A 72,089-nucleotide genomic window follows, 5' to 3' on the forward strand; every position below is an offset into this window, starting at 1 on the left:
GATTTTCTATTAGCAATACTTTTAATGTGTATGCATAAGTGTATGTATATATATTTTTGTAATGGAACGAAATCTATTAGTTGTTTATTTTTAATTAGATATATGATTCTACTTCTGGTTAATAAACTTTACATTATTATATTGGAAGATACAATGGAAGATATCGAATTAAACTCTAATACAATGTTTTATTCGTTTGTCGTTAACGTTAAGACTTTTGATAAAAGATTTCAGTACTTCGGTTAATAGTTAAAATGCCTTTCAACTGGCCGTAGATAACAAAGCTCTTCACTAATGTATCAACGTAAGATGTAATACCACTGATTAAGAAATTCACTAATTATAGTCGACTATTGTCATTCTTCGATGCAAAATGTAAGTTGTAATTGCATTGATACGTACATGAATACGTATATGATAATGTTTTTTTATAAACCCTGAGTTACTCATTTCTGATACAGATTGATATATATACAGATATATATATATATATATTATATATTATATATTATGTATATATAAATACAGAGAGAGAGAGAGAGAGAGAGAGAGAGAAAGAGGAAGGGTAAACGAATCGAGAATTTTGAATAAAACATAGAACGATATCGAGATTAAATTGAAAGGAAACTTTGTTAGCTTCTTGACAAAAAGGCACTCTATAAGGGAAACATCAGCCATCCAAAGTACAATTATATCAAAGACCTATTCAAAGGAAAGACGATTACATAGGTATCCTATTATGATACCTTATACTTCTTATTATTCATATAAAAGAAAAGAAGAAGAAAAAAAACAGTTAAGAAGATTAAGAAAGAAATTTCATGTTTATTTCCCAATATCTTCAATTATGATTGATTTATAAAGACAATAAGAATAATAATAACAATAATAATAACAACAATAATATGAAAAAGAAGAAGAAGAACAAAGTATCTTGGTATATTCAATTTTGCTTTCTTGTTCTTATGTGGTATATGTAGCTAGTACAATGTAAATTTTAATGTGGGATTTCAATTAAACGTCATTTAATGCGTATTATGATTAATATGCATTATTCATACACATATGAATGTATATATATTTAAATGAATGTCGAATTTATACCTCGTTGACAAATTAAATTTACAATATTGAAATAAGGGTGTCACGATCAGGTACACGTATCACGTTCGATCCTCGACGATCTTTCTATATATAAAATATATCGATACCAAACGATATTACATTCGTTAAAATGCATATACGTATTACGTACGTACGCGTACACGTGCATACAGAAAAATTAAGAAAAAAATAGCAAAATAGAGCGAGGAAGAGAGAGAGAGATAGATGAAAGTTCATTGTTTACGAGGAAGGACGTCTGTCCTAACAAACGGAGTTTTCGATGAGGTCTCGTATTTTTCTATTCCTGTTGCTTTCTTTTATTTTTTGATTTTGATTATTTAACTAATTAAATTATTAAAATTTTAATATATATATATATATATATATATATATATATATATATATATACATATATATATATATAATATTATCACACTGAAAGAAAAAGAGAATGTTTATACCATTTACTAGCTCACGTATACAAAGCAAATCTTATTACAATGTTTATATGTTTCTATATAAGCTGAAATATCTAAATACAACTTATGTTATTTACTTTCTGTCGAATATCGTATGAGATCAGTCTTTCGGCAACCACCGAGTTGGAAACTTGAAAGATCCCGTTTAAACATACGTTTGTAAATAGATAGATATGTATATATGTACATATGTACATAACTAGACACAATATACACACCCACACACTCATACACAAAGTATATAGTAGTCTTTCTTTTGGGTATTGCTTGAGATTTTATTATATTGTATAGACAGTAACGAGCAACCTTTGTTCTGCAATGAGCCAAAATTAAATATCTGACATTGTTATTTATAGAATTCATTATGAACTAAAAATGCTTATATTGATTAAAAAAGGAATTAATGCTTGATAGAAAAAGAAAAAATTACACATTATTGAAGGGTATTTGTTATTTTCGGCATCAATTTACAATGAAATGTTTTCTATAATTCCATTGATTTTTTATTAGCAATACTTTTAATGTGTACGCATAAATGTATGTATATATATTTTTGTAATGGAACGAAATCTATTAGTTGTTTATTTTTAATTAGATATATGATTCTACTTCTCGTTAATAAACTTTACATTATTATATTGGAAGATACATTGGAAGATATTGAAATAAACTCTAATACAATCTTTTATTCGTTTGTCGTTAAAGTTACGAGTTTTGATAAATGATTTCGATACTTCGGTTAATAGTTAAAATGCGTTTCAACTGGCCGTAGATAACAAAGCTCTTCACAAATGTATCAACGTAAGATGTAATACCAGTGATTAAGAAATTCACTAATTAGAGTCGACTATTGTCATTTTTCGATGCAAAATGTAAGTTGTAATTGCATTGATACGTACATGAATACGTATATGATAATGTTTTTTTATAAACCCTGAGTTACTCATTTCTGATACAGATTTAGATATATACAGATATATATATGTATTATATATTATATATAATATGTATATATATATACAGAGAGAGAGAGGGAGAGAGAGAGGGAGGGAGAGAGAGAGAGAGAAAGAAAGGGTAAACGAATCGAGAATTTGAATGAAACAAAGAACGATATCGAGATTAAATTGAAAAGAAACTTTGTTAGCTCTTGACAAAAAGGCATTCGATAAGGAAGCATTAGCCGTCCAAAGTACAATTATATCAAAGACCTATTCAAATGAAAGACGATTACATAGGTATCCTATTATGATACCTTATACTTCTTATTATTCATATAAAAGAAAAGAAGAAGAAAAAAAACAGTTAAGAAGATTAAGAAAGAAATTTCATGTTTATTTCCCAATATCTTCAATTATGATTGATTTATAAAGACAATAAGAATAATAATAACAATAATAATAACAACAATAATATGAAAAAGAAGAAGAAGAACAAAGTATCTTGGTATATTCAATTTTGCTTTCTTGTTCTTATGTGGTATATGTAGCTAGTACAATGTAAATTTAATGTGGGATTTCAATTAAACGTCATTTAATGCGTATTATGATTAATATGCATTATTCATACACATATGAATGTATATATATTTAAATGAATATCGAATTTATACCTCGTTGACAAATTAAATTTACAATATTGAAATAAGGGTGTCACGATCAGGTACACGTATCACATTCGATCGTCGACGATCTTTCTATATATAAAATATATCGATACCAAACGATATCACATTTGTTAAAAGGCATATACGTATTACGTACATACGCGTACACGTGCATACAGAAAAATTAAGAAAAAAATAGCAAAATAGAGCGAGGAAGAGACAGAGAGAGAGAGATAGATGAAAGTTCATTGTTTTCGAGGAAGGACGTCTGTCCTAACGAACGGAGTTTTCGATGAGGTCTCGTATTTTTCTATTCCTGTTGCTTTCTTTTATTTTTTGATTTTGATTATTTAACTAATTAAATTATAAAAATTTCAATATATATATATATATATATATATATATATATATATATAATATTATTACCCTTAAAGAAAAAGAGAATGTTTATAGCATTTACTAGCGGGCGTATACAAAGCAAATCTTATTACAATGTTTATATGTTTCTTTATCAGCTGATGTATCTAAATACACCTTATCTTATTTACTTTTGGTCGAATATCCTATGATATCAGTCTTTCCGCAACCATGGAGGTGGAATGTTGGAAGATCCCATATAAACATACGTTTGTAAATAGATACATATGTATATATGTACATATGTACACAACTAGATACATAATATACACACCCACACACACATACACAAAGTATATAGTAGTCTTTCTCTTGGATATTACTTGAGATTTTATTATATTGTATAGACAGTAACGAACAACCTTTGTTCTGCAATGAGCCAAAATTACATGTCTGATATTGTTATTGATACAATTCATTATGAACTAAAAATGTTTAAATTGATTAGAAAAGAAATTAAAACTTGATAGAAAAAGAAAAAATTTTACATTATTGAAGGGTATTTGTTATTTTCGGCATACATTTACAATGAAATGTTTTCTATAATTCCATTGATTTTCTATTAGCAATACTTTTAATGTGTACGCATAAGTGTATGTATATATATTTTTGTAATGGAACGAAATCTATTAGTTGTTTATTTTTAATTAGATATATGATTCTACTTCTGGTTAATAAACTTTACATTATTATATTGGAAGATACAATGGAATATATCGAATTAAACTCTAATACAATGTTTTATTCGTTTGTCGTTAACGTTAAGACTTTTGATAAAAGATTTCAGTACTTCGGTTAATAGTTAAAATGCCTTTCAACTGGCCGTAGATAACAAAGCTCTTCACTAATGTATCAACGTAAGATGTAATACCACTGATTAAGAAATTCACTAATTATAGTCGACTATTGTCATTCTTCGATGCAAAATGTAAGTTGTAATTGCATTGATACGTACATGAATACGTATATGATAATGTTTTTTTATAAACCCTGAGTTACTCATTTCTGATACAGATTGATATATATACAGATATATATATATATATATTATATATTATATATTATGTATATATAAATACAGAGAGAGAGAGAGAGAGAGAGAGAAAGAGGAAGGGTAAACGAATCGAGAATTTTGAATAAAACAAAGAACGATATCGAGATTAAATTGAAAAGAAACTTTGTTAGCTCTTGACAAAAAGGCATTCGATAAGGAAGCATTAGCCGTCCAAAGTACAATTATATCAAAGACCTATTCAAAGGAAAGACGATTACATAGGTATCCTATTATGATACCTTATACTTCTTATTATTCATATAAAAGAAAAGAAGAAGAAAAAAAACAGTTAAGAAGATTAAGAAAGAAATTTCATGTTTATTTCCCAATATCTTCAATTATGATTGATTTATAAAGACAATAAGAATAATAATAACAATAATAATAACAACAATAATATGAAAAAGAAGAAGAAGAACAAAGTATCTTGGTATATTCAATTTTGCTTTCTTGTTCTTATGTGGTATATGTAGCTAGTACAATGTAAATTTTAATGTGGGATTTCAATTAAACGTCATTTAATGCGTATTATGATTAATATGCATTATTCATACACATATGAATGTATATATATTTAAATGAATGTCGAATTTATACCTCGTTGACAAATTAAATTTACAATATTGAAATAAGGGTGTCACGATCAGGTACACGTATCACGTTCGATCCTCGACGATCTTTCTATATATAAAATATATCGATACCAAACGATATTACATTCGTTAAAATGCATATACGTATTACGTACGTACGCGTACACGTGCATACAGAAAAATTAAGAAAAAAATAGCAAAATAGAGCGAGGAAGAGACAGAGAGAGAGAGATAGATGAAAGTTCATTGTTTTCGAGGAAGGACGTCTGTCCTAACGAACGAAGTTTTCGATGAGGTCTCGTATTTTTCTATTCCTGTTGCTTTCTATTCTTTTTTTGATTTTGATTAACTAATTAAATTATAAAATTTATTAACAATAATTTAATTAACTAATTAAATTATAAAAATTTAAATATATATATATATATATAATATTATTACCCTGAAAGAAAAAGAGAATGTTTATACCATTTACTAGCTCACGTATACAAAGCAAATCTTATTACAATGTTTATATGTTTGTATATAAGCTGAAATATCTAAATACAACTTATGTTATTTACTTTCTGTCGAATATCGTATGAGATCAGTCTTTCGGCAACCACCGAGTTGGAAACTTGAAAGATCCCGTTTAAACATACGTTTGTAAATAGATAGATATGTATATATGTACATATGTACATAACTAGACACAATATACACACCCACACACTCATACACAAAGTATATAGTAGTCTTTCTCTTGGGTATTGCTTGAGATTTTATTATATTGTATAGACAGTAACGAGCAACCTTTGTTCTGCAATGAGCCAAAATTAAATATCTGATATTGTTATTTATAGAATTCATTATGAACTAAAAATGTTTAAATTGATTAGAAAAGAAATTAAAACTTGATAGAAAAAGAAAAAATTTTACATTATTGAAGGGTATTTGTTATTTTCGGCATACATTTACAATGAAATGTTTTCTATAATTCCATTGATTTTCTATTAGCAATACTTTTAATGTGTACGCATAAGTGTATGTATATATATTTTTGTAATGGAACGAAATCTATTAGTTGTTTATTTTTAATTAGATATATGATTCTACTTCTGGTTAATAAACTTTACATTATTATATTGGAAGATACAATGGAATATATCGAATTAAACTCTAATACAATGTTTTATTCGTTTGTCGTTAACGTTAAGACTTTTGATAAAAGATTTCAGTACTTCAGTTAATAGTTAAAATGCCTTTCAACTGGCCGTAGATAACAAAGCTCTTCGCTAATGTATCAACGTAAGATGTAATACCACTGATTAAGAAATTCACTAATTATAGTCGACTATTGTCATTCTTCGATGCAAGATGTAAGTCGTATTTGCATTGATACGCAGATGAATACGTATATGATAATGTTTTTTTTATATATGAATACGTATATGATATGTTTTTTTATAATACCCTGAGTCACTCATTTCTGATACAGATTGAGATATATACAGATATATATATATATTATATATTATATATTATGTATATATAAATACAGAGAGAGAGAGAGAGAGAGAGAGAGAGAGAAAGAGGAAGGGTAAACGAATCGAGAATTTTGAATAAAACATAGAACGATATTGAGATTAAATTGAAAGGAAACTTTGTTAGCTTCTTGACAAAAAGGCACTCTATAAGGGAAACAACAGCCATCCAAAGTACAATTATATCAAAGACCTATTCAAAGGAAAGACGATTACATAGGTATCCTATTATGATACCTTATACTTCTTATTATTCATATAAAAGAAAAGAAGAAGAAAAAAAACAGTTAAGAAGATTAAGAAAGAAATTTCATGTTTATTTCCCAATATCTTCAATTATGATTGATTTATAAAGACAATAAGAATAATAATAACAATAATAATAACATCAATAATAGGAAAAAGAAGAAGAAGAACAAAGTATCTTGGTATATTCAATTTTGCTTTCTTGTTCTTATGTGGTATATGTAGCTAGTACAATGTAAATTTTAATGTGGGATTTCAATTAAACGTCATTTAATGCGTATTATGATTAATATGCATTATTCATACACATATGAATGTATATATATTTAAATGAATGTCGAATTTATACCTCGTTGACAAATTAAATTTACAATATTGAAATAAGGGTGTCACGATCAGGTACACGTATCACGTTCGATCCTCGACGATCTTTCTATATATAAAATATATCGATACCAAACGATAATACATTCGTTAAAATGCATATACGTATTACGTACGTACGCGTACACGTGCATACAGAAAAATTGAGAAACAAATAGCAAAATAGAGCGAGGAAGAGAGAGAGAGAGAGATGAATGTTCATTCTTTACGAGGAAGGACATCTGTCCTAACAAACGGAGTTTTCGATGAGGTCTCGTATTTTTCTATTCCTGTTGCTTTCTTTTATTTTTTGATTTTGATTATTTAACTAATTAAATTATAAAAATTTTAATATATATATATATATATATATATATATATATATATATAATATTATTACCCTGAAAGAAAAAGAGAATGTTTATAGCATTTACTAGCGGGCCTATACAAAGCAAATCTTATTACAATGTTTATATGTTTCTTTATAAGCTGATGTATCTAAATACACCTTATCTTATTTACTTTTGGTCAAATATCCTATGATATCAGTCTTTCAGCAACCACGGAGGTGGAATGTTGGAAGATCCCATATAAACATACGTTTGTAAATAGATACATATGTATATATGTACATATTTACATAACTAGATACATAATATACACACCCACACACACATACACAAAGTATATAGTAGTCTTTCTCTTGGGTATTACTTGAGATTTTATTATATTGTATAGACAGTAACGAGCAACCTTTGTGCTGCAAGGAGCCAAAATTACATGTCTGATATTGTTATTGATACAATTCATTATGAACTAAAAATGTTTAAATTGATTAGAAAAGAAATTAAAACTTGATAGAAAAAGAAAAAATTTTACATTATTGAAGGGTATTTGTTATTTTCGGCATCAATTTACAATGAAATGTTTTCTATAATTCCATTGATTTTCTATTAGCAATACTTTTAATGTGTATGCATAAGTGTATGTATATATATTTTTGTAATGGAACGAAATCTATTAGTTGTTTATTTTTAATTAGATATATGATTCTACTTCTGGTTAATAAACTTTACATTATTATATTGGAAGATACAATGGAAGATATCGAATTAAACTCTAATACAATGTTTTATTCGTTTGTCGTTAACGTTAAGACTTTTGATAAAAGATTTCAGTACTTCGGTTAATAGTTAAAATGCCTTTCAACTGGCCGTAGATAACAAAGCTCTTCACTAATGTATCAACGTAAGATGTAATACCACTGATTAAGAAATTCACTAATTATAGTCGACTATTGTCATTCTTCGATGCAAAATGTAAGTTGTAATTGCATTGATACGTACATGAATACGTATATGATAATGTTTTTTTATAAACCCTGAGTTACTCATTTCTGATACAGATTGATATATATACAGATATATATATATATATATATTATATATTATATATTATGTATATATAAATACAGAGAGAGAGAGAGAGAGAGAGAGAAAGAGGAAGGGTAAACGAATCGAGAATTTTGAATAAAACATAGAACGATATCGAGATTAAATTGAAAGGAAACTTTGTTAGCTTCTTGACAAAAAGGCACTCTATAAGGGAAACATCAGCCATCCAAAGTACAATTATATCAAAGACCTATTCAAAGGAAAGACGATTACATAGGTATCCTATTATGATACCTTATACTTCTTATTATTCATATAAAAGAAAAGAAGAAGAAAAAAAACAGTTAAGAAGATTAAGAAAGAAATTTCATGTTTATTTCCCAATATCTTCAATTATGATTGATTTATAAAGACAATAAGAATAATAATAACAATAATAATAACAACAATAATATGAAAAAGAAGAAGAAGAACAAAGTATCTTGGTATATTCAATTTTGCTTTCTTGTTCTTATGTGGTATATGTAGCTAGTACAATGTAAATTTTAATGTGGGATTTCAATTAAACGTCATTTAATGCGTATTATGATTAATATGCATTATTCATACACATATGAATGTATATATATTTAAATGAATGTCGAATTTATACCTCGTTGACAAATTAAATTTACAATATTGAAATAAGGGTGTCACGATCAGGTACACGTATCACGTTCGATCCTCGACGATCTTTCTATATATAAAATATATCGATACCAAACGATATTACATTCGTTAAAATGCATATACGTATTACGTACGTTCGCGTACACGTGCATACAGAAAAATTAAGAAAAAAATAGCAAAATAGAGCGAGGAAGAGAGAGAGAGATAGATGAAAGTTCATTGTTTACGAGGAAGGACGTCTGTCCTAACAAACGGAGTTTTCGATGAGGTCTCGTATTTTTCTATTCCTGTTGCTTTCTTTTATTTTTTGATTTTGATTATTTAACTAATTAAATTATTAAAATTTTAATATATATATATATATATATATATATACATATATATATATATAATATTATCACACTGAAAGAAAAAGAGAATGTTTATACCATTTACTAGCTCACGTATACAAAGCAAATCTTATTACAATGTTTATATGTTTCTATATAAGCTGAAATATCTAAATACAACTTATGTTATTTACTTTCTGTCGAATATCGTATGAGATCAGTCTTTCGGCAACCACCGAGTTGGAAACTTGAAAGATCCCGTTTAAACATACGTTTGTAAATAGATAGATATGTATATATGTACATATGTACATAACTAGACACAATATACACACCCACACACTCATACACAAAGTATATAGTAGTCTTTCTCTTGGGTATTGCTTGAGATTTTATTATATTGTATAGACAGTAACGAGCAACCTTTGTTCTGCAATGAGCCAAAATTAAATATCTGATATTGTTATTTATAGAATTCATTATGAACTAAAAATGCTTATATTGATTAAAAAAGGAATTAATGCTTGATAGAAAAAGAAAAAATTACACATTATTGAAGGGTATTTGTTATTTTCGGCATCAATTTACAATGAAATGTTTTCTATAATTCCATTGATTTTTTATTAGCAATACTTTTAATGTGTACGCATAAATGTATGTATATATATTTTTGTAATGGAACGAAATCTATTAGTTGTTTATTTTTAATTAGATATATGATTCTACTTCTCGTTAATAAACTTTACATTATTATATTGGAAGATACATTGGAAGATATGGAAATAAACTCTAATACAATCTTTTATTCGTTTGTCGTTAAAGTTACGAGTTTTGATAAATGATTTCGATACTTCGGTTAATAGTTAAAATGCGTTTCAACTGGCCGTAGATAACAAAGCTCTTCACAAATGTATCAACGTAAGATGTAATACCAGTGATTAAGAAATTCACTAATTAGAGTCGACTATTGTCATTTTTCGATGCAAAATGTAAGTTGTAATTGCATTGATACGTACATGAATACGTATATGATAATGTTTTTTTATAAACCCTGAGTTACTCATTTCTGATACAGATTCAGATATATACAGATATATATATGTATTATATATTATATATAATATGTATATATATATACAGAGAGAGAGAGGGAGGGAGAGAGGGAGGGAGAGAGAGAGAGAGAAAGAAAGGGTAAACGAATCGAGAATTTGAATGAAACAAAGAACGATATCGAGATTAAATTGAAAAGAAACTTTGTTAGCTCTTGACAAAAAGGCATTCGATAAGGAAGCATTAGCCGTCCAAAGTACAATTATATCAAAGACCTATTCAAATGAAAGACGATTACATAGGTATCCTATTATGATACCTTATACTTCTTTTTATTCATATAAAAGAAAAGAAGAAGAAAAAAAACAGTTAAGAAGATTAAGAAAGAAATTTCATGTTTATTTCCCAATATCTTCAATTATGATTGATTTATAAAGACAATAAGAATAATAATAACAATAATAATAACAACAATAATATGAAAAAGAAGAAGAAGAACAAAGTATCTTGGTATATTCAATTTTGCTTTCTTGTTCTTATGTGGTATATGTAGCTAGTACAATGTAAATTTTAATGTGGGATTTCAATTAAACGTCATTTAATGCGTATTATGATTAATATGCATTATTCATACACATATGAATGTATATATATTTAAATGAATATCGAATTTATACCTCGTTGACAAATTAAATTTACAATATTGAAATAAGGGTGTCACGATCAGGTACACGTATCACATTCGATCGTCGACGATCTTTCTATATATAAAATACATCGATACCAAACGATATCACATTTGTTAAAAGGCATATACGTATTACGTACATACGCGTACACGTGCATACAGAAAAATTAAGAAAAAAATAGCAAAATAGAGCGAGGAAGAGACAGAGAGAGAGAGATAGATGAAAGTTCATTGTTTTCGAGGAAGGACGTCTGTCCTAACGAACGGAGTTTTCGATGAGGTCTCGTATTTTTCTATTCCTGTTGCTTTCTTTTATTTTTTGATTTTGATTATTTAACTAATTAAATTATTAAAATTTTAATATATATATATATATATATATATACATATATATATATATAATATTATCACACTGAAAGAAAAAGAGAATGTTTATACCATTTACTAGCTCACGTATACAAAGCAAATCTTATTACAATGTTTATATGTTTCTATATAAGCTGAAATATCTAAATACAACTTATGTTATTTACTTTCTGTCGAATATCGTATGAGATCAGTCTTTCGGCAACCACCGAGTTGGAAACTTGAAAGATCCCGTTTAAACATACGTTTGTAAATAGATAGATATGTATATATGTACATATGTACATAACTAGACACAATATACACACCCACACACTCATACACAAAGTATATAGTAGTCTTTCTCTTGGGTATTGCTTGAGATTTTATTATATTGTATAGACAGTAACGAGCAACCTTTGTTCTGCAATGAGCCAAAATTAAATATCTGATATTGTTATTTATAGAATTCATTATGAACTAAAAATGCTTATATTGATTAAAAAAGGAATTAATGCTTGATAGAAAAAGAAAAAATTACACATTATTGAAGGGTATTTGTTATTTTCGGCATCAATTTACAATGAAATGTTTTCTATAATTCCATTGATTTTTTATTAGCAATACTTTTAATGTGTACGCATAAATGTATGTATATATATTTTTGTAATGGAACGAAATCTATTAGTTGTTTATTTTTAATTAGATATATGATTCTACTTCTCGTTAATAAACTTTACATTATTATATTGGAAGATACATTGGAAGATATGGAAATAAACTCTAATACAATCTTTTATTCGTTTGTCGTTAAAGTTACGAGTTTTGATAAATGATTTCGATACTTCGGTTAATAGTTAAAATGCGTTTCAACTGGCCGTAGATAACAAAGCTCTTCACAAATGTATCAACGTAAGATGTAATACCAGTGATTAAGAAATTCACTAATTAGAGTCGACTATTGTCATTTTTCGATGCAAAATGTAAGTTGTAATTGCATTGATACGTACATGAATACGTATATGATAATGTTTTTTTATAAACCCTGAGTTACTCATTTCTGATACAGATTCAGATATATACAGATATATATATGTATTATATATTATATATAATATGTATATATATATACAGAGAGAGAGAGGGCGAGAGAGAGGGAGGGAGAGAGAGAGAGAGAAAGAAAGGGTAAACGAATCGAGAATTTGAATGAAACAAAGAACGATATCGAGATTAAATTGAAAAGAAACTTTGTTAGCTCTTGACAAAAAGGCATTCGATAAGGAAGCATTAGCCGTCCAAAGTACAATTATATCAAAGACCTATTCAAATGAAAGACGATTACATAGGTATCCTATTATGATACCTTATACTTCTTTTTATTCATATAAAAGAAAAGAAGAAGAAAAAAAACAGTTAAGAAGATTAAGAAAGAAATTTCATGTTTATTTCCCAATATCTTCAATTATGATTGATTTATAAAGACAATAAGAATAATAATAACAATAATAATAACAACAATAATATGAAAAAGAAGAAGAAGAACAAAGTATCTTGGTATATTCAATTTTGCTTTCTTGTTCTTATGTGGTATATGTAGCTAGTACAATGTAAATTTTAATGTGGGATTTCAATTAAACGTCATTTAATGCGTATTATGATTAATATGCATTATTCATACACATATGAATGTATATATATTTAAATGAATATCGAATTTATACCTCGTTGACAAATTAAATTTACAATATTGAAATAAGGGTGTCACGATCAGGTACATGTATCACATTCGATCGTCGACGATCTTTCTATATATAAAATACATCGATACCAAACGATATCACATTTGTTAAAAGGCATATACGTATTACGTACATACGCGTACACGTGCATACAGAAAAATTAAGAAAAAAATAGCAAAATAGAGCGAGGAAGAGACAGAGAGAGAGAGATAGATGAAAGTTCATTGTTTTCGAGGAAGGACGTCTGTCCTAACGAACGGAGTTTTCGATGAGGTCTCGTATTTTTCTATTCCTGTTGCTTTCTTTTATTTTTTGATTTTGATTATTTAACTAATTAAATTATAAAAATTTTAATATATATATATATATATATATATATATATAATATTATTACCCTGAAAGAAAAAGAGAATGTTTATAGCATTTACTAGCGGGCGTATACAAAGCAAATCTTATTACAATGTTTATATGTTTCTTTATCAGCTGATGTATCTAAATACACCTTATCTTATTTACTTTTGGTCGAATATCCTATGATATCAGTCTTTCCGCAACCACGGAGGTGGAATGTTGGAAGATCCCATATAAACATACGTTTGTAAATAGATACATATGTATATATGTACATATGTACACAACTAGATACATAATATACACACCCACACACACATACACAAAGTATATAGTAGTCTTTCTCTCGGATATTACTTGAGATTTTATTATATTGTATAGACAGTAACGAGCAACCTTTGTTCTGCAATGAGCCAAAATTACATGTCTGATATTGTTATTGATACAATTCATTATGAACTAAAAATGTTTAAATTGATTAGAAAAGAAATTAAAACTTGATAGAAAAAGAAAAAATTTTACATTATTGAAGGGTATTTGTTATTTTCGGCATACATTTACAATGAAATGTTTTCTATAATTCCATTGATTTTCTATTAGCAATACTTTTAATGTGTACGCATAAGTGTATGTATATATATTTTTGTAATGGAACGAAATCTATTAGTTGTTTATTTTTAATTAGATATATGATTCTACTTCTGGTTAATAAACTTTACATTATTATATTGGAAGATACAATGGAATATATCGAATTAAACTCTAATACAATGTTTTATTCGTTTGTCGTTAACGTTAAGACTTTTGATAAAAGATTTCAGTACTTCAGTTAATAGTTAAAATGCCTTTCAACTGGCCGTAGATAACAAAGCTCTTCACTAATGTATCAACGTAAGATGTAATACCACTGATTAAGAAATTCACTAATTATAGTCGACTATTGTCATTCTTCGATGCAAGATGTAAGTCGTATTTGCATTGATACGCAGATGAATACGTATGTGATAATGTTTTTTTTATATATGAATACGTATATGATATGTTTTTTTATAATACCCTGAGTCACTCATTTCTGATACAGATTGAGATATATACAGATATATATATATATTATATATTATATATTATGTATATATAAATACAGAGAGAGAGAGAGAGAGAGAGAGAGAGAGAAAGAGGAAGGGTAAACGAATCGAGAATTTTGAATAAAACATAGAACGATATTGAGATTAAATTGAAAGGAAACTTTGTTAGCTTCTTGACAAAAAGGCACTCTATAAGGGAAACAACAGCCATCCAAAGTACAATTATATCAAAGACCTATTCAAAGGAAAGACGATTACATAGGTATCCTATTATGATACCTTATACTTCTTATTATTCATATAAAAGAAAAGAAGAAAAAAAACAGTTAAGAAGATTAAGAAAGAAATTTCATGTTTATTTCCCAATATCTTCAATTATGATTGATTTATAAAGACAATAAGAATAATAATAACAATAATAATAACATCAATAATAGGAAAAAGAAGAAGAAGAACAAAGTATCTTGGTATATTCAATTTTGCTTTCTTGTTCTTATGTGGTATATGTAGCTAGTACAATGTAAATTTTAATGTGGGATTTCAATTAAACGTCATTTAATGCGTATTATGATTAATATGCATTATTCATACACATATGAATGTATATATATTTAAATGAATGTCGAATTTATACCTCGTTAACAAATTAAATTTACAATATTGAAATAAGGGTGTCACGATCAGGTACACGTATCACGTTCGATCCTCGACGATCTTTCTATATATAAAATACATCGATACCAAACGATATTACATTCGTTAAAATGCATATACGTATGACGTACGTACGCGTACACGTGCATACAGAAAAATTGAGAAAAAAATAGCAAAATAGAGCGAGGAAGAGAGAGAGAGAGAGATGAATGTTCATTCTTTACGAGGAAGGACATCTGTCCTAACAAACGGAGTTTTCGATGAGGTCTCGTATTTTTCTATTCCTGTTGATTTCTTTTATTTTTTGATTTTGATTATTTAACTAATTAAATTATAAATATTTTAATATATATATATATATATATATATATATATATATATATATAATATTATTACCCTGAAAGAAAAAGAGAATGTTTATAGCATTTACTAGCGGACGTATACAAAGCAAATCTTATTACAATGTTTATATGTTTCTTTATCAGCTGATGTATCTAAATACACCTTATCTTATTTACTTTTGGTCGAATATCGTATGATATCAGTCTTTCCGCAACCACGGAGTTGGAAACTTGAAAGATCCCGTTTAAACATACGTTTGTAAATAGATAGATATGTATATATGTACATATGTACATAACTAGATACATAATATACACACCCACACACACATACACAAAGTATATAGTAGTCTTTCTCTTGGGTATTACTTGAGATTTTATTATATTGTATAGACAGTAACGAGCAACCTTTGTGCTGCAAGGAGCCAAAATTACATGTCTGATATTGTTATTGATACAATTCATTATGAACTAAAAATGTTTAAATTGATTAGAAAAGAAATTAAAACTTGATAGAAAAAGAAAAAATTACACATTATTGAAGGGTATTTGTTATTTTCGGCATCAATTTACAATGAAATGTTTTCTATAATTCCATTGATTTTTTATTAGCAATACTTTTAATGTGTACGCATAAATGTATGTATATATATTTTTGTAATGGAACGAAATCTATTAGTTGTTTATTTTTAATTAGATATATGATTCTACTTCTCGTTAATAAACTTTACATTATTATATTGGAAGATACATTGGAAGATATGGAAATAAACTCTAATACAATCTTTTATTCGTTTGTCGTTAAAGTTACGAGTTTTGATAAATGATTTCGATACTTCGGTTAATAGTTAAAATGCGTTTCAACTGGCCGTAGATAACAAAGCTCTTCACAAATGTATCAACGTAAGATGTAATACCAGTGATTAAGAAATTCACTAATTAGAGTCGACTATTGTCGTTTTTCGATGCAAAATGTAAGTTGTAATTGCATTGATACGTACATGAATACGTATATGATAATGTTTTTTTATAAACCCTGAGTTACTCATTTCTGATACAGATTCAGATATATACAGATATATATATGTATTATATATTATATATAATATGTATATATATATACAGAGAGAGAGAGAGAGAGAGAGAGAGAGAGAGAGAGAGAGAGAGAGAGAGAAAGAAAGGGTAAACGAATCGAGAATTTGAATGAAACAAAGAACGATATCGTGATTAAATTGAAAAGAAACTTTGTTAGCTCTTGACAAAAAGGCATTCGATAAGGAAGCATTAGCCGTCCAAAGTACAATTATATCAAAGACCTATTCAAATGAAAGACGATTACATAGGTATCCTATTATGATACCTTATACTTCTTATTATTCATATAAAAGAAAAGAAGAAGAAAAAAAACAGTTAAGAAGATTAAGAAAGAAATTTCATGTTTATTTCCCAATATCTTCAATTATGATTGATTTATAAAGACAATAAGAATAATAATAACAATAATAATAACAACAATAATATGAAAAAGAAGAAGAAGAACAAAGTATCTTGGTATATTCAATTTTGCTTTCTTGTTCTTATGTGGTATATGTAGCTAGTACAATGTAAATTTTAATGTGGGATTTCAATTAAACGTCATTTAATGCGTATTATGATTAATATGCATTATTCATACACATATGAATGTATATATATTTAAATGAATATCGAATTTATACCTCGTTGACAAATTAAATTTACAATATTGAAATAAGGGTGTCACGATCAGGTACACGTATCACATTCGATCGTCGACGATCTTTCTATATATAAAATACATCGATACCAAACGATATCACATTTGTTAAAAGGCATATACGTATTACGTACATACGCGTACACGTGCATACAGAAAAATTAAGAAAAAAATAGCAAAATAGAGCGAGGAAGAGACAGAGAGAGAGAGATAGATGAAAGTTCATTGTTTTCGAGGAAGGACGTCTGTCCTAACGAACGGAGTTTTCGATGAGGTCTCGTATTTTTCTATTCCTGTTGCTTTCTTTTATTTTTTGATTTTGATTATTTAACTAATTAAATTATAAAAATTTTAATATATATATATATATATATATATATATATATAATATTATTACCCTGAAAGAAAAAGAGAATGTTTATAGCATTTACTAGCGGGCGTATACAAAGCAAATCTTATTACAATGTTTATATGTTTCTTTATCAGCTGATGTATCTAAATACACCTTATCTTATTTACTTTTGGTCGAATATCCTATGATATCAGTCTTTCTGCAACCACGGAGGTGGAATGTTGGAAGATCCCATATAAACATACGTTTGTAAATAGATACATATGTATATATGTACATATGTACACAACTAGATACATAATATACACACCCACACACACATACACAAAGTATATAGTAGTCTTTCTCTTGGATATTACTTGAGATTTTATTATATTGTATAGACAGTAACGAGCAACCTTTGTTCTGCAATGAGCCAAAATTACATGTCTGATATTGTTATTGATACAATTCATTATGAACTAAAAATGTTTAAATTGATTAGAAAAGAAATTAAAACTTGATAGAAAAAGAAAAAATTTTACATTATTGAAGGGTATTTGTTATTTTCGGCATACATTTACAATGAAATGTTTTCTATAATTCCATTGATTTTCTATTAGCAATACTTTTAATGTGTACGCATAAGTGTATGTATATATATTTTTGTAATGGAACGAAATCTATTAGTTGTTTATTTTTAATTAGATATATGATTCTACTTCTGGTTAATAAACTTTACATTATTATATTGGAAGATACAATGGAATATATCGAATTAAACTCTAATACAATGTTTTATTCGTTTGTCGTTAACGTTAAGACTTTTGATAAAAGATTTCAGTACTTCAGTTAATAGTTAAAATGCCTTTCAACTGGCCGTAGATAACAAAGCTCTTCACTAATGTATCAACGTAAGATGTAATACCACTTATTAAGAAATTCACTAATTATAGTCGACTATTGTCATTCTTCGATGCAAGATGTAAGTCGTATTTGCATTGATACGCAGATGAATACGTATGTGATAATGTTTTTTTTATATATGAATACGTATATGATATGTTTTTTTATAATACCCTGAGTTACTCATTTCTGATACAGATTGAGATATATACAGATATATATATATATTATATATTATATATTATGTATATATAAATACAGAGAGAGAGAGAGAGAGAGAGAGAGAGAGAAAGAGGAAGGGTAAACGAATCGAGAATTTTGAATAAAACATAGAACGATATCGAGATTAAATTGAAAGGAAACTTTGTTAGCTTCTTGACAAAAAGGCACTCTATAAGGGAAACAACAGCCATCCAAAGTACAATTATATCAAAGACCTATTCAAAGGAAAGACGATTACATAGGTATCCTATTATGATACCTTATACTTCTTATTATTCATATAAAAGAAAAGAAGAAAAAAAACAGTTAAGAAGATTAAGAAAGAAATTTCATGTTTATTTCCCAATATCTTCAATTATGATTGATTTATAAAGACAATAAGAATAATAATAACAATAATAATAACATCAATAATAGGAAAAAGAAGAAGAAGAACAAAGTATCTTGGTATATTCAATTTTGCTTTCTTGTTCTTATGTGGTATATGTAGCTAGTACAATGTAAATTTTAATGTGGGATTTCAATTAAACGTCATTTAATGCGTATTATGATTAATATGCATTATTCATACACATATGAATGTATATATATTTAAATGAATGTCGAATTTATACCTCGTTAACAAATTAAATTTACAATATTGAAATAAGGGTGTCACGATCAGGTACACGTATCACGTTCGATCCTCGACGATCTTTCTATATATAAAATACATCGATACCAAACGATATTACATTCGTTAAAATGCATATACGTATGACGTACGTACGCGTACACGTGCATACAGAAAAATTGAGAAAAAAATAGCAAAATAGAGCGAGGAAGAGAGAGAGAGAGAGATGAATGTTCATTCTTTACGAGGAAGGACATCTGTCCTAACAAACGGAGTTTTCGATGAGGTCTCGTATTTTTCTATTCCTGTTGATTTCTTTTATTTTTTGATTTTGATTATTTAACTAATTAAATTATAAATATTTTTATATATATATATATATATATATATATATATATATATATATATATATATATAATATTATTACCCTGAAAGAAAAAGAGAATGTTTATAGCATTTACTAGCGGACGTATACAAAGCAAATCTTATTACAATGTTTATATGTTTCTTTATCAGCTGATGTATCTAAATACACCTTATCTTATTTACTTTTGGTCGAATATCGTATGATATCAGTCTTTCCGCAACCACGGAGTTGGAAACTTGAAAGATCCCGTTTAAACATACGTTTGTAAATAGATAGATATGTATATATGTACATATGTACATAACTAGATACATAATATACACACCCACACACACATACACAAAGTATATAGTAGTCTTTCTCTTGGGTATTACTTGAGATTTTATTATATTGTATAGACAGTAACGAGCAACCTTTGTGCTGCAAGGAGCCAAAATTACATGTCTGATATTGTTATTGATACAATTCATTATGAACTAAAAATGTTTAAATTGATTAGAAAAGAAATTAAAACTTGATAGAAAAAGAAAAAATTACACATTATTGAAGGGTATTTGTTATTTTCGGCATCAATTTACAATGAAATGTTTTCTATAATTCCATTGATTTTTTATTAGCAATACTTTTAATGTGTACGCATAAATGTATGTATATATATTTTTGTAATGGAACGAAATCTATTAGTTGTTTATTTTTAATTAGATATATGATTCTACTTCTCGTTAATAAACTTTACATTATTATATTGGAAGATACATTGGAAGATATGGAAATAAACTCTAATACAATCTTTTATTCGTTTGTCGTTAAAGTTACGAGTTTTGATAAATGATTTCGATACTTCGGTTAATAGTTAAAATGCGTTTCAACTGGCCGTAGATAACAAAGCTCTTCACAAATGTATCAACGTAAGATGTAATACCAGTGATTAAGAAATTCACTAATTAGAGTCGACTATTGTCGTTTTTCGATGCAAAATGTAAGTTGTAATTGCATTGATACGTACATGAATACGTATATGATAATGTTTTTTTATAAACCCTGAGTTACTCATTTCTGATACAGATTCAGATATATACAGATATATATATGTATTATATATTATATATAATATGTATATATATATACAGAGAGAGAGAGAGAGAGAGAGAGAGAGAGAGAGAGAGAGAGAGAGAGAGAAAGAAAGGGTAAACGAATCGAGAATTTGAATGAAACAAAGAACGATATCGTGATTAAATTGAAAAGAAACTTTGTTAGCTCTTGACAAAAAGGCATTCGATAAGGAAGCATTAGCCGTCCAAAGTACAATTATATCAAAGACCTATTCAAATGAAAGACGATTACATAGGTATCCTATTATGATACCTTATACTTCTTTTTATTCATATAAAAGAAAAGAAGAAGAAAAAAAACAGTTAAGAAGATTAAGAAAGAAATTTCATGTTTATTTCCCAATATCTTCAATTATGATTGATTTATAAAGACAATAAGAATAATAATAACAATAATAATAACAACAATAATATGAAAAAGAAGAAGAAGAACAAAGTATCTTGGTATATTCAATTTTGCTTTCTTGTTCTTATGTGGTATATGTAGCTAGTACAATGTAAATTTTAATGTGGGATTTCAATTAAACGTCATTTAATGCGTATTATGATTAATATGCATTATTCATACACATATGAATGTATATATATTTAAATGAATATCGAATTTATACCTCGTTGACAAATTAAATTTACAATATTGAAATAAGGGTGTCACGATCAGGTACACGTATCACATTCGATCGTCGACGATCTTTCTATATATAAAATACATCGATACCAAACGATATCACATTTGTTAAAAGGCATATACGTATTACGTACATACGCGTACACGTGCATACAGAAAAATTAAGAAAAAAATAGCAAAATAGTGCGAGGAAGAGAGACAGAGATGAAAGTTCATTGTTTACGAGGAAGGACATCTGTCCTAACGAACGAAGTTTACGATGAGGTCTCGTATTTTTCTATTCCTGTTGCTTTCTTTTCTTTTTTTGATTTTGATTAATTAACTAATTAAATTATAAAAATTTAAATATATATATATATATATATATATATATAATATTATTACCCTGAAAGAAAAAGAGAATGTTTATAGCATTTACTAGCGGACGTATACAAAGCAAATCTTATCCCAATGTTTATATGTTTCTATATAAGCTGAAGTATCTAAATACACCTTATCTTATTTAATTTTGGTCGAATATCGTATGAGATCAGTCTTTCGGCAACCACTGAGTTGGAAACTTGAAAGATCCCGTATGAACATACGTTTGTAAATAGATAGATATGTTTATATGTACATATGTACATAACTAGACACAATATACACACCCACACACTCATACACAAAGTATATAGTAGTCTTTCTCTTGGGTATTGCTTGAGATTTTATTATATTGTATAGACAGTAACGAGCAACCTTTGTTCTGCAATGAGCCAAAATTAAATATCTGATATTGTTATTTATAGAATTCATTATGAACTAAAAATGCTTATATTGATTAAAAAAGGAATTAATGCTTGATAGAAAAAGAAAAAATTACACATTATTGAAGGGTATTTGTTATTTTCGGCATCAATTTACAATGAAATGTTTTCTATAATTCCATTGATTTTTTATTAGCAATACTTTTAATGTGTACGCATAAATGTATGTATATATATTTTTGTAATGGAACGAAATCTATTAGTTGTTTATTTTTAATTAGATATATGATTCTACTTCTCGTTAATAAACTTTACATTATTATATTGGAAGATACATTGGAAGATATTGAAATAAACTCTAATACAATCTTTTATTCGTTTGTCGTTAAAGTTACGAGTTTTGATAATTGATTTCGATACTTCGGTTAATAGTTAAAATGCGTTTCAACTGGCCGTAGATAACAAAGCTCTTCACAAATGTATCAACGTAAGATGTAATACCAGTGTTTAAGAAATTCACTAATTAGAGTCGACTATTGTCATTTTTCGATGCAAAATGTAAGTTGTAATTGCATTGATACGTACATGAATACGTATATGATAATGTTTTTTTATAAACCCTGAGTTACTCATTTCTGATACAGATTGATATATATACAGATATATATATATATATTATATATTATATATTATATATTATGTATATATAAATACAGAGAGAGAGAGAGAGAGAGAGAGAGAAAGAGGAAGGGTAAACGAATCGAGAATTTTGAATAAAACATAGAACGATATCGAGATTAAATTGAAAGGAAACTTTGTTAGCTTCTTGACAAAAAGGCACTCTATAAGGGAAACATCAGCCATCCAAAGTACAATTATATCAAAGACCTATTCAAAGGAAAGACGATTACATAGGTATCCTATTATGATACCTTATACTTCTTATTATTCATATAAAAGAAAAGAAGAAGAAAAAAAACAGTTAAGAAGATTAAGAAAGAAATTTCATGTTTATTTCCCAATATCTTCAATTATGATTGATTTATAAAGACAATAAGAATAATAATAACAATAATAATAACAACAATAATATGAAAAAGAAGAAGAAGAACAAAGTATCTTGGTATATTCAATTTTGCTTTCTTGTTCTTATGTGGTATATGTAGCTAGTACAATGTAAATTTTAATGTGGGATTTCAATTAAACGTCATTTAATGCGTATTATGATTAATATGCATTATTCATACACATATGAATGTATATATATTTAAATGAATGTCGAATTTATACCTCGTTGACAAATTAAATTTACAATATTGAAATAAGGGTGTCACGATCAGGTACACGTATCACGTTCGATCCTCGACGATCTTTCTATATATAAAATATATCGATACCAAACGATATTACATTCGTTAAAATGCATATACGTATTACGTACGTACGCGTACACGTGCATACAGAAAAATGAAGAAAAAAATAGCAAAATAGAGCGAGGAAGAGAGAGAGAGATAGATGAAAGTTCATTGTTTACGAGGAAGGACGTCTGTCCTAACAAACGGAGTTTTCGATGAGGTCTCGTATTTTTCTATTCCTGTTGCTTTCTTTTATTTTTTGATTTTGATTATTTAACTAATTAAATTATTAAAATTTTAATATATATATATATATATATATATATATATATATATATACATATATATATATATAATATTATCACACTGAAAGAAAAAGAGAATGTTTATACCATTTACTAGCTGACGTATACAAAGCAAATCTTATTACAATGTTTATATGTTTCTATATAAGCTGAAATATCTAAATACAACTTATGTTATTTACTTTCTGTCGAATATCGTATGAGATCAGTCTTTCGGCAACCACCGAGTTGGAAACTTGAAAGATCCCGTTTAAACATACGTTTGTAAATAGATAGATATGTATATATGTACATATGTACATAACTAGACACAATATACACACCCACACACTCATACACAAAGTATATAGTAGTCTTTCTCTTGGGTATTGCTTGAGATTTTATTATATTGTATAGACAGTGACGAGCAACCTTTGTTCTGCAATGAGCCAAAATTAAATATCTGATATTGTTATTTATAGAATTCATTATGAACTAAAAATGCTTATATTCATTAAAAAAGGAATTAATGCTTGATAGAAAAAGAAAAAATTACACATTATTGAAGGGTATTTGTTATTTTCGGCATCAATTTACAATGAAATGTTTTCTATAATTCCATTGATTTTTTATTAGCAATACTTTGATGTTTACGCATAAATGTATGTATATATATTTTTGTAATGGAACGAAATCTATTAGTCGTTTATTTTTAATTAGATATATGATTCTACTTCTCGTTAATAAACTTTACATTATTATATTGGAAGATACATTGGAAGATATTGAAATAAACTCTAATACAATCTTTTATTCGTTTGTCGTTAAAGTTACGACTTTTGATAAATGATTTCGATACATCGGTTAATAGTTAAAATGCGTTTCAACTGGCCGTAGATAACAAAGCTCTTCACAAATGTATCAGCGTAAGATGTAATACCAGTGATTAAGAAATTCACTAATTAGAGTCGACTATTGTCATTTTTCGATGCAAAATGTAAGTTGTAATTGCATTGATACGTACATGAATACGTATATGATAATTTTTTTTTATAAACCCTGAGTTACTCATTTCTGATACAGATTAAGATATATACAGATGTATATATATATTATATATTATATATTATATATATATAAATATATATACAGAGAGAGAAAGAGAGAGAGAGAGAAAGAAAAAGGGTAAAGGAATCGAGAATTTGAATAAAACAAAGAACGATATCGAGATTAAATTGAAAAGAAACTTTGTTAGCTCTTGACAAAAAGGAATTCGATAAGGAAGCATTAGCCGTCCAAAGTACAATTATATCAAAAACCCATTCAAACTAAAGAAGATTACATATGTATCTGATTATGATACCTTATATTTCTTATTATTCATATAAAAGAAAAGAAAAAGAAAAAAAACAGTTAAGAAAAGTAAGAAAGAAATCTCATCTTTATTTCCCAATATCTTCAATTATGATTGATTTCTAAATACAATAAGGATAATAATAACAATAATAACAACAACAATAATATGAAGAAGAAGAAGAAGAAGAATAAAGTATCTTGGTATATTCAATTTTGCTTTCTTGTTCTTATGTAGTATATGTATCTAGTACAATGTAAATTTTAATGTGTGATTTCATTTAAACGTGTCATTTAATGCGTATTATGATTAATATGTATTATTCATACACATATGAATGTATGTATATTTAAATGAATATAGAATTCATACCTCGTTGACAAATTAAATTTACAATATTGAAATAAGGGTGTCACGATCAGGTACACGCATCACGTTCGATCGTCGACGATCTTTCTATATATAAAATATATCGATACCAAACGATATTACATTTGTTATAAGGCATATACGTATTACGTACATACGCGTACACGTGCATACAGAAAAATTGAGAAAAAAATAGCAAAATAGAGCGAGGAAGAGAGAGAGAGAGAGATGAATGTTCATTCTTTACGAGGAAGGACATCTGTCCTAACAAACGGAGTTTTCGATGAGGTCTCGTATTTTTCTATTCCTGTTGATTTCTTTTATTTTTTGATTTTGATTATTTAACTAATTAAATTATAAATATTTTAATATATATATATATATATATATATATATATATATAATATTATTACCCTGAAAGAAAAAGAGAATGTTTATAGCATTTACTAGCGGGCGTATACAAAGCAAATCTTATTACAATGTTTATATGTTTCTTTATCAGCTGATGTATCTAAATACACCTTATCTTATTTACTTTTGGTCGAATATCGTATGATATCAGTCTTTCCGCAACCACGGAGGTGGAATGTTGGACGATCCCGTTTAAACATACGTTTGTAAATAGATAGATATGTATATATGTACATATGTACATAACTAGATACATAATATACACACCCACACACACATACACAAAGTATATAGTAGTCTTTCTCTTGGGTATTACTTGAGATTTTATTATATTGTATAGACAGTAACGAGCAACCTTTGTGCTGCAAGGAGCCAAAATTACATGTCTGATATTGTTATTGATACAATTCATTATGAACTAAAAATGTTTAAATTGATTAGAAAAGAAATTAAAACTTGATAGAAAAAGAAAAAATTTTACATTATTGAAGAGTATTTGTTATTTTCGGCATACATTTACAATGAAATGTTTTCTATAATTCCATTGATTTTCTATTAGCAATACTTTTAATGTGTACGCATAAATGTATGTATATATATTTTTGTAATGGAACGAAATCTATTAGTTGTTTATTTTTAATTAGATATATGATTCTACTTCTCGTTAATAAACTTTACATTATTATATTGGAAGATACATTGGAAGATATGGAAATAAACTCTAATACAATCTTTTATTCGTTTGTCGTTAAAGTTACGAGTTTTGATAAATGATTTCGATATTTCGGTTAATAGTTAAAATGCGTTTCAACTGGCCGTAGATAACAAAGCTCTTCACAAATGTATCAACGTAAGATGTAATACCAGTGATTAAGAAATTCACTAATTAGAGTCGACTATTGTCATTTTTCGATGCAAAATGTAAGTTGTAATTGCATTGATACGTACATGAATACGTATATGATAATGTTTTTTTATAAACCCTGAGTTACTCATTTCTGATACAGATTCAGATATATACAGATATATATATGTATTATATATTATATATAATATGTATATATATATACAGAGAGAGAGAGAGAGAGAGAGAGAGAAAGAAAAAGGGTAAAGGAATCGAGAATTTGAATAAAACAAAGTACGATATCGAGATTAAATTGAAAAGAAACTTTGTTAGCTCTTGACAAAAAGGAATTCGATAAGGAAGCATTAGCCGTCCAAAGTACAATTATATCAAAAACCCATACAAACTAAAGAAGATTACATATGTATCTGATTATGATACCTTATATTTCTTATTATTCATATAAAAGAAAAGAAAAAGGAAAAAAAAACAGTTAAGAAAAGTAAGAAAGAAATCTCATCTTTATTTCCCAATATCTTCAATTATGATTGATTTCTAAATACAATAAGGATAATAATAACAATAATAACAACAACAATAATATGAAGAAGAAGAAGAAGAAGAATAAAGTATCTTGGTATATTCAATTTTGCTTTCTTGTTCTTATGTAGTATATGTATCTAGTACAATGTAAATTTTAATGTGGGATTTCATTTAAACGTGTCATTTAATGCGTATTATGATTAATATGTATTATTCATACACATATGAATGTATGTATATTTAAATGAATATAGAATTCATACCTCGTTGACAAATTAAATTTACAATATTGAAATAAGGGTGTCACGATCAGGTACACGCATCACGTTCGATCGTCGACGATCTTTCTATATATAAAATATATCGATACCAAACGATATTACATTTGTTATAAGGCATATACGTATTACGTACATACGCGTACACGTGCATACAGAAAAATTAAGAAAAAAATAGCAAAATAGAGCGAGGAAGAGAGAGAGAGAGAGAGAGAGATGAAAGTTCATTGTTTACGAGGAAGGACGTCTGTCCTAACAAACGGAATTTTCGATGAGGTCTCGTATTTTTCTATTCCTGTTGCTTTCTTTTATTTTTTCATTTTGATTGATTAACTAATTAAATTATAAAAATTTTAATATATATATATATATATATATATATATATATATATATATATAATATTATTACACTGAAAGAAAAAGATAATGTTTATACCATTTAGTAGCTGACGTATACAAAGCAAATCTTATTACAATGTTTATTTGTTTCTATATAAGCTGAAATATCTAAATACACTTTACGTTATTTACTTTCTGTCGAATATCGTATGAGATCAGTCTTTCGGCAACCACCGAGCTGGAAAATTGGAAATAAACTCTAATACAATCTTTTATTCGTTTGTCGTTAACGTTACGACTTTTGATAAAAGATTTCAATACTTCGGTTAATAGTTAAAATGCCTTTCAACTGGCCGTAGATAACAAAGCTCTTCACAAATGTATCAACGTAAGATGTAATACCACTGATTAAGAAATTCACTAATTATAGTCGACAATTGTCATTTTTCAATGCAAGATGTAAGTCGTATTTGCATTGATACGGGGATAAATACGTATATGATAATGTTTTTTTATAAACCCTGAGTTACTCATTTCTGATACAGATTCAGATATATACATATAAAATAATATATATATATATATATATATATATATATATATATATAAATGTATATACAGAGAGTGAGAGTGTGAGAGAGAGAGAAAGAAAAAGGATAAAGGAATCGAGAATTTGAATAGAACAAAGAACGATATCGAGATTAAATTGAAAAGAAACTTTGTTAGATCTTGACAAAGAGGCACTCGATTAGGAAAGATCAGCCATCCAAAGTACAATCATATCAAAGATCCATTCAAATAAAAGACGATTACATATGTATCCGATTATGATACCTTATTCTTCTTATTATTCATACAAAAGAAAAAAAGGAGAAAAAAAACAGTTAAGAAGATTAAGAAAGAAATCTCATCTTTATTTCCCAATATCTTCAATTATGATTGATTTCTAAAGACAATAAGAATAATAATAACAATAATAAGAACAACAATAATATGAAAAAAAAGAAGAAGAATAAAGTATCTTGGTATATTCAATTTTGCTTTCTTGTTCTTATGTGGTATATGTATCTTGTACAATGTAAATTTTAATGTGGGATTTCAATTAAACGTGTCATTTAATTCGTATTATGATTAATATGCATTATTCATACACATATCAATGTATGTGTATTTAAATGAATATAGAGTTTATACCTCGTTGACAAATTAAATTTACAATATTGAAATAAGGGTGTCACGATCAGGTACACGCATCACGTTCGATCGTCGACGATCTTTCTATATATAAAATATATCGATACCAAACGATATTACATTTGTTAAAAGGCATATACGTATTACGTACATACGCGTACACGTGCATACAGAAAAATTAAGAAAAAAATAGCAAAATAGAGCGAGGAAGAGAGAGAAAGAGAGAGATGAAAGTTCATTGTTTACGAGGAAGGACGTCTGTCCTAACAAACGGAGTTTTCGATGAGGTCTCGTATTTTTCTATTCCTGTTGCTTTCTTTTATTTTTTGATTTTGATTAATTAACTAATTAAATTATAAAAATTTTAATATATATATATATATATATATATATATATAATATTATTACCCTGAAAGAAAAAGATAATGTTTATACCATTTACTAGCTGACGTATACAAAGCAAATCTTATTACAATGTTTATATGTTTCTATATAAGCTGAAATATCTAAATACAACTTATGTTATTTACTTTCTATCGAATATCGTATGAGATCAGTCTTTCGGCAACCATCGAAGGTGGAATGTTAGAAGATCCCATATAAACATACGTTTGTAAGTAGATACATATGTACATAACTAGATACAGAATATACACACCCACGCTCACATACACAAAGTATATAGTAGTCTTTCCTTGGGTATTGCTTGAGATTTATTATATTGTACAGACAGTAACGAGCAACCTTTCTTCTGCAATGAGCCAAAATTAAATATCTGATATTGTTATTGATACATTATGAACTAAAAATGTTTAAGTTGATTAAAAAGAAATTAATACTTGGTAGAAAAAGAAAAAATTACACATTATTGAAGGGTATTTGTTATATTCGGCATCAATTTACAATGAAATGTTTTCTATAATACCATTGATTTTTTATTAGCAATACTTTTAATGTGTACGCATAAATGTATGTATATATATTTTTGTAATGGACCGAAATCTATTAGTTGTTTATTTTTAATTAGATATATGATTCTACTTCTCGATAATAAACTTTTCATTATTATATTGGAAGACACAATGGAAGATATCGAATTAAACTCTAATACAATCTTTTATTCGTTTGTCGTTAACGTTAAGAATTTTGATAAAAGATTTCAATTCTTCGGTTAATAGTTAAAATGCCTTTCAACTGGCCGTAGATAACAAAGCTCTTCACAAATGTATCAACGTAAGATGTAATACCACTGATTAAGAAATTCACTAATTATAGTCGACAATTGTCATTTTTCAATGCAAGATGTAAGTCGTATTTGCATTGATACGGGGATAAATACGTATATGATAATGTTTTTTTATAAACCCTGAGTTACTCATTTCTGATACAGATTCAGATATATACATATAAAATAATATATATATATATATATATATATATATATATATATATATAAATGTATATACAGAGAGTGAGAGTGTGAGAGAGAGAGAAAGAAAAAGGATAAAGGAATCGAGAATTTGAATAGAACAAAGAACGATATCGAGATTAAATTGAAAAGAAACTTTGTTAGATCTTGACAAAGAGGCACTCGATTAGGAAAGATCAGCCATCCAAAGTACAATTATATCAAAGACCCATTCAAATGAAAGACGATTACATATGTATCCGATTATGATACCTTATTCTTCCTATTATTCATATAAAAGAAAAAAAGGAGAAAAAAAACAGTTAAGAAGATTAAGAAAGAAATCTCATCTTTATTTCCCAATATCTTCAATTATGATTGATTTCTAAAGACAATAAGAATAATAATAACAATAATAAGAACAACAATAACAACAATAATATGAAAAAGAAGAAGAAGAATAAAGTATCTTGGTATATTCAATTTTGCTTTCTTGTTCTTATGTGGTATATGTATCTAGCACAATGTAAATTTTAATGTGGGATTTCAATTAAACGTGTCATTTAATTCGTATTATGATTAATATGCATTATTCATACACATATCAAGGTATGTGTATTTAAATGAATATAGAATTTATACGTCGTTGACAAATTAAATTTACAATATTGAAATAAGGGTGTCACGATCAGGTACACGCATCACGTTCGATCGTCGACGATCTTTCTATATATAAAATATATCGATACCAAACGATATTACATTTGTTGAAAGGCATATACGTATTACGTACATTCGCGTACACGTGCATACAGAAAAATTAAGAAAAAAATAGCAAAATAGAGCGATGAAGAGAGAGAGAGAGAGAGAGATGAAAGTTCATTGTTTACGAGGAAGGACGTCTGTACTAACAAACGGAGTTTTCGATGAGGTCTCGTATTTTTGTATTCCTGTTGCTTTCTTTTATTTTTTGATTTTGATTAATTAACTAATTAAATTATAAAAATTTTAATATATATATATATACATATATATATATATATATAATATTATTACACTGAAAGAAAAAGAGAATGTTTATACCATTTACTAGCTGACGTATACAAAGCAAATCTTATTACAATGTTTATATGTTTCTCTATAAGCTGAAATATCTAAATCCACCTTATGTTATTTACTTTCTGTCGAATATCGTATGAGATCAGTCTTTCGGCAACCACCAAGGTGGAATGTTGGAAGATCCCATATAAACATACGTTTGTAAATAGATACATATGTACATAACTAGATACATAATATACACACCCACGCACACATACACAAAGTATATAGTAGTCTTTCCTTGGGTATTGCTTGAGATTTATTATATTGTGTAGACAGTAACGAGCAACCTTTCTTCTGCAATGAGCCAAACTTAAATATCTGATATTGTTATTGATAGAATTCATTATGAACTAAAAATGTTTAAATTGATTAAATAGAAATTAATACTTGATAGAAAAAGAAAAAATTACACATTATTGAAGGGTATTTGTTATTTTCGGCATCAAATTACAATGAAATGTTTTCTATAATCCTATTGATTTTTTATTAGCAATACTTTTAATGTGTACGCATAAATGTATGTATATATATCTTTGTAATGGAACTAAATCTATTAGTTGTTTATTTTTAATTAGATATATGATTCTACTTCTCGTTAATAAACTTTACATTATTATATTGGAAGATACAATGGAAAATATCGAATTAAACTCTAATACAATCTTTTATTCGTTTGTCGTTAACGTTAAGACTTTTGATAAAAGATTTCAATACCTCGGTTAATAGTTAAAGTGCCTTTCAACTGGCCGTAGATAACAAAGCTCTTCACAAATGTTTCAACGTAAGATGTAATACCACTGATTAAGAAATTCACTAATTATAGTCGACTATTGTCATTTTTCGATGCAAGATGTAAGTCGTATTTGCATTGATACGCAGATGAATACGTATATGATAATGTTTTTTTATAAACCCTGAGTTTATTTCTGATACAGATTGAGATATATACAGATATATATATATATATATATATATATATATATATATATATATATATATATTATATATAATATGTATATATATATACAGAGAGAGAAAGAGTGAGAGAGAGAGAGAGAGAAAGAAAGGGTAAACGAATCGAGAATTTGAATAAAACAAAGAACGATATCGAGATTAAATTGAAAAGAAACTTTGTTAGCTCTTGACAAAAAGGCATTCGATAAGGAAGCATTAGGCGTCCAAAGTACAATTATATCAAAAACCCATTCAAATTAAAGAAGATTACATATGTATCTGATTATGATACCTTATATTTCTTATTATTCATATAAAAGAAAAGAAAAAGAAAAAAAAAAACAGTTAAGAAGAATAAGAAAGAAATCTCATCTTTATTTCCCAATATCTTCAATTATGATAGATTTCTAAATACAATAAGGATAATAATAACAATAATAACAACAACAATAATATGCAGAAGAAGAAGAAGAAGAAGAATAAAGTATCTTGGTATATTCAATTTTGCTTTCTTGTTCTTATGTAGTATATGTATCTAGTACAATGTAAATTTTAATGTGGGATTTCATTTAAACGTGTCATTTAATGCGTATTATGATTAATATGCATTATTCATACACATATCAAGGTATGTGTATTTAAATGAATATAGAATTTATACGTCGTTGACAAATTAAATTTACAATATTGAAATAAGGGTGTCACGATCAGGTACACGCATAACGTTCGATCGTCGACGATCTTTCTATATATAAAATATATCGATACCAAACGATATTACATTTGTTGAAAGGCATATACGTATTACGTACATACGCGTACACGTGCATACAGAAAAATTAAGAAAAAAATAGCAAAATAGAGCGAGGAAGAGAGAGAGAGAGAGAGAGATGAAAGTTCATTGTTTACGAGGAAGGACGTCTGTCCTAACAAACGGAGTTTTCGATGAGGTCTCGTATTTTTGTATTCCTGTTGCTTTCTTTTATTTTTTGATTTTGATTAATTAACTAATTAAATTATAAAAATTTTAATATATATATATACATATATATATATATATATATATATATATATATAATATTATTACACTGAAAGAAAAAGAGAATGTTTATACCATTTACTAGCTGACGTATACAAAGCAAATCTTATTACAATGTTTATATGTTTCTCTATAAGCTGAAATATCTAAATCCACCTTATGTTATTTACTTTCTGTCGAATATCGTATGAGATCAGTCTTTCGGCAACCACAAAGGTGGAATGTTGGAAGATCCCATATAAACATACGTTTGTAAATAGATACATATGTACATAACTAGATACATAATATACACACCCACACACACATACACAAAGTATACAGTAGTCTTTCTCTTGGGTATTGCTTGAGATTTTCTTATATTGTATGGACAGTAACGAGCAACCTTTGTTCTGCAATGAGCCAAAATTAAATATCTGATATTGTTATTGATACATTATGAACTAAAAATGTTTAAATTGATTAAAAAGATATTAATACTTGATAGAAAAAGAAAAAATTACACATTATTGAAGGGTATTTGTTATTTTCGGCATCAATTTACAATGAAATGTTTTCTATAATCCTATTGATTTTTTATTAGCAATACTTTTAATGTGTACGCATAAATGTATGTATATATATCTTTGTAATGGAACGAAATCTATTAGTTGTTTATTTTTAATTAGATATATGATTCTACTTCTCGTTAATAAACTTTACATTATTATATTGGAAGATACAATGGAAGATATCGAATTAAACTCTAATACAATCTTTTATTCGTTTGTCGTTAACGTTAAGACTTTTGATAAAAGATTTCAATACCTCGGTTAATAGTTAAAGTGCTTTTCAACTGGCCGTAGATAACAAAGCTCTTCACAAATGTATCAACGTAAGATGTAATACCACTGATTAAGAAATTCACTAATTATAGTCGACTATTGTCATTTTTCGATGCAAGATGTAAGTCGTATTTGCATTGAAACGCAGATGAATACGTATATGATAATGTTTTTTTATAAACCCTAAGTTTATTTCTGATACAGATTGAGATATATACAGATATATATATATATATATATATATATATATATATATATATATATATTATATATAATATGTATATATATATACAGAGAGAGAAAGAGAGAGAGAGAGAGAGAGAGAAAGAAAGGGTAAACGAATCGAGAATTTGAATAAAACAAAGAACGATATCGAGATTAAATTGAAAAGAAACTTTGTTAGCTCTTGACAAAAAGGCATTCGGTAAGGAAGCATTAGGCGTCCAAAGTACAATTATATCAAAAAACCATTCAAATTAAAGAAGATTACATATGTATCTGATTATGATACCTTATATTTCTTATTATTCATATAAAAGAAAAGAAAAAGAAAAAAAAAACAGTTAAGAAGAATAAGAAAGAAATCTCATCTTTATTTCCCAATATCTTCAATTATGATAGATTTCTAAATACAATAAGGATAATAATAACAATAATAACAACAACAATAATATGCAGAAGAAGAAGAAGAAAAAAATATCTTGGTATATTCAATTTTGCTTTCTTGTTCTTATGTAGTATATGTATCTAGTACAATGTAAATTTTAATGTGGGATTTCATTTAAACGTGTCATTTAATGCGTATTATGATTAATATGCATTATTCATACACATATCAAGGTATGTGTATTTAAATGAATATAGAATTTATACCTCGTTGACAAATTAAATTTACAATATTGAAATAAGGGTGTCACGATCAGGTACACGCATCACGTTCGATCGTCGACGATCTTTCTATATATAAAATATATCGATACCAAACGATATTACATTTGTTGAAAGGCATATACGTATTACGTACATACGCGTACACGTGCATACAGAAAAATTAAGAAAAAAATAGCAAAATAGAGCGAGGAAGAGAGAGAGAGAGAGAGAGATGAAAGTTCATTGTTTACGAGGAAGGACGTCTGTCCTAACAAACGGAGTTTTCGATGAGGTCTCGTATTTTTGTATTCCTGTTGCTTTCTTTTATTTTTTGATTTTGATTAATTAACTAATTAAATTATAAAAATTTTAATATATATATATATACATATATATATATATATATATATATATATATAATATTATTACACTGAAAGAAAAAGAGAATGTTTATACCATTTACTAGCTGACGTATACAAAGCAAATCTTATTACAATGTTTATATGTTTCTCTATAAGCTGAAATATCTAAATCCACCTTATGTTATTTACTTTCTGTCGAATATCGTATGAGATCAGTCTTTCGGCAACCACCAAGGTGGAATGTTGGAAGATCCCATATAAACATACGTTTGTAAATAGATACATATGCACATAACTAGATACATAATATACACACCCACGCACACATACACAAAGTATATAGTAGTCTTTCCTTGGGTATTGCTTGAGATTTATTATATTGTGTAGACAGTAACGAGCAACCTTTCTTCTGCAATGAGCCAAACTTAAATATCTGATATTGTTATTGATAGAATTCATTATGAACTAAAAATGTTTAAATTGATTAAATAGAAATTAATACTTGATAGAAAAAGAAAAAATTACACATTATTGAAGGGTATTTGTTATTTTCGGCATCAAATTACAATGAAATGTTTTCTATAATCCTATTGATTTTTTATTAGCAATACTTTTAATGTGTACGCATAAATGTATGTATATATATCTTTGTAATGGAACGAAATCTATTAGTTGTTTATTTTTAATTAGATATATGATTCTACTTCTCGTTAATAAACTTTACATTATTATATTGGAAGATACAATGGAAGATATCGAATTAAACTCTAATACAATCTTTTATTCGTTTGTCGTTAACGTTAAGACTTTTGATAAAATATTTCAATACCTCGGTTAATAGTTAAAGTGCCTTTCAACTGGCCGTAGATAACAAAGCTCTTCACAAATGTATCAACGTAAGATGTAATACCACTGATTAAGAAATTCACTAATTATAGTCGACTATTGTCATTTTTCGATGCAAGATGTAAGTCGTATTTGCATTGATACGCAGATGAATACGTATATGATAATGTTTTTTTATAAACCCTGAGTTTATTTCTGATACAGATTGAGATATATACAGATATATATATATATATATATATATATATATATATATATATATATATACATATATATTATATATTATATATAATATGTATATATATATACAGAGAGAGAGAGAGAGAGAGAGAGAGAGAGAGAGAGAGAGAAAGAAAGGGTAAACGAATCGAGAATTTGAATAAAACAAAGAACGATATCGAGATTAAATTGAAAAGAAACTTTGTTAGCTCTTGACAAAAAGGCATTCGATAAGGAAGCATTAGGCGTCCAAAGTACAATTATATCAAAAACCCATTCAAATTAAAGAAGATTACATATGTATCTGATTATGATACCTTATATTTCTTATTATTCATATAAAAGAAAAGAAAAAGAAAAAAAAAACAGTTAAGAAGAATAAGAAAGAAATCTCATCTTTATTTCCCAATATCTTCAATTATGATAGATTTCTAAATACAATAAGGATAATAATAACAATAATAACAACAACAATAATATGCAGAAGAAGAAGAAGAAGAAGAATAAAGTATCTTGGTATATTCAATTTTGCTTTCTTGTTCTTATGTAGTATATGTATCTAGTACAATGTAAATTTTAATGTGGGATTTCATTTAAACGTGTCATTTAATGCGTATTATGATTAATATGCATTATTCATACACATATCAAGGTATGTGTATTTAAATGAATATAGAATTTATACCTCGTTGACAAATTAAATTTACAATATTGAAATAAGGGTGTCACGATCAGGTACACGCATCACGTTCGATCGTCGACGATCTTTCTATATATAAAATATATCGATACCAAACGATATTACATTTGTTGAAAGGCATATACGTATTACGTACATACGCGTACACGTGCATACAGAAAAATTAAGAAAAAAATAGCAAAATAGAGCGAGGAAGAGAGAGAGAGAGAGAGAGATGAAAGTTCATTGTTTACGAGGAAGGACGTCTGTCCTAACAAACGGAGTTTTCGATGAGGTCTCGTATTTTTGTATTCCTGTTGCTTTCTTTTATTTTTTGATTTTGATTAATTAACTAATTAAATTATAAAAATTTTAATATGTATATATATACATATATATATATATAATATTATTACACTGAAAGAAAAAGAGAATGTTTATAACATTTACTAGCTGACGTATACAAAGCAAATCTTATTACAATGTTTATATGTTTCTCTATAAGCTGAAATATCTAAATCCACCTTATGTTATTTACTTTCTGTCGAATATCGTATGAGATCAGTCTTTCGGCAACCACCAAGGTGGAATGTTGGAAGATCCCATATAAACATACGTTTGTAAATAGATACATATGTACATAACTAGATACATAATATACACACCCACGCACACATACACAAAGTATATAGTAGTCTTTCCTTGGGTATTGCTTGAGATTTATTATATTGTGTAGACAGTAACGAGCAACCTTTCTTCTGCAATGAGCCAAACTTAAATATCTGATATTGTTATTGATAGAATTCATTATGAACTAAAAATGTTTAAATTGATTAAATAGAAATTAATACTTGATAGAAAAAGAAAAAATTACACATTATTGAAGGGTATTTGTTATTTTCGGCATCAAATTACAATGAAATGTTTTCTATAATCCTATTGATTTTTTATTAGCAATACTTTTAATGTGTACGCATAAATGTATGTATATATATCTTTGCAATGGAACTAAATCTATTAGTTGTTTATTTTTAATTAGATATATGATTCTACTTCTCGTTAATAAACTTTACATTATTATATTGGAAGATACAATGGAAGATATCGAATTAAACTCTAATACAATCTTTTATTCGTTTGTCGTTAACGTTAAGACTTTTGATAAAAGATTTCAATACCTCGGTTAATAGTTAAAGTGCCTTTCAACTGGCCGTAGATAACAAAGCTCTTCACAAATGTTTCAACGTAAGATGTAATACCACTGATTAAGAAATTCACTAATTATAGTCGACTATTGTCATTTTTCGATGCAAGATGTAAGTCGTATTTGCATTGATACGCAGATGAATACGTATATGATCATGTTTTTTTATAAACCCTGAGTTTATTTCTGATACAGATTGAGATATATACAGATATATATATATATATATATATATATATATATATATATATATATATATATATATATTATATATAATATGTATATATATATACAGAGAGAGAAAGAGAGAGAGAGAGAGAGAGAGAAAGAAAGGGTAAACGAATCGAGAATTTGAATAAAACAAAGAACGATATCGAGATTAAATTGAAAAGAAACTTTGTTAGCTCTTGACAAAAAGGCATTCGATAAGGAAGCATTAGGCGTCCAAAGTACAATTATATCAAAAACCCATTCAAATTAAAGAAGATTACATATGTATCTGATTATGATACCTTATATTTCTTATTATTCATATAAAAGAAAAGAAAAAGAAAAAAAAAACAGTTAAGAAGAATAAGAAAGAAATCTCATCTTTATTTCCCAATATCTTCAATTATGATAGATTTCTAAATACAATAAGGATAATAATAACAATAATAACAACAACAATAATATGCAGAAGAAGAAGAAGAAGAAGAATAAAGTATCTTGGTATATTCAATTTTGCTTTCTTGTTCTTATGTAGTATATGTATCTAGTACAATGTAAATTTTAATGTGGGATTTCATTTAAACGTGTCATTTAATGCGTATTATGATTAATATGCATTATTCATACACATATCAAGGTATGTGTATTTAAATGAATATAGAATTTATACCTCGTTGACAAATTAAATTTACAATATTGAAATAAGGGTGTCACGATCAGGTACACGCATCACGTTCGATCGTCGACGATCTTTCTATATATAAAATATATCGATACCAAACGATATTACATTTGTTGAAAGGCATATACGTATTACGTACATACGCGTACACGTGCATACAGAAAAATTAAGAAAAAAATAGCAAAATAGAGCGAGGAAGAGAGAGAGAGAGAGAGAGAGATGAAAGTTCATTGTTTACGAGGAAGGACGTCTGTCCTAACAAACGGAGTTTTCGATGAGGTCTCGTATTTTTGTATTCCTGTTGCTTTCTTTTATTTTTTGATTTTGATTAATTAACTAATTAAATTATAAAAATTTTAATATATATATATATACATATATATATATAATATTATTACACTGAAAGAAAAAGAGAATGTTTATACCATTTACTAGCTGACGTATACAAAGCAAATCTTATTACAATGTTTATATGTTTCTCTATAAGCTGAAATATCTAAATCCACCTTATGTTATTTACTTTCTGTCGAATATCGTATGAGATCAGTCTTTCGGCAACCACCAAGGTGGAATGTTGGAAGATCCCATATAAACATACGTTTGTAAATAGATACATATGTACATAACTAGATACATAATATACACACCCACGCACACATACACAAAGTATATAGTAGTCTTTCCTTGGGTATTGCTTGAGATTTATTATATTGTGTAGACAGTAACGAGCAACCTTTCTTCTGCAATGAGCCAAACTTAAATATCTGATATTGTTATTGATAGAATTCATTATGAACTAAAAATGTTTAAATTGATTAAATAGAAATTAATACTTGATAGAAAAAGAAAAAATTACACATTATTGAAGGGTATTTGTTATTTTCGGCATCAAATTACAATGAAATGTTTTCTATAATCCTATTGATTTTTTATTAGCAATACTTTTAATGTGTACGCATAAATGTATGTATATATATCTTTGCAATGGAACTAAATCTATTAGTTGTTTATTTTTAATTAGATATATGATTCTACTTCTCGTTAATAAACTTTACATTATTATATTGGAAGATACAATGGAAGATATCGAATTAAACTCTAATACAATCTTTTATTCGTTTGTCGTTAACGTTAAGACTTTTGATAAAAGATTTCAATACCTCGGTTAATAGTTAAAGTGCCTTTCAACTGGCCGTAGATAACAAAGCTCTTCACAAATGTTTCAACGTAAGATGTAATACCACTGATTAAGAAATTCACTAATTATAGTCGACTATTGTCATTTTTCGATGCAAGATGTAAGTCGTATTTGCATTGATACGCAGATGAATACGTATATGATCATGTTTTTTTATAAACCCTGAGTTTATTTCTGATACAGATTGAGATATATACAGATATATATATATATATATATATATATATATATATATATATATTATATATAATATGTATATATATATACAGAGAGAGAAAGAGAGAGAGAGAGAGAGAGAGAAAGAAAGGGTAAACGAATCGAGAATTTGAATAAAACAAAGAACGATATCGAGATTAAATTGAAAAGAAACTTTGTTAGCTCTTGACAAAAAGGCATTCGATAAGGAAGCATTAGGCGTCCAAAGTACAATTATATCAAAAACCCATTCAAATTAAAGAAGATTACATATGTATCTGATTATGATACCTTATATTTCTTATTATTCATATAAAAGAAAAGAAAAAGAAAAAAAAAACAGTTAAGAAGAATAAGAAAGAAATCTCATCTTTATTTCCCAATATCTTCAATTATGATAGATTTCTAAATACAATAAGGATAATAATAACAATAATAACAACAACAATAATATGCAGAAGAAGAAGAAGAAGAAGAATAAAGTATCTTGGTATATTCAATTTTGCTTTCTTGTTCTTATGTAGTATATGTATCTAGTACAATGTAAATTTTAATGTGGGATTTCATTTAAACGTGTCATTTAATGCGTATTATGATTAATATGCATTATTCATACACATATCAAGGTATGTGTATTTAAATGAATATAGAATTTATACCTCGTTGACAAATTAAATTTACAATATTGAAATAAGGGTGTCACGATCAGGTACACGCATCACGTTCGATCGTCGACGATCTTTCTATATATAAAATATATCGATACCAAACGATATTACATTTGTTGAAAGGCATATACGTATTACGTACATACGCGTACACGTGCATACAGAAAAATTAAGAAAAAAATAGCAAAATAGAGCGAGGAAGAGAGAGAGAGAGAGAGAGAGATGAAAGTTCATTGTTTACGAGGAAGGACGTCTGTCCTAACAAACGGAGTTTTCGATGAGGTCTCGTATTTTTGTATTCCTGTTGCTTTCTTTTATTTTTTGATTTTGATTAATTAACTAATTAAATTATAAAAATTTTAATATATATATATATACATATATATATATATAATATTATTACACTGAAAGAAAAAGAGAATGTTTATACCATTTACTACCTGACGTATACAAAGCAAATCTTATTACAATGTTTATATGTTTCTCTATAAGCTGAAATATCTAAATCCACCTTATGTTATTTACTTTCTGTCGAATATCGTATGAGATCAGTCTTTCGGCAACCACCAAGGTGGAATGTTGGAAGATCCCATATAAACATACGTTTGTAAATAGATACATATGTACATAACTAGATACATAATATACACACCCACGCACACATACACAAAGTATATAGTAGTCTTTCCTTGGGTATTGCTTGAGATTTATTATATTGTGTAGACAGTAACGAGCAACCTTTCTTCTGCAATGAGCCAAACTTAAATATCTGATATTGTTATTGATAGAATTCATTATGAACTAAAAATGTTTAAATTGATTAAATAGAAATTAATACTTGATAGAAAAAGAAAAAATTACACATTATTGAAGGGTATTTGTTATTTTCGGCATCAAATTACAATGAAATGTTTTCTATAATCCTATTGATTTTTTATTAGCAATACTTTTAATGTGTACGCATAAATGTATGTATATATATCTTTGTAATGGAACGAAATCTATTAGTTGTTTATTTTTAATTAGATATATGATTCTACTTCTCGTTAATAAACTTTACATTATTATATTGGAAGATACAATGGAAGATATCGAATTAAACTCTAATACAATCTTTTATTCGTTTGTCGTTAACGTTAAGACTTTTGATAAAAGATTTCAATACCTCGGTTAATAGTTAAAGTGCCTTTCAACTGGCCGTAGATAACAAAGCTCTTCACAAATGTTTCAACGTAAGATGTAATACCACTGATTAAGAAATTCACTAATTATAGTCGACTATTGTCATTTTTCGATGCAAGATGTAAGTCGTATTTGCATTGATACGCAGATGAATACGTATATGATCATGTTTTTTTATAAACCCTGAGTTTATTTCTGATACAGATTGAGATATATACAGATATATATATATATATATATATATATATATATATATATATATTATATATAATATGTATATATATATACAGAGAGAGAAAGAGAGAGAGAGAGAGAGAGAGAAAGAAAGGGTAAACGAATCGAGAATTTGAATAAAACAAAGAACGATATCGAGATTAAATTGAAAAGAAACTTTGTTAGCTCTTGACAAAAAGGCATTCGATAAGGAAGCATTAGGCGTCCAAAGTACAATTATATCAAAAACCCATTCAAATTAAAGAAGATTACATATGTATCTGATTATGATACCTTATATTTCTTATTATTCATATAAAAGAAAAGAAAAAGAAAAAAAAAAACAGTTAAGAAGAATAAGAAAGAAATCTCATCTTTATTTCCCAATATCTTCAATTATGATAGATTTCTAAATACAATAAGGATAATAATAACAATAATAACAACAACAATAATATGCAGAAGAAGAAGAAGAAGAAGAATAAAGTATCTTGGTATATTCAATTTTGCTTTCTTGTTCTTATGTAGTATATGTATCTAGTACAATGTAAATTTTAATGTGGGATTTCATTTAAACGTGTCATTTAATGCGTATTATAATTAATATGCATTATTCATACACATATCAAGGTATGTGTATTCAAATGAATATAGAATTTATACGTCGTTGACAAATTAAATTTACAATATTGAAATAAGGGTGTCACGATCAGGTACACGCATCACGTTCGATCGTCGACGATCTTTCTATATATAAAATATATCGATACCAAACGATATTACATTTGTTGAAAGGCATATACGTATTACGTACATACGCGTACACGTGCATACAGAAAAATTAAGAAAAAAATAGCAAAATAGAGCGAGGAAGAGAGAGAGAGAGAGAGAGATGAAAGTTCATTGTTTACGAGGAAGGACGTCTGTCCTAACAAACGGAGTTTTCGATGAGGTCTCGTATTTTTGTATTCCTGTTGCTTTCTTTTATTTTTTGATTTTGATTAATTAACTAATTAGATTATAAAAATTTTAATATATATATATATACATATATATATATAATATTATTACACTGAAAGAAAAAGAGAATGTTTATACCATTTACTAGCTGACGTATACAAAGCAAATCTTATTACAATGTTTATATGTTTCTATATAAGCTGAAATATCTAAATACAACTTATGTTATTTACTTTCTGTCGAATATCGTATGAGATCAGTCTTTCGGCAACCACCGAGGTGGAATGTTGGAAGATCCCATACAAACATACATTTGTAAATAGATACATATGTGTATATGTACATATGTACGTAACTAGATACATAATATACACACCCACACACACATACACAAAGTATACAGTAGTCTTTCTCTTGGGTATTGCTTGAGATTTTCTTATATTGTATGGACAGTAACGAGCAACCTTTGTTCTGCAATGAGCCAAAATTAAATATCTGATATTGTTATTGATACATTATGAACTAAAAATGTTTAAATTGATTAAAAAGAAATTAATACTTGATAGAAAAAGAAAAAATTACACATTATTGGAGGGTATTTGTTATTTTCGGCATCAATTTACAATGAAATGTTTTCTATAATCCTATTGATTTTTTATTAGCAATACTTTTAATGTGTACGCATAAATGTATGTATATATATCTTTGTAATGGAACGAAATCTATTAGTTGTTTATTTTTAATTAGATATATGATTCTACTTCTCGTTAATAAACTTTACATTATTATATTGGAAGATACAATGAAAGATATCGAATTAAACTCTAATACAATCTTTTATTCGTTTGTCGTTAACGTTAAGACTTTTGATAAAAGATTTCAATACTTCGGTTAATAGTTAAAATGCCTTTCAACTGGCCGTAGATAACAAAGCTCTTCACAAATGTATCAACGTAAGATGTAATACCACTGATTAAGAAATTCACTAATTATAGTCGACTATTGTCATTTTTCGATGCAAGATGTAAGTCGTATTTGCATTGATACGCAGATGAATACGTATATGATAATGTTTTTTTATAAACCCTGAGTTTATTTCTGATACAGATTGAGATATATACAGATATATATATATATATATATATATATATATATATATATATATATATATATATTATATATAATATGTATATATATATACAGAGAGAGAAAGAGTGAGAGAGAGAGAGAGAGAAAGAAAGGGTAAACGAATCGAGAATTTGAATAAAACAAAGAACGATATCGAGATTAAATTGAAAAGAAACTTTGTTAGCTCTTGACAAAAAGGCATTCGATAAGGAAGCATTAGGCGTCCAAAGTACAATTATATCAAAAACCCATTCAAATTAAAGAAGATTACATATGTATCTGATTATGATACCTTATATTTCTTATTATTCATATAAAAGAAAAGAAAAAGAAAAAAAAAAACTGTTAAGAAGAATAAGAAAGAAATCTCATCTTTATTTCCCAATATCTTCAATTATGATAGATTTCTAAATACAATAAGGATAATAATAACAATAATAACAACAACAATAATATGCAGAAGAAGAAGAAGAAGAAGAATAAAGTATCTTGGTATATTCAATTTTGCTTTCTTGTTCTTATGTAGTATATGTATCTAGTACAATGTAAATTTTAATGTGGGATTTCATTTAAACGTGTCATTTAATGCGTATTATGATTAATATGCATTATTCATACACATATCAAGGTATGTGTATTTAAATGAATATAGAATTTATACCTCGTTGACAAATTAAATTTACAATATTGAAATAAGGGTGTCACGATCAGGTACACGCATCACGTTCGATCGTCGACGATCTTTCTATATATAAAATATATCGATACCAAACAATATTACATTTGTTGAAAGGCATATACGTATTACGTACATACGCGTACACGTGCATACAGAAAAATTAAGAAAAAAATAGCAAAATAGAGCGAGGAAGAGAGAGAGAGAGAGAGAGATGAAAGTTCATTGTTTACGAGGAAGGACGTCTGTCCTAACAAACGGAGTTTTCGATGAGGTCTCGTATTTTTGTATTCCTGTTGCTTTCTTTTATTTTTTGATTTTGATTAATTAACTAATTAAATTATAAAAATTTTAATATATATATATATACATATATATATATAATATTATTACACTGAAAGAAAAAGAGAATGTTTATACCATTTACTAGCTGACGTATACAAAGCAAATCTTATTACAATGTTTATATGTTTCTCTATAAGCTGAAATATCTAAATCCACCTTATGTTATTTACTTTCTGTCGAATATCGTATGAGATCAGTCTTTCGGCAACCACCAAGGTGGAATGTTGGAAGATCCCATATAAACATACGTTTGTAAATAGATACATATGTACATAACTAGATACATAATATACACACCCACGCACACATACACAAAGTATATAGTAGTCTTTCCTTGGGTATTGCTTGAGATTTATTATATTGTGTAGACAGTAACGAGCAACCTTTCTTCTGCAATGAGCCAAACTTAAATATCTGATATTGTTATTGATAGAATTCATTATGAACTAAAAATGTTTAAATTGATTAAATAGAAATTAATACTTGATAGAAAAAGAAAAAATTACACATTATTGAAGGGTATTTGTTATTTTCGGCATCAAATTACAATGAAATGTTTTCTATAATCCTATTGATTTTTTATTAGCAATACTTTTAATGTGTACGCATAAATGTATGTATATATATCTTTGTAATGGAACGAAATCTATTAGTTGTTTATTTTTAATTAGATATATGATTCTACTTCTCGTTAATAAACTTTACATTATTATATTGGAAGATACAATGGAAGATATCGAATTAAACTCTAATACAATCTTTTATTCGTTTGTCGTTAACGTTAAGACTTTTGATAAAAGATTTCAATACCTCGGTTAATAGTTAAAGTGCCTTTCAACTGGCCGTAGATAACAAAGCTCTTCACAAATGTTTCAACGTAAGATGTAATACCACTGATTAAGAAATTCACTAATTATAGTCGACTATTGTCATTTTTCGATGCAAGATGTAAGTCGTATTTGCATTGATACGCAGATTCATACGTATATGATAATGTTTTTTTATAAACCCTGAGTTTATTTCTGATACAGATTGAGATATATACAGATATATATATATATATATATATATATATATATATATATATATTATATATAATATGTATATATATATACAGAGAGAGAAAGAGTGAGAGAGAGAGAGAGAGAAAGAAAGGGTAAACGAATCGAGAATTTGAATAAAACAAAGAACGATATCGAGATTAAATTGAAAAGAAACTTTGTTAGCTCTTGACAAAAAGGCATTCGATAAGGAAGCATTAGGCGTCCAAAGTACAATTATATCAAAAACCCATTCAAATTAAAGAAGATTACATATGTATCTGATTATGATACCTTATATTTCTTATTATTCATATAAAAGAAAAGAAAAAGAAAAAAAAAAACTGTTAAGAAGAATAAGAAAGAAATCTCATCTTTATTTCCCAATATCTTCAATTATGATAGATTTCTAAATACAATAAGGATAATAATAACAATAATAACAACAACAATAATATGCAGAAGAAGAAGAAGAAGAAGAATAAAGTATCTTGGTATATTCAATTTTGCTTTCTTGTTCTTATGTAGTATATGTATCTAGTACAATGTAAATTTTAATGTGGGATTTCATTTAAACGTGTCATTTAATGCGTATTATGATTAATATGCATTATTCATACACATATCAAGGTATGTGTATTTAAATGAATATAGAATTTATACCTCGTTGACAAATTAAATTTACAATATTGAAATAAGGGTGTCACGATCAGGTACACGCATCACGTTCGATCGTCGACGATCTTTCTATATATAAAATATATCGATACCAAACAATATTACATTTGTTGAAAGGCATATACGTATTACGTACATACGCGTACACGTGCATACAGAAAAATTAAGAAAAAAATAGCAAAATAGAGCGAGGAAGAGAGAGAGAGAGAGAGAGATGAAAGTTCATTGTTTACGAGGAAGGACGTCTGTCCTAACAAACGGAGTTTTCGATGAGGTCTCGTATTTTTGTATTCCTGTTGCTTTCTTTTATTTTTTGATTTTGATTAATTAACTAATTAAATTATAAAAATTTTAATATATATATATATACATATATATATATAATATTATTACACTGAAAGAAAAAGAGAATGTTTATACCATTTACTAGCTGACGTATACAAAGCAAATCTTATTACAATGTTTATATGTTTCTCTATAAGCTGAAATATCTAAATCCACCTTATGTTATTTACTTTCTGTCGAATATCGTATGAGATCAGTCTTTCGGCAACCACCAAGGTGGAATGTTGGAAGATCCCATATAAACATACGTTTGTAAATAGATACATATGTACATAACTAGATACATAATATACACACCCACGCACACATACACAAAGTATATAGTAGTCTTTCCTTGGGTATTGCTTGAGATTTATTATATTGTGTAGACAGTAACGAGCAACCTTTCTTCTGCAATGAGCCAAACTTAAATATCTGATATTGTTATTGATAGAATTCATTATGAACTAAAAATGTTTAAATTGATTAAATAGAAATTAATACTTGATAGAAAAAGAAAAAATTACACATTATTGAAGGGTATTTGTTATTTTCGGCATCAAATTACAATGAAATGTTTTCTATAATCCTATTGATTTTTTATTAGCAATACTTTTAATGTGTACGCATAAATGTATGTATATATATCTTTGTAATGGAACGAAATCTATTAGTTGTTTATTTTTAATTAGATATATGATTCTACTTCTCGTTAATAAACTTTACATTATTATATTGGAAGATACAATGGAAGATATCGAATTAAACTCTAATACAATCTTTTATTCGTTTGTCGTTAACGTTAAGACTTTTGATAAAAGATTTCAATACCTCGGTTAATAGTTAAAGTGCCTTTCAACTGGCCGTAGATAACAAAGCTCTTCACAAATGTTTCAACGTAAGATGTAATACCACTGATTAAGAAATTCACTAATTATAGTCGACTATTGTCATTTTTCGATGCAAGATGTAAGTCGTATTTGCATTGATACGCAGATGAATACGTATATGATCATGTTTTTTTATAAACCCTGAGTTTATTTCTGATACAGATTGAGATATATACAGATATATATATATATATATATATATATATATATATATATATTATATATAATATGTATATATATATACAGAGAGAGAAAGAGAGAGAGAGAGAGAGAGAGAAAGAAAGGGTAAACGAATCGAGAATTTGAATAAAACAAAGAACGATATCGAGATTAAATTGAAAAGAAACTTTGTTAGCTCTTGACAAAAAGGCATTCGATAAGGAAGCATTAGGCGTCCAAAGTACAATTATATCAAAAACCCATTCAAATTAAAGAAGATTACATATGTATCTGATTATGATACCTTATATTTCTTATTATTCATATAAAAGAAAAGAAAAAGAAAAAAAAAAACAGTTAAGAAGAATAAGAAAGAAATCTCATCTTTATTTCCCAATATCTTCAATTATGATAGATTTCTAAATACAATAAGGATAATAATAACAATAATAACAACAACAATAATATGCAGAAGAAGAAGAAGAAGAAGAATAAAGTATCTTGGTATATTCAATTTTGCTTTCTTGTTCTTATGTAGTATATGTATCTAGTACAATGTAAATTTTAATGTGGGATTTCATTTAAACGTGTCATTTAATGCGTATTATAATTAATATGCATTATTCATACACATATCAAGGTATGTGTATTCAAATGAATATAGAATTTATACGTCGTTGACAAATTAAATTTACAATATTGAAATAAGGGTGTCACGATCAGGTACACGCATCACGTTCGATCGTCGACGATCTTTCTATATATAAAATATATCGATACCAAACGATATTACATTTGTTGAAAGGCATATACGTATTACGTACATACGCGTACACGTGCATACAGAAAAATTAAGAAAAAAATAGCAAAATAGAGCGAGGAAGAGAGAGAGAGAGAGAGAGATGAAAGTTCATTGTTTACGAGGAAGGACGTCTGTCCTAACAAACGGAGTTTTCGATGAGGTCTCGTATTTTTGTATTCCTGTTGCTTTCTTTTATTTTTTGATTTTGATTAATTAACTAATTAAATTATAAAAATTTTAATATATATATATATACATATATATATATAATATTATTACACTGAAAGAAAAAGAGAATGTTTATACCATTTACTAGCTGACGTATACAAAGCAAATCTTATTACAATGTTTATATGTTTCTATATAAGCTGAAATATCTAAATACAACTTATGTTATTTACTTTCTGTCGAATATCGTATGAGATCAGTCTTTCGGCAACCACCGAGGTGGAATGTTGGAAGATCCCATACAAACATACATTTGTAAATAGATACATATGTGTATATGTACATATGTACGTAACTAGATACATAATATACACACCCACACACACATACACAAAGTATACAGTAGTCTTTCTCTTGGGTATTGCTTGAGATTTTCTTATATTGTATGGACAGTAACGAGCAACCTTTGTTCTGCAATGTGCCAAAATTAAATATCTGATATTGTTATTGATACATTATGAACTAAAAATGTTTAAATTGATTAAAAAGAAATTAATACTTGATAGAAAAAGAAAAAATTACACATTATTGGAGGGTATTTGTTATTTTCGGCATCAATTTACAATGAAATGTTTTCTATAATCCTATTGATTTTTTATTAGCAATACTTTTAATGTGTACGCATAAATGTATGTATATATATCTTTGTAATGGAACGAAATCTATTAGTTGTTTATTTTTAATTAGATATATGATTCTACTTCTCGTTAATAAACTTTACATTATTATATTGGAAGATACAATGAAAGATATCGAATTAAACTCTAATACAATCTTTTATTCGTTTGTCGTTAACGTTAAGACTTTTGATAAAAGATTTCAATACTTCGGTTAATAGTTAAAATGCCTTTCAACTGGCCGTAGATAACAAAGCTCTTCACAAATGTATCAACGTAAGATGTAATACCACTGATTAAGAAATTCACTAATTATAGTCGACTATTGTCATTTTTCGATGCAAGATGTAAGTCGTATTTGCATTGATACGCAGATGAATACGTATATGATAATGTTTTTTTATAAACCCTGAGTTTATTTCTGATACAGATTGAGATATATACAGATATATATATATATATATATATATATATATATATATATATATATATATATATATTATATATAATATGTATATATATATACAGAGAGAGAAAGAGAGAGAGAGAGAGAGAGAGAGAAAGAAAGGGTAAACGAATCGAGAATTTGAATAAAACAAAGAACGATATCGAGATTAAATTGAAAAGAAACTTTGTTAGCTCTTGACAAAAAGGCATTCGATAAGGAAGCATTAGGCGTCCAAAGTACAATTATATCAAAAACCCATTCAAATTAAAGAAGATTACATATGTATCTGATTATGATACCTTATATTTCTTATTATTCATATAAAAGAAAAGAAAAAGAAAAAAAAAAACTGTTAAGAAGAATAAGAAAGAAATCTCATCTTTATTTCCCAATATCTTCAATTATGATAGATTTCTAAATACAATAAGGATAATAATAACAATAATAACAACAACAATAATATGCAGAAGAAGAAGAAGAAGAAGAATAAAGTATCTTGGTATATTCAATTTTGCTTTCTTGTTCTTATGTAGTATATGTATCTAGTACAATGTAAATTTTAATGTGGGATTTCATTTAAACGTGTCATTTAATGCGTATTATGATTAATATGCATTATTCATACACATATCAAGGTATGTGTATTTAAATGAATATAGAATTTATACCTCGTTGACAAATTAAATTTACAATATTGAAATAAGGGTGTCACGATCAGGTACACGCATCACGTTCGATCGTCGACGATCTTTCTATATATAAAATATATCGATACCAAACAATATTACATTTGTTGAAAGGCATATACGTATTACGTACATACGCGTACACGTGCATACAGAAAAATTAAGAAAAAAATAGCAAAATAGAGCGAGGAAGAGAGAGAGAGAGAGAGAGATGAAAGTTCATTGTTTACGAGGAAGGACGTCTGTCCTAACAAACGGAGTTTTCGATGAGGTCTCGTATTTTTGTATTCCTGTTGCTTTCTTTTATTTTTTGATTTTGATTAATTAACTAATTAAATTATAAAAATTTTAATATTTATATATATACATATATATATATAATATTATTACACTGAAAGAAAAAGAGAATGTTTATACCATTTACTAGCTGACGTATACAAAGCAAATCTTATTACAATGTTTATATGTTTCTCTATAAGCTGAAATATCTAAATCCACCTTATGTTATTTACTTTCTGTCGAATATCGTATGAGATCAGTCTTTCGGCAACCACCAAGGTGGAATGTTGGAAGATCCCATATAAACATACGTTTGTAAATAGATACATATGTACATAACTAGATACATAATATACACACCCACGCACACATACACAAAGTATATAGTAGTCTTTCCTTGGGTATTGCTTGAGATTTATTATATTGTGTAGACAGTAACGAGCAACCTTTCTTCTGCAATGAGCCAAACTTAAATATCTGATATTGTTATTGATAGAATTCATTATGAACTAAAAATGTTTAAATTGATTAAATAGAAATTAATACTTGATAGAAAAAGAAAAAATTACACATTATTGAAGGGTATTTGTTATTTTCGGCATCAAATTACAATGAAATGTTTTCTATAATCCTATTGATTTTTTATTAGCAATACTTTTAATGTGTACGCATAAATGTATGTATATATATCTTTGTAATGGAACGAAATCTATTAGTTGTTTATTTTTAATTAGATATATGATTCTACTTCTCGTTAATAAACTTTACATTATTATATTGGAAGATACAATGGAAGATATCGAATTAAACTCTAATACAATCTTTTATTCGTTTGTCGTTAACGTTAAGACTTTTGATAAAAGATTTCAATACCTCGGTTAATAGTTAAAGTGCCTTTCAACTGGCCGTAGATAACAAAGCTCTTCACAAATGTTTCAACGTAAGATGTAATACCACTGATTAAGAAATTCACTAATTATAGTCGACTATTGTCATTTTTCGATGCAAGATGTAAGTCGTATTTGCATTGATACGCAGATGAATACGTATATGATAATGTTTTTTTATAAACCCTGAGTTTATTTCTGATACAGATTGAGATATATACAGATATATATATATATATATATATATATACATATATATTATATATTATATATAATATGTATATATATATACAGAGAGAGAGAGAGAGAGAGTGAGAGAGAGAGAGAAAGAAAGGGTAAACGAATCGAGAATTTGAATAAAACAAAGAACGATATCGAGATTAAATTGAAAAGAAACTTTGTTAGCTCTTGACAAAAAGGCATTCGATAAGGAAGCATTAGGCGTCCAAAGTACAATTATATCAAAAACCCATTCAAATTAAAGAAGATTACATATGTATCTGATTATGATACCTTATATTTCTTATTATTCATATAAAAGAAAAGAAAAAGAAAAAAAAAAACAGTTAAGAAGAATAAGAAAGAAATCTCATCTTTATTTCCCAATATCTTCAATTATGATAGATTTCTAAATACAATAAGGATAATAATAACAATAATAACAACAACAATAATATGCAGAAGAAGAAGAAGAAGAAGAATAAAGTATCTTGGTATATTCAATTTTGCTTTCTTGTTCTTATGTAGTATATGTATCTAGTACAATGTAAATTTTAATGTGGGATTTCATTTAAACGTGTCATTTAATGCGTATTATCATTAATATGCATTATTCATACACATATCAAGGTATGTGTATTTAAATGAATATAGAATTTATACCTCGTTGACAAATTAAATTTACAATATTGAAATAAGGGTGTCACGATCAGGTACACGCATCACGTTCGATCGTCGACGATCTTTCTATATATAAAATATATCGATACCAAACGATATTACATTTTTTGAAAGGCATATACGTATTACGTACATATGCGTACACGTGCATACAGAAAAATTAAGAAAAAAATAGCAAAATAGAGCGAGGAAGAGAGAGAGAGAGAGAGAGATGAAAGTTCATTGTTTACGAGGAAGGACGTCTGTCCTAACAAACGGAGTTTTCGATGAGGTCTCGTATTTTTGTATTCCTGTTGCTTTCTTTTATTTTTTGATTTTGATTAATTAACTAATTAAATTATAAAAATTTTAATATATATATATATACATATATATATATATAATATTATTACACTGAAAGAAAAAGAGAATGTTTATACCATTTACTAGCTGACGTATACAAAGCAAATCTTATTACAATGTTTATATGTTTCTCTATAAGCTGAAATATCTAAATCCACCTTATGTTATTTACTTTCTGTCGAATATCGTATGAGATCAGTCTTTCGGCAACCACCAAGGTGGAATGTTGGAAGATCCCATATAAACATACGTTTGTAAATAGATACATATGTACATAACTAGATACATAATATACACACCCACGCACACATACACAAAGTATATAGTAGTCTTTCCTTGGGTATTGCTTGAGATTTATTATATTGTGTAGACAGTAACGAGCAACCTTTCTTCTGCAATGAGCCAAACTTAAATATCTGATATTGTTATTGATAGAATTCATTATGAACTAAAAATGTTTAAATTGATTAAATAGAAATTAATACTTGATAGAAAAAGAAAAAATTACACATTATTGAAGGGTATTTGTTATTTTCGGCATCAAATTACAATGAAATGTTTTCTATAATCCTATTGATTTTTTATTAGCAATACTTTTAATGTGTACGCATAAATGTATGTATATATATCTTTGTAATGGAACGAAATCTATTAGTTGTTTATTTTTAATTAGATATATGATTCTACTTCTCGTTAATAAACTTTACATTATTATATTGGAAGATACAATGGAAGATATCGAATTAAACTCTAATACAATCTTTTATTCGTTTGTCGTTAACGTTAAGACTTTTGATAAAAGATTTCAATACCTCGGTTAATAGTTAAAGTGCCTTTCAACTGGCCGTAGATAACAAAGCTCTTCACAAATGTATCAACGTAAGATGTAATACCACTGATTAAGAAATTCACTAATTATAGTCGACTATTGTCATTTTTCGATGCAAGATGTAAGTCGTATTTGCATTGATACGCAGATGAATACGTATATGATAATGTTTTTTTATAAACCCTGAGTTTATTTCTGATACAGATTGAGATATATACAGATATATATATATATATATATATATATATATATATATATATATATATTATATATAATATGTATATATATATACAGAGAGAGAAAGAGACAGAGAGAGAGAGAGAAAGAAAGGGTAAACGAATCGAGAATTTGAATAAAACAAAGAACGATATCGAGATTAAATTGAAAAGAAACTTTGTTAGCTCTTGACAAAAAGGCATTCGATAAGGAAGCATTAGGCGTCCAAAGTACAATTATATCAAAAACCCATTCAAATTAAAGAAGATTACATATGTATCTGATTATGATACCTTATATTTCTTATTATTCATATAAAAGAAAAGAAAAAGAAAAAAAAAACAGTTAAGAAGAATAAGAAAGAAATCTCATCTTTATTTCCCAATATCTTCAATTATGATAGATTTCTAAATACAATAAGGATAATAATAACAATAATAACAACAACAATAATATGCAGAAGAAGAAGAAGAAGAAGAATAAAGTATCTTGGTATATTCAATTTTGCTTTCTTGTTCTTATGTAGTATATGTATCTAGTACAATGTAAATTTTAATGTGGGATTTCATTTAAACGTGTCATTTAATGCGTATTATGATTAATATGCATTATTCATACACATATCAAGGTATGTGTATTTAAATGAATATAGAATTTATACCTCGTTGACAAATTAAATTTACAATATTGAAATAAGGGTGTCACGATCAGGTACACGCATCACGTTCGATCGTCGACGATCTTTCTATATATAAAATATATCGATACCAAACGATATTACATTTGTTGAAAGGCATATACGTATTACGTACATACGCGTACACGTGCATACAGAAAAATTAAGAAAAAAATAGCAAAATAGAGCGAGGAAGAGAGAGAGAGAGAGAGAGATGAAAGTTCATTGTTTACGAGGAAGGACGTCTGTCCTAACAAACGGAGTTTTCGATGAGGTCTCGTATTTTTGTATTCCTGTTGCTTTCTTTTATTTTTTGATTTTGATTAATTAACTAATTAAATTATAAAAATTTTAATATATATATATATACATATATATATATATAATATTATTACACTGAAAGAAAAAGAGAATGTTTATACCATTTACTAGCTGACGTATACAAAGCAAATCTTATTACAATGTTTATATGTTTCTCTATAAGCTGAAATATCTAAATCCACCTTATGTTATTTACTTTCTGTCGAATATCGTATGAGATCAGTCTTTCGGCAACCACCAAGGTGGAATGTTGGAAGATCCCATATAAACATACGTTTGTAAATAGATACATATGTACATAACTAGATACATAATATACACACCCACGCACACATACACAAAGTATATAGTAGTCTTTCCTTGGGTATTGCTTGAGATTTATTATATTGTGTAGACAGTAACGAGCAACCTTTCTTCTGCAATGAGCCAAACTTAAATATCTGATATTGTTATTGATAGAATTCATTATGAACTAAACATGTTTAAATTGATTAAATAGAAATTAATACTTGATAGAAAAAGAAAAAATTACACATTATTGAAGGGTATTTGTTATTTTCGGCATCAAATTACAATGAAATGTTTTCTATAATCCTATTGATTTTTTATTAGCAATACTTTTAATGTGTACGCATAAATGTATGTATATATATCTTTGTAATGGAACGAAATCTATTAGTTGTTTATTTTTAATTAGATATATGATTCTACTTCTCGTTAATAAACTTTACATTATTATATTGGAAGATACAATGGAAGATATCGAATTAAACTCTAATACAATCTTTTATTCGTTTGTCGTTAACGTTAAGACTTTTGATAAAAGATTTCAATACCTCGGTTAATAGTTAAAGTGCCTTTCAACTGGCCGTAGATAACAAAGCTCTTCACAAATGTATCAACGTAGGATGTAATACCACTGATTAAGAAATTCACTAATTATAGTCGACTATTGTCATTTTTCGATGCAAGATGTAAGTCGTATTTGCATTGATACGCAGATGAATACGTATATGATAATGTTTTTTTATAAACCCTGAGTTTATTTCTGATACAGATTGAGATATATACAGATATATATATATATTATATATAATATGTATATATATATACAGAGAGAGAAAGAGAGAGAGAGAGAGAGAGAGAAAGAAAGGGTAAACGAATCGAGAATTTGAATAAAACAAAGAACGATATCGAGATTAAATTGAAAAGAAACTTTGTTAGCTCTTGACAAAAAGGCATTCGATAAGGAAGCATTAGGCGTCCAAAGTACAATTATATCAAAAACCCATTCAAATTAAAGAAGATTACATATGTATCTGATTATGATACCTTATATTTCTTATTATTCATATAAAAGAAAAGAAAAAGAAAAAAAAAAACTGTTAAGAAGAATAAGAAAGAAATCTCATCTTTATTTCCCAATATCTTCAATTATGATAGATTTCTAAATACAATAAGGATAATAATAACAATAATAACAACAACAATAATATGCAGAAGAAGAAGAAGAAGAAGAATAAAGTATCTTGGTATATTCAATTTTGCTTTCTTGTTCTTATGTAGTATATGTATCTAGTACAATGTAAATTTTAATGTGGGATTTCATTTAAACGTGTCATTTAATGCGTATTATGATTAATATGCATTATTCATACACATATCAAGGTATGTGTATTTAAATGAATATAGAATTTATACCTCGTTGACAAATTAAATTTACAATATTGAAATAAGGGTGTCACGATCAGGTACACGCATCACGTTCGATCGTCGACGATCTTTCTATATATAAAATATATCGATACCAAACGATATTACATTTGTTGAAAGGCATATACGTATTACGTACATACGCGTACACGTGCATACAGAAAAATTAAGAAAAAAATAGCAAAATAGAGCGAGGAAGAGAGAGAGAGAGAGAGAGATGAAAGTTCATTGTTTACGAGGAAGGACGTCTGTCCTAACAAACGGAGTTTTCGATGAGGTCTCGTATTTTTGTATTCCTGTTGCTTTCTTTTATTTTTTGATTTTGATTAATTAACTAATTAAATTATAAAAATTTTAATATATATATATATATATAATATTATTACACTGAAAGAAAAAGAGAATGTTTATACCATTTACTAGCTGACGTATACAAAGCAAATCTTATTACAATGTTTATATGTTTCTATATAAGCTGAAATATCTAAATACAACTTATGTTATTTACTTTCTGTCGAATATCGTATGAGATCAGTCTTTCGGCAACCACCGAGGTGGAATGTTGGAAGATCCCATACAAACATACATTTGTAAATAGATACATATGTGTATATGTACATATGTACGTAACTAGATACATAATATACACACCCACACACACATACACAAAGTATATAGTAGTCTTTCCTTGGGTATTGCTTGAGGTTTATTATATTGTGTAGACAGTAATGAGCAACCTTTCTTCTGCAATGAGCCAAAATTAAATATCTGATATTGTTATTGATAGAATTCATTATGAACTAAAAATGTTTAAATTGATTAACAAAGAAATTAATACTTAATAGAAAAAGAAAAAATTACACATTATTGAAGGGTATTTGTTATTGTCGGCATCAATTTACAATGAAATGTTTTCTATAATTCCATTGATTTTTTATTAGCAATACTTTTAATGTGTACGCATAAATGTATGTATATACATTTGTGTAATGGAACGAAATCTATTATTTGTTTATTTTTAATTAGATATATGATTCTACTTCTCGTTAATAAACTTTACATTATTATATTGGAAGATACAATGGAAGATATCGAATTAAACTGTAATACAATCTTTTATTCGTTTGTCGTTAACGTTAAGACTTTTGATAAAAGATTTCAATACTTCGGTTAATAGTTAAAATGCCTTTCAACTGGCCGTAGATAACAAAACTCTTCACAAATGTATCAACGTAAGATGTAATACCACTGATTAAGAAATTCACTAATTATAGTCGACTATTGTCATCTTTCGATGCAAGATGTAAGTCGTAATTGCATTGAGGCGTATATGAATACGTATATGATAATGTTTTTTTGTAAACCCTTAGTTACTCATTTCTGTTATGTATTATATATTATATATATATAGAGAGAGAGAGAGAAAGAGAAAGGGTAAACGAATCGATTATTGAAATAAAACAAAGAACGATATCCAGATTAAATTGAAATGAAACTTTGTTAGCTCTTGACAAAGAGGCACTAGATAAGGAAGCATGAGCCGTCCAAAGTACAATTATATCAAAAACCCATTCATATTAAAGACGATTACAAATATATTCGATTATGATACCTTTCTAAGTCCTGAAATAATTCCATTCAAATTTATATTACACTACTGCCATGTATGGTAAGTAATTGATTGTAAAGACTTTTAATAGACTAAGAAGTGGCGCATTCCAAGGATTTCTATATAATATAATATATAAGTTCTGTGTACCGTAGACTCTTCATTTTTGAGGAAACAAGTTTTTTCAAACCTCTGGGAATACCTAATAAGTAACGTAGCTATTTCTGGTTTTTGAAAGTTAATGCATAGTTTAAAATGGAAATATATACGATGGAAACATACCGACAATTTTTGCGGGTTTAAATGCTCCAATTATTACATAAAGATTTGGTCCTATAAAAGATTATTTTTTGGACATTCATCTGTCACAGCTTCACAATTCTTTTCTTCATACTGTACGTCACACGCTTCGCGTATAGCCTCTTTTTTTATCGATCAAGAACTATCTCCAACAAAATACGATAACAGAAATTAAGAAGTTTCGTAATTCTTTCATAGAAGTAACTTTTACTTCTACAATAAAAAGAAATTAATAAAAGTTATAGCTATGTGTGTCATGCAACGTGAAATAAAAACTGACCTTTTTCAATGCATACAAAAATGTTTTGGTGAAAGAAAATCTGATCCATTGGTTCTTGATTGTCCAGGATGATGATTCTTTCTTTTGCGAAGCTATAAAAGCGGTTGATATACTTTTGGCTGCGGCAAGTCTTGCTGTTTTTCTTTGCAAATCCAGAAATAATTCAATTCCAATTATACATTACGCCATTAGCGTACAAGTAGTTGATTGGAAAGATTTTCCATTGACTCATAGATGGCGTTGACTGAAGACTTTCCAAACTATATATAGATCGTTTGTAGACTTCACTCGTACATGATTGGTCCGATCTGGACAAAAAAAAGATCCGCCTAGAGGGCGCAACGAGAGCTCACCCATGAGTCCGGTCCCGTTCTTCTAGGTGCTATAGTTTCAGTAAACCGCTGTAACGTCCGTAAGAGTGCTCTAACCTCACTCGAACTTCCATAACGTCCGTAATATCGCCGTAACTACCTAACGTCCGTAAAAGTGCCGTAACATCACTCGAACATCCATAACGTCTGTCTTACGTCCGTAAGAGTGCCGTAACCTCACTCGCACATCCGAAACGTCTGTCGAACATCCGTAACGTCCGTAACATCGCCGTAACGTCTGTCACAGCTCCGTGACATCACAGATGATCGAAATAACGCCGTAACGTCTGTCACACGTCCGTGACGACCGTAACAACGCCGTAATGTCCGTCTGAAGTCCCTGACGTCCATAAGAACACCGTAACGTCTGTCACAGGTCCGTGACGTCACGGATGATGGAAACAACGCCGTAACGTCCTTAACAACGCCGTAACGTCTGTCACAGGTCCGTGAGGTCACAGATGATGGAAACAACGCCGTAAAGTCTGTCACAGGTCCGTGACGTCACAGATGATCGAAACAAGGCCGTAACTTCTGTCACAGGTCCGTGACGTCATAGATGATCGAAACAACGCTGTAACGTCTCTCAGAGATCTGTGACGTCACAGATGATAGAAAAACAACGCCGTAACTCCTGTCACAGGTCCGTGACGTCACAGATGATCGAAACAAGGCCGTAACTTCTGTAACAGGTCCGTGACGTCACAGATGACAGAAAAACAACGCCGTAACGTCTCTAATAGATCTGTGACGTCACAGATGATATAAACAACGCCGTAACTTCTGTCACAGGTCCGTGACGTCACAGATGATAGAAACAACGCCGTAATTTCTGTCACAGGTCCGTGACGTCACAGATGATAGAAACAAAGCCGTAATTTCTGTCACAGGTCCGTGACGTCACAGATGGTCGAAACAACGCCGTAATTTCTGTCACAGGTCCGTGACGTCACAGATGACAGAAAAACAACGCCGTAACGTCTCTAATAGATCTGTGACGTCACAGATGATAGAAACAACGCCGTAATTTCTGTCACAGGTCCGTGACGTCACAGATGGTCGAAACAACGCCGTAATTTCTGTCACAGGTCCGTGACGTCACAGATGATAGAAACAACGCCGTAACTTCTGTCACAGGTCCGTGACGTCACAGATGATAGAAAAACAACGCCGTAACGTCTCTAATAGATCGGTGACGTCACAGATGATAGAAACAAAGCCGTAATTTCTGTCACAGGTCCGTGACGTCACAGATGACAGAAAAACAACGCCGTAACGTCTCTAATAGATCTGTGACGTCACAGATGATAGAAACAACGCCGTAATTTCTGTCACAGGTCCGTGACGTCACAGATGATAGAAACAACGCCGTAACTTCTGTCACAGGTCCGTGACGTCACAGATGATAGAAACAAGGCCGTAACGTCTCTCAGAGATCTGTGACGTCACAGATGATAGAAAAACAACGCCGTAACTCCTGTCACAGGTCCGTGACGTCACAGATGATAGAAACAACGCCGTAATTTCTGTCACAGGTCCGTGACGTCACAGATGGTCGAAACAACGCCGTAATTTCTGTCACAGGTACGTGACGTCACAGATGATAGAAACAACGCCGTAACTTCTGTCACAGGTCCGTGACGTCACAGATGATAGAAAAACAACGCCGTAACGTCTCTAATAGATCGGTGACGTCACAAATGATAGAAACAACGCCGTAATTTCTGTCACAGGTCCGTGACGTCACAGATGATAGAAAAACAACGCCGTAATTTCTGTCACAGGTCCGTGACGTCACAGATGATAGAAAAACAACGCCGTAACGTCTCTAATAGATCTGTGACGTCACAGATGATAGAAACAACGCCGTAACTTCTGTCACAGGTCCGTGACGTCACAGATGATAGAAAAACAACGCCGTAACGTCTCTAATAGATCGGTGACGTCACAGATGATAGAAACAACGCCGTAATTTCTGTCACAGGTCCGTGACGTCACAGATGATAGAAACAACGCCGTAACTTCTGTCACAGGTCCGTGACGTCACAGATGATAGAAAAACAACGCCGTAACGTCTCTAATAGATCGGTGACGTCACAGATGATAGAAACAACGCCGTAATTTCTGTCACAGGTCCGTGACGTCACAGATGATGGAAAAACAACGCCGTAACGTCTCTAATAGATCGGTGACGTCACAGATGATAGAAACAACGCCGTAATTTCTGTCACAGGTCCGTGACGTCACAGATGATAGAAAAACAACGCCGTAACGTCTCTAATAGATCTGTGACGTCACAGGTGATAGAAAGAACGCCGTAACTTCTGTCACAGGTCCGTGACGTCACAGATGATAGAAACAACGCCGTAATTTCTGTCACAGGTCCGTGACGTCACAGATGATAGAAACAAAGCCGTAATTTCTGTCACAGGTCCGTGACGTCACAAATGGTCGAAACAACGCCGTAATTTCTGTCACAGGTCCGTGACGTCACAGATGGTCGAAACAACGCCGTAATTTCTGTCACAGGTCCGTGACGTCACAGATGATGGAAAAACAACGCCGTAACGTCTCTAATAGATCGGTGACGTCACAGATGATAGAAACAACGCCGTAATTTCTGTCACAGGTCCGTGACGTCACAGATGATAGAAAAACAACGCCGTAACGTCTCTAATAGATCTGTGACGTCACAGATGATAGAAACAACGCCGTAACTTCTGTCACAGGTCCGTGACGTCACAGATGATAGAAACAACGCCGTAATTTCTGTCACAGGTCCGTGACGTCACAGATGATAGAAACAAAGCCGTAATTTCTGTCACAGGTCCGTGACGTCACAAATGGTCGAAACAACGCCGTAATTTCTGTCACAGGTCCGTGACGTCACAGATGGTCGAAACAACGCCGTAATTTCTGTCACAGGTCCGTGACGTCACAGATGATGGAAAAACAACGCCGTAACGTCTGTAATAGATCGGTGACGTCACAGATGATAGAAACAACGCCGTAATTTCTGTCACAGGTCCGTGACGTCACAGATGATAGAAAAACAACGCCGTAACGTCTCTAATAGATCGGTGACGTCACAGATGATAGAAACAACGCCGTAACTTCTGTCACAGGTCCGTGACGTCACAGATGATAGAAAAACAACGCCGTAACGTCTCTAATAGATCTGTGACGTCACAGATGATATAAACAACGCTGTAACTTCTGTCACAGGTCCGTGACGTCACAGATGATAGAAACAACGCCGTAATTTCTGTCACAGGTCCGTGACGTCACAGATGATAGAAACAAAGCCGTAATTTCTGTCACAGGTCCGTGACGTCACAAATGGTCGAAACAACGCCGTAATTTCTGTCACAGGTCCGTGACGTCACAGATGGTCGAAACAACGCCGTAATTTCTGTCACAGGTCCGTGACGTCACAGATGATGGAAAAACAACGCCGTAACGTCTCTAATAGATCTGTGACGTCACAGATGATATAAACAACGCTGTAACTTCTGTCACAGGTCCGTGACGTCACAGAAGATAGAAACAACGCCGTAACTTCTGTCACAGGTCCGTGACGTCACAGATGATAGAAACAACGCCGTAATTTCTGTCACAGGTCCGTGACGTCACAGATGATGGAAAAACAACGCCGTATCGTCTCTAATAGATCGGTGACGTCACAGATGATAGAAACAACGCCGTAATTTCTGTCACAGGTCCGTGACGTCACAGATGATAGAAAAACAACGCCGTAACGTCTCTAATAGATCTGTGACGTCACAGATGATAGAAACAACGCCGTAACTTCTGTCACAGGTCCGTGACGTCACAGATGATAGAAACAACGCCGTAATTTCTGTCACAGGTCCGTGACGTCACAGATGATAGAAACAAAGCCGTAATTTCTGTCACAGGTCCGTGACGTCACAAATGGTCGAAACAACGCCGTAATTTCTGTCACAGGTCCGTGACGTCACAGATGGTCGAAACAACGCCGTAATTTCTGTCACAGGTCCGTGACGTCACAGATGATGGAAAAACAACGCCGTAACGTCTCTAATAGATCTGTGACGTCACAGATGATATAAACAACGCTGTAACTTCTGTCACAGGTCCGTGACGTCACAGATGATAGAAACAACGCCGTAACTTCTGTCACAGGTCCGTGACGTCACAGATGATAGAAACAACGCCGTAATTTCTGTCACAGGTCCGTGACGTCACAGATGATGGAAAAACAACGCCGTATCGTCTCTAATAGATCGGTGACGTCACAGATGATAGAAACAACGCCGTAATTTCTGTCACAGGTCCGTGACGTCACAGATGATAGAAAAACAACGCCGTAACGTCTCTAATAGATCTGTGACGTCACAGATGATAGAAACAACGCCGTAACTTCTGTCACAGGTCCGTGACGTCACAGATGATAGAAACAACGCCGTAATTTCTGTCACAGGTCCGTGACGTCACAGATGATAGAAACAAAGCCGTAATTTCTGTCACAGGTCCGTGACGTCACAAATGGTCGAAACAACGCCGTAATTTCTGTCACAGGTCCGTGACGTCACAGATGGTCGAAACAACGCCGTAATTTCTGTCACAGGTCCGTGACGTCACAGATGATGGAAAAACAACGCCGTAACGTCTGTAATAGATCGGTGACGTCACAGATGATAGAAACAACGCCGTAATTTCTGTCACAGGTCCGTGACGTCACAGATGATAGAAAAACAACGCCGTAACGTCTCTAATAGATCTGTGACGTCACAGATGATATAAACAACGCTGTAACTTCTGTCACAGGTCCGTGACGTCACAGATGATAGAAACAACGCCGTAATTTCTGTCACAGGTCCGTGACGTCACAAATGACAGAAAAACAACGCCGTAACGTCTCTAATAGATCCGTGACGTCACAGATGATAGAAACAACACCGTAATTTCTGTCAGAGGTCCGTGACGTCACAGATGGTCGAAACAACGCAGTAATTTCTGTCAGAGGTCCGTGACGTCACAGATGGTCGAAACAACGCCGTAATTTCTGTCACAGGTCCGTGACGTCACAGATGATAGAAAAACAACGCCGTAACGTCTCTAATAGATCTGTGACGTCACAGATGGTAGAAACAACGCCGTAACTTCTGTCACAGGTCCGTGACGTCACAGATGGTCGAAACAACGCCGTAATTTCTGTCACAGGTCCGTGACGTCACAGATGATAGAAACAACGCCGTAATTTCTGTCACAGGTCCGTGACGTCACAGATGATAGAAAAACAACGCCGTAACGTCTCTAATAGATCTGTGACGTCACAGATGGTCGAAACAACGCCGTAATTTCTGTCACAGGTCTGTGACGTCACATATGATAGAAACAACGCCGTAACGTCTCTAATAGATCTGTGACGTCACAGATGGTAGAAACAACGCCGTAACTTCTGTCACAGGTCCGTGACGTCACAGATGGTCGAAACAACGCCGTAATTTCTGTCACAGGTCCGTGACGTCACAGATGATAGAAACAACGCCGTAATTTCTGTCACAGGTCCGTGACGTCACAGATGATAGAAAAACAACGCCGTAACGTCTCTAATAGATCTGTGACGTCACAGATGGTCGAAACAACGCCGTAATTTCTGTCACAGGTCTGTGACGTCACATATGATAGAAACAACGCCGTAATTTCCGTCACAGGTCCGTGACGTCACAGATGATAGAAACAACGCCGTAATTTCTGTCACAGGTCCGTGACGTCACAGATGACAGAAAAACAACGCCGTAACGTCTCTAATAGATCCGTGACGTCACAGATGATAGAAACAACACCGTAACTTCTGTCAGAGGTCCGTGACGTCACAGATGGTCGAAACAACGCCGTAATTTCTGTCACAGTTCCGTGACGTCACAGATGATAGAAAAACAATGCCGTAACGTCTCTAATAGATCCGTGACGTCACAGATGATAGAAGCAACGCCGTAATTTCTGTCACAGGTCTGTGACGTCACAGATGATAGAAAAACAACGCCGTAACTCCTGTCACAGGTCCGTGACGTCACAGATGATAGAAACAAGGCCGTAACGTCTCTCTGAGATCTGTGACGTCACAGATGATAGAAACAACACCGTAATTTCTGTCACAGGTCCGTGACGTCACAGATGATAGAAAAACAACGCCGTAACTCCTGTCACAAGTCCGTGACGTCACAGATGATAGAAACAAGGCCGTAACGTCTCTAATAGATCTGTGACGTCACAGATGATAGAAACAACGCCGTAATTTCTGTCACAGGTCCGTGACGTCACAGATGATAGAAAAACAACGCCGTAACGTCTCTAATAGATCTGTGACGTCACAGATGATAGAAACAACGCCGTAATTTCTGTCACAGGTCCGTGACGTCACAGATGATAGAAAAACAACGCCGTAACGTCTCTAATAGATCCGTGACGTCACAGATGATAGAAACAACGCCGTAATTTCTGTCACAGGTCTGTGACGTCACAGATGATAGAAAAACAACGCCGTAACTTCTGTCACAGGTCCGTGACGTCACAGATGATAGAAACAAGGCCGTAACGTCTCTCAGAGATCTGTGACGTCACAGATGATAGAAACAACACCGTAATTTCTGTCACAGGTCTGTGACGTCACAGATGATAGAAAAACAACGCCGTAACGTCTCTCAGAGATCTGTGACGTCACAGATGATGGAAAAACAACGCCGTAACTCCTGACACAGTTCCGTGACGTCATAGATGATCGAAACAACGCCGTAATTTCTGTCACAGGTCCGTGACGTCACAGATGACAGAAAAACAACGCCGTAACGTCTCTAATAGATCTGTGACGTCACAGATGATAGAAACAACGCCGTAATTTCTGTCACAGGTCCGTGACGTCACAGATGATAGAAAAACAACGCCGTAACGTCTCTAATAGACCTGTGACGTCACAGATGATAGAAACAACGCCGTAATTTCTGTCACAGGTCCGTGACGTCACAGATGATAGAAAAACAACGCCGTAACGTCTCTAATAGATCCGTGACGTCACAGATGATAGAAAAACAACGCCGTAACTCCTGTCACAGGTCCGTGACGTCACAGATGATAGAAACAAGGCCGTAACGTCTCTCAGAGATCTGTGACGTCACAGATGATGGAAAAACAACGCCGTAACTCCTGACACAGTTCCGTGACGTCATAGATGATCGAAACAACGCCGTAATTTCTGTCACAGGTCCGTGACGTCACAGATGACAGAAAAACAACGCCGTAACGTCTCTAATAGATCTGTGACGTCACAGATGATAGAAACAACGCCGTAATTTCTGTCACAGGTCCGTGACGTCACAGATGATAGAAAAACAACGCCGTAACGTCTCTAACAGATCTGTGACGTCACAGATGGTCGAAACAACGCCGTAATTTCTGTCACATGTCCGTGACGTCACAGATGATAGAAAAACAACGCCGTAACGTCTCTAATAGATCCGTGACGTCACAGATGGTCAAAACAACGCCGTAATTTCTGTCACAGGTCCGTGACGTCACAGATGATAGAAACAAAGCCGTAATTTCTGTCACAGGTCCGTGACGTCACAGATGATAGAAACAACGCCGTAATTTCTGTCACAGGTCCGTGACGTCACAGATGATAGAAAAACAACGCCGTAACGTCTCTAACAGATCTGTGACGTCACAGATGGTCGAAACAACGCCGTAATTTCTGTCACAGGTCCGTGACGTCACAGATGATAGAAAAACAACGCCGTAACGTCTCTAATAGATCCGTGACGTCACAGATGGTCAAAACAACGCCTTAATTTCTGTTACAGGTCCGTGATGTCACTGATGACCGTATCAACGCCGTGACGTCCGTCTGACGTCCCTGACGTGCGCAACGTCCGTCTGATGTCCCTGACTTGCCGTCAATTCCCAAGTTTTTCGTCAATCCTAGAACGTATCTAGGTGGCCTCCAAGTGTCAGGCGAAACGTCATAGCGTCCGCATAAGCGAATAAATTTGTTTTTACCTAAAGCTTGTCAAAATTCTTGTTAATTTTGCATGATTCGTAGATGTCCGTGTAATTTCCAGGGTATCTTATTCCATCAACTTACTAATCCTAGATATTAACGTGATTATTTGATAAAAAGCATGTACCGTGTGGCATATGCGTTATTACCGAAAAATCGGCTGAACCATCAGCATTTCCATAAAGCTCGTCTCTATGTACCCTAACAAATTTTGCAAACATTGTAGTTCGTATTACGGTGGTTTACAGTGGATCAACGTAATTCCACACTAATGGTGTCGAATACATCCAGTGACGTGGAGTAATTAATTTTCTTATGTTCCTCTCTCTTAGGTAATTAATAGGTATTTCATATCTCCTAGCAAGCACGTATAATTTCCTGTTTATCTGTAATGCCCAGCTTATTTTTCTTAATATTACGTAGAATCGAAATATGACAACATATTTGCATAATCCTAGGGGCACCGCCATATGCCTGTGAACGTGTGTTCGTAAAAATGAGAGCGTAGAGTACATCTACTGGCCGGTTTCTAAAACAGGTAGTAGGACTCCGTAATTTCCGAGTAATCAGTGTTATTCTGATTCTACAGTATAATATTTGTCTGACTTTATTGTATACTATTTGCCGATTTTATTGTATAATATTTGTTTTATTTTAATATATAATATTTGTCTAATTTTTTGCATGATATTTGTCTGATTTTATTATATAATATTAAACACAGGAGAAGCTATAAGTAGACATCAGAATAGGAATGTTTGTGATTGATCATTTATACGACACCTTCGAATAATCGCTTAAAGAGAAAAAGGTTACGTCAAGCCTGTGTCTTTATTGTATAAGAGAAGCGACTGAGAAGCAATGACATTCCACTTGCGCTACGTCTGATTTGCGATCAGTACCCTACCAGACTTCCTTCTGTTTCATGTCAAATTATGCGTCATAAGCTGCGGAAAGATTGTAAGAGAGACGTGTAAGAACTGTATGAGAGTTTGTGAAAACGTTGCTTGAAAGAAGTCCAATATGTGTGTAAAAGTTGTGCGAGACTTATGTGAAAGATACGTACAACTTGTGAGAAAATTCTGTAGAAGTTGTAGAAAAAGTTTAGTCCGAAGGTTGTGTCCGAGGTTGTGTCTGAAGGTTGAGTCCGAGGTTGTGTCCGAGGTTGTGTCTGAAGGTTGTGTCCGAGGTTGTGTCCGAGGTTGTGTCTGAAGGTTGTGTCCGAGGTTGTGTCCGAGGTTGTGTCTGAAGGTTGTGTCCGAGGTTGTGTCCGAGGTTGTGTCTGAAGGTTGTGTCCGAGGTTGTGTCCGAGGTTGTGTCTGAAGGTTGTGTCCGAGGTTGTGTCCGAGGTTGTGTCTGAAGGTTGTGTCCGAGGTTGGGTCTGAAGGTTGTGTCTGAAGGTTGTGTCCGAGGTTGTGTCCGAGGTTGTGTCTGAAGGTTGTGTCCGAGGTTGTGTCTGAAGGTTGTGTCCGAGGTTGTGTCTGAAGGTTGTGTCCGAGGTTGTGTCCGAGGTTGTGTCTGAAGGTTGTGTCCGAGGTTGTGTCCGAGGTTGGGTCTGGGTTGCGTCTGGGTTGCGTCTGGGTTGCGTCTGGGTTGCGTCTGGGTTGCGTCTGGGTTGCGTCTGGGTTGCGTCTGGGTTGCGTCTGGGTTGCGTCTGGGTTGCGTCTGGGTTGCGTCTGGGTTGCGTCTGGGTTGCGTCTGGGTTGCGTCTGGGTTGCGTCTGGGTTGCGTCTGGGTTGCGTCTGGGTTGCGTCTGGGTTGCGTCTGGGTTGCGTCTGGGTTGCGTCTGGGTTGCGTCTGGGTTGCGTCTGGGTTGCGTCTGGGTTGCGTCTGGGTTGCGTCTGGGTTGCGTCTGGGTTGCGTCTGGGTTGCGTCTGGGTTGCGTCTGGGTTGCGTCTGGGTTGCGTCTGGGTTGCGTCTGGGTTGCGTCTGGGTTGCGTCTGGGTTGCGTCTGGGTTGCGTCTGGGTTGCGTCTGGGTTGCGTCTGGGTTGCGTCTGGGTTGCGTCTGGGTTGCGTCTGGGTTGCGTCTGGGTTGCGTCTGGGTTGCGTCTGGGTTGCGTCTGGGTTGCGTCTGGGTTGCGTCTGGGTTGCGTCTGGGTTGCGTCTGGGTTGCGTCTGGGTTGCGTCTGGGTTGCGTCTGGGTTGCGTCTGGGTTGCGTCTGGGTTGCGTCTGGGTTGCGTCTGGGTTGCGTCTGGGTTGCGTCTGGGTTGCGTCTGGGTTGCGTCTGGGTTGCGTCTGGGTTGCGTCTGGGTTGCGTCTGGGTTGCGTCTGGGTTGCGTCTGGGTTGCGTCTGGGTTGCGTCTGGGTTGCGTCTGGGTTGCGTCTGGGTTGCGTCTGGGTTGCGTCTGGGTTGCGTCTGGGTTGCGTCTGGGTTGCGTCTGGGTTGCGTCTGGGTTGCGTCTGGGTTGCGTCTGGGTTGCGTCTGGGTTGCGTCTGGGTTGCGTCTGGGTTGCGTCTGGGTTGCGTCTGGGTTGCGTCTGGGTTGCGTCTGGGTTGCGTCTGGGTTGCGTCTGGGTTGCGTCTGGGTTGCGTCTGGGTTGCGTCTGGGTTGCGTCTGGGTTGCGTCTGGGTTGCGTCTGGGTTGCGTCTGGGTTGCGTCTGGGTTGCGTCTGGGTTGCGTCTGGGTTGCGTCTGGGTTGCGTCTGGGTTGCGTCTGGGTTGCGTCTGGGTTGCGTCTGGGTTGCGTCTGGGTTGCGTCTGGGTTGCGTCTGGGTTGCGTCTGGGTTGCGTCTGGGTTGCGTCTGGGTTGCGTCTGGGTTGCGTCTGGGTTGCGTCTGGGTTGCGTCTGGGTTGCGTCTGGGTTGCGTCTGGGTTGCGTCTGGGTTGCGTC

The 72,089-nt window shown here is 30.3% G+C and overlaps 4 long non-coding RNA genes across 11 annotated transcripts; 3 read left to right on the top strand and 1 right to left on the bottom strand.

The window, feature by feature from the left end:
* Nucleotides 1-2,783: 2,783 nt before the first annotated feature.
* LOC127068583 (uncharacterized) lies at nt 2,784-33,113 on the top strand. 4 transcript variants are annotated; one of them, XR_007782986.1, is made up of 5 exons: nt 2,784-3,242; nt 15,717-18,327; nt 20,430-21,549; nt 23,600-24,259; nt 31,995-33,113. It is a non-coding gene; the product is annotated as an uncharacterized LOC127068583 (long non-coding RNA). The 4 variants fall into 4 exon arrangements; XR_007782984.1 differs by lacking the exons at nt 2,784-3,242; nt 31,995-33,113 and adding an exon at nt 11,150-11,551 and having other exon boundaries at nt 23,600-23,975; XR_007782983.1 differs by lacking the exons at nt 2,784-3,242; nt 31,995-33,113 and adding an exon at nt 13,227-13,628 and having other exon boundaries at nt 23,600-23,975.
* A 25,945-nt stretch (nt 33,114-59,058) lies between these two features.
* Nucleotides 59,059-61,073, bottom strand: LOC127068584 (uncharacterized). 2 transcript variants are annotated; one of them, XR_007782988.1, is made up of 3 exons: nt 60,846-61,073; nt 60,548-60,707; nt 59,059-60,467 (listed from the first exon to the last, which is right to left on the bottom strand). It is a non-coding gene; the product is annotated as an uncharacterized LOC127068584 (long non-coding RNA). The 2 variants fall into 2 exon arrangements; XR_007782987.1 differs by having other exon boundaries at nt 60,548-60,778.
* An 843-nt stretch (nt 61,074-61,916) lies between these two features.
* LOC127068585 (uncharacterized) lies at nt 61,917-63,682 on the top strand. 2 transcript variants are annotated; one of them, XR_007782989.1, is made up of 3 exons: nt 61,917-62,304; nt 62,454-62,800; nt 63,550-63,682. It is a non-coding gene; the product is annotated as an uncharacterized LOC127068585 (long non-coding RNA). The 2 variants fall into 2 exon arrangements; XR_007782990.1 differs by lacking the exon at nt 63,550-63,682 and adding an exon at nt 62,950-62,995.
* A 6,501-nt stretch (nt 63,683-70,183) lies between these two features.
* LOC127068586 (uncharacterized) lies at nt 70,184-70,899 on the top strand. 3 transcript variants are annotated; one of them, XR_007782992.1, is made up of 3 exons: nt 70,184-70,372; nt 70,410-70,631; nt 70,695-70,899. It is a non-coding gene; the product is annotated as an uncharacterized LOC127068586 (long non-coding RNA). The 3 variants fall into 3 exon arrangements; XR_007782993.1 differs by having other exon boundaries at nt 70,410-70,619; nt 70,670-70,899; XR_007782991.1 differs by having other exon boundaries at nt 70,410-70,606; nt 70,645-70,899.
* The last annotated feature ends 1,190 nt before the right edge of the window (nt 70,900-72,089 follow it).

The sequence above is a fragment of the Vespula vulgaris genome, chromosome 13, assembly GCF_905475345.1.
Source record: "Vespula vulgaris chromosome 13, iyVesVulg1.1, whole genome shotgun sequence".
Lineage (NCBI taxonomy): Eukaryota > Metazoa > Arthropoda > Insecta > Hymenoptera > Vespidae > Vespula > Vespula vulgaris.